Genomic DNA, 62,207 nt, shown 5'->3' with positions numbered 1-62,207 from the left:
AACCTACTGTTCCTCCTGTGGTCTCAGTTTCTATTCACAGCATCACCATCTACCCAGGCTTCTCAGAAACACTCAGAGCACATAACACAAATATGGAATTATGTATGTAGGAGTCTATATACACACAAATACATGTATCTGTCAAATCTAAGAGGATGCTATATGCCAGATGCTAAGAATACTTTTTTATCTGATCCCCACCAAAAAAAAAAAAAAAAAAAAGCATTGAAAAAGATCACAACTCCCAAGCCAAGGAGGTGAAAGAAAGAAGAATCCAGATAGGTATCAGAATAGCACTGACATGGGGAACAAAAAAAGAAGGCTCCTTTTTAAAATTTCAACACTGTTTTGAAAATTCTGGCAAAATATGAAATACAATTATAAACCTCAATAGTATTAATAAAGAAGAAAAACACTAGTTGATCCTCATTTAACTGGAAAACTAAGAATGAACTAAAAAGTACTGTATGAATGAGTATTAAGTAAAAAAACTATACATTAGATAAATACTTTTTAAAGTAATGGCATTCCTATATATAGCAATAAGCAGTTAGAAATTATCATAATAGAAATATCTTTAATAGTAACAATAAAAATATAAAATAACTGAGAATAATTTTAAAGGAAATTTTTTAACCTATTTGTAAACTATAAAAAGTTTACACGGATGTAAAAGAATAAGTGGAAAACTGTATCATTTCCTTGGATTGAAAATTTAAATATTAAGATGTTAATTCTCCAAAAATTAATTTATAATTTTATTGAGATTCTGATAAAAAATATCCCAATGATCTTGTTTTGTGGGGGAGGGAAGAGACGAGGAGAAGGTAATTGACAAAACATCTTCAAAATTTATCTGGATGAGTAAACACAGAGATATAAGATTAATGTCCTTATTGTAAAAAACAAGGAAACTTTTTCAAAACAATGAGAAAAACACAAAATGTTTTTAGAATAATGAGGATAAACCAAAATAGACAGTCACAGAAGAAATATAAATGGCTAATAAACAAATGAAAAATTTCAAACTTTTTTGTAATAATATATACACTCATTTTAAAAAATGAGATATTTTCCAGTTCCCAAATTGGTGAATTTATTTAAATAATAACATACAGTGTTGGGGAAAAAAAAAACCCTAGGAACTCTAACATCACTGCAATAGGGATATAGACTGTTGTACCTCTTTTGAAAAGCAATTTAGTGGTAAGTATCGAAAGAATTAATTATGCTCCCAATGGTTCCATTTATAAAATACATATTAAGTAAATAAAACCATGGATGAAGAATTATGTACAAAGGTGTTCATCTTTCAGTGAAACAAAATAGATAACTCTGAAATAAAGCTTTTATTACTGTTGGCAATAATTCTGCCAATGATTTACATGTTTGTTATTTAGTATGGTTAATTAAATTAAGGAATTTCCACATAGTTGAATATTAGCATTCATTCCAATTAATTATTTGAATAGTTTTCCAGGATATGTGAAATACACATGGTATAATGTTGACTGGGGAAAAGGCAGAGGATAAATAAATATATATTGACAGAAATAAGATGGAAACTAAATTACCCCCAAATTTCATAATTACTTTTCAATTAGAAGGAACAGAAGATTGAGAAAGAGAGAGAGAGAGAGAGGAGGAGGAGGAGGAAGGGGAAGACAAGGACAAGAAGAAAGTGAGACTAAGAGATTGTTAAAACATGTTAATAAGGGAGAGTGAATATTCATACCAGATATTAAGATGTATCATAAGATTACAGTAATTTAAATGGCATGTTACTAAAAATAGACACAGCTCACTGAAACAGGATAACTCTGAAATAGAGCTTATATTATCCAATAATTTATAATAATGTGTCTTTAAGAAGACTTGACAAATCAAAAGAGAATGGAAGACTATTTAACAGAGAACTGGTAAAGAATCTGGAAATAGTTTTGAATACATCACAACTCCACAACTTTATACCAAAAAAAAAAAAAGCTAATGATGAATTTTAAAGTTACATATAAAAGTTTCAAACTAGAGAACAATTTCAAGAAAATAAAAACTCAAATTCTTGAGCAGGAGAACTCTTTCTAAGTTTAATGTAGTAATGGGAGAAATCATAAAGAATAAAACCAATAGCTTTGGGCTTCCCTGGTGGCACAGTGGTTAAGAATCCACCTGCCAATGCAAGGGACACGGGTTCAAGCCCTGGTCCGGGAAGATCCTACATGCTGTGGAGCAACTAAGCCCGTTTGCCACAACTATTGCGCCTGCACTCTAGAGCCTGTGAGCCACAGCTGCTGAGCCCGCGTGCCTAGAGCCCGTGCTCCACAAGAGAAGCCACTGCAATGAGATGCCCACGCACCGCAACCAAGAGTAGCCTCCACTCGCCACAACTAGAGTATGCCCATGTGCAGCAACGAAGACCCAACGCAACCAAAAGTAAAAATAAATAAAATTAAAAGAAAAAAGCCAATAACTTTTCCTATAAAACAATTTTAAACTCAGTAAGCAAAAAAAAATTTTATAATCAAAATTGAGAAGCAAAATACAAACTAAATAAAATAAAAATAAATACAGTTTTTAAATAGAGAAAAATCGAGACATAGCTGCTGAGTAGCAGACTTTTAAAGACAGGAGCAGGCTCTGCTTCTTCAACTTCCACTGTTGTCTGCTTTTGTATCTTTAAATAATGCCTGCTCCTATCTTCTGCCTTTATCAGGTTCCTTCTGCTGGTACACATTTTGTGATGGTCATAGCCTTATTGTTTTACGATCATTAGCCAACTGCAGGCAATTCACATTTCCAGTCTCTCTGCCCATCAAGAGCCACTTCCCTAATGAGTCAAGTTTGCGGCCTACTTCAGCACTGAGCTAGATTTCAAGAGAAATGACAGCTTAGCCTTCCTCATCAAGAAGCTTCGTCTACCTCCCCTAGTGGGAGACAGGCAAGATTTACCATCTAGGAAAGATGCTCAAGACTTGTCCTTGTTCCAGGGTCCCTCTGGATTCCTGTGCTTTTGTCATTTCACTGCTTTGTTACTTTTATTACCCAAGGGGGGTTGTTTAGTGGGATGGTGCAATCAAGGTACTGCCTACAGGGACAGATTGATATGTCTGGGCTTGGGACCAAGAACTTGCTTCTGGTTTTGCTTTCATCAGGAAGCTCGGAGCCACACAAGCTGCTCACTTCTGATGAGCACTGGGTGAGCTCACCTCCCCCCGACGTGATCGCTGCTGCACCAGCCACCTGCCCCTTCTCCTCCTGTCTACTGCCTCAAGGGTTAAAGTATTTTTCAGAATTCAGGAGATTTTGGAAAACTGCCTCATACCTTTTGTGGATTGATGGGAAAGGAGGTAGGATCATAGATAGCTCCACAGAGGATGCCTGTGTGGGCAAAGCTTTTGACCTCTCTGCGTGAGTGTTCCTCTCGTGGAAACATTCCTATCTTCACTTTCAGCACTGCTGTGAGGACCAGATGCTACAAGGGCAATGCCCACCCTCTAGGAACACAAGAGCTATGAAAGCAGAGACTGATAATGAAGGTGATGATGGAAGGTTTTCTAATTATAGCTCACATCTTGTAAGTTACAAATGTCTTGCCTTTGGGAGATGAGGTTCTCAGAGAGAAAACTGAGCTGTAGGGGCTCAAGAAGCAGACATTTTAATAAAACCAGACATCCACCACTGCCTCCCATGGTGTGGGCTTTCTTCCTTGTGATGTTGGACTTTTCCGGTGAGCTCATCCCTGGTAACCTAGGAATGAGATTCTCTTTCTGCCCATGAGAGCTGCTGTGTATGACAGATGCACGTCCCAGCAATTAAGTATCAATAGGTGAGGCAGTAACGGTATGAACAGGGCAGGCTGTTCAGGGACAACTGGACAACTGGACTCAGCCTGTTACTTCATCTCCTTTTCTGTTTATAAATTTCCCGAGTACAATTTCCTAATCTCCTTATTTTTATTCCAGACTTCCCTTTTTTGTATGCATTCAGTTTTCATTCATTCAAGGGGAAAGTACAGTAGTTCAAGTAGAAAGAACAGTAGTTCACTTTCCCCTTGAATGAATGAAAACTGAATGAACAAAAGTGAACTTACATGCCATATGTATGTGTGTATGTATATATATATATACATACACACATATAAATACATATATGTAATTATGTCTATAGATAGATAGATATTTGTATAGAGATTATAAAATGGTATTAGGTCCTTAACCTACACTGTGTCAATTTATCCCCACGACAGCATTGTGCAGTGTCATTCTTAGACTGGGTTTCACAGATGAGAATATTGCCATAAGAAGAGGTTAAATAGCTTAGTCTAATTCTCAACAAGAGGAATTGGCTGAGCTGATGCATTTTCCCCTTCAGTGGAGCTCAACAAAATGAGTAAACTATGGTATACTCATCTGGGAGGGGCCAGGCTGGGAGGGGCCCAAGCTCTAGGGTTGTGGACACCTGGGCCGCCACTTGAACCGTCCTCCTGGCTCCTCTAACCTCCCCAGGTTAGGGCCAGGGCACAAGCTTTTTTTATTCCAGGTTGCCACTGCAGTTTTCACCTTCTTCTCCCTCTACTTCTGGCCAGACTTTGGTGGTCTTGGTAAGAAAGGGAAGAAAAAGATGGAAAAAGCCCGATTTCATAGTGTCACCCTCAAGGGCCTATAGCGAAGGCCACACATTCCACTACTAGCAGTTGTGTTTCTTGGAGCCCATGAGCCACCCTCAGTTAAGATATAAATGAACCGAAAAAAGTTACTCACTGACCAATGATATGCTAGCTTATTAAATACGTCCAGAACACAGGGCAGTGCCCACATAGTGAATAACAATAACAGTGATTATTATACTAAGAGCTAACAGTGTATACTGAGCACTGTCAACGGACCAGGCAGTCACTGAGCAATCAACATGCATTGTCTCCATTCATTCTCAAAAAACTCTCACTCACAATGGAGCTGAGGCTGGGAGAGTGCAGTCACTTTCCTGAGGTCGCTAAGGATGTGCAGGCCCAGGGACCCTATGTACTGCAGGTTGTCTGCCTGGGAACCTCAGGGTAACAGACTATAGGAGCCACGTGGTGGGCCTAGGAGAAGCACCTGGTAGGAGAGAGGCCGCTAGCAGCCAGCGGGGGCTGAAAGCGAATGCCGCTGACAGAATGTTGAGTAGGAAAAAAATTAAGTTCCAGGGGACTACGTGCAGCAGGATATGCTTTTTACAAAGTTCCAGAGCACGAAACCTCAACAATATGCTATTATTAATGATAACATTAATTTAAAAACCAAGGGAATAAATTCCAGGTAGTGGCTAGCTCTGGGGATGGCGGGGCACAGGATAAGGGAGGGACACAGAGATACATGCAAATTATTGCTAATTTTTCCAGTTCTTGGATTGGCTGATGGGTTCACCAGGGGTTCATTGTATTATTTAAAAGTGTGTTCAATGAAAAAAGAAAACAGTGTAACAAAAAACCCAGGTATAAGGAGTTTGTCTTGAACCACAATTATGAAAAGAAATCTACTTTTGTGTATCTAAGGACCAGATATTTTTTATAAAGGATAGGGGGAATAATAAATAAACAGCCAAGTACTCATATTCAAGGTTAAGAAATAAAGCACTGCAAATATATAGTTGAAGCCACCTGTGTCCCCATCCCCAATTTCACTTCTGTCCTTAGTCCCCAGAGGACATTGTTTTCCAGATTGTTTTCTATTTCCTTACTTTTTAAAAACTTCTGAGCATCATGAACAACAGGGAGTGTTTTTTGCATAATTTAAAACTTTAGAGAAGTGGTATTTATTATGCTTTGCATCACAGCCTACCTCGGGCTTTATTTACCCAGCACTGTGTTTTGGCATCAGATCCAGTGTCCTCATTTTCACGTTTGTATAGTACTATTTTATTATATGAAATTAATTTTGTTATATGAACATGGCACAATTTATCCACTTTCTTGGTGAAGAAAATTTCATTGTTTACAATATTTTGCTGTTACAAACAATGCTGCCCTCAACATACTTATCTCCCCATGCACCTGCACGTGGGCAAGAGTCTCTCTAGATAACAAGTAGGCATGGGATTGCATGGTAGATGGAGGCCACATACACCTTGAGCTTTGCCAGGTAATGCCAAATTGTTTCCTAAGGCGTTTATGACAATCTACACGTCCACCAGTGACAAGTGAGAGTTCCCATTGCACCACATTCTCACCACCACTTGTTATCAACCAATGTTTTTCTTTTTGGCCATTTTGGTGGGTGTGAAGTTCTATCTAATTGTGGTTTGGTATTTCTCTAACTACTGATGAGGTTCAACATTTTTTCTTGTGTTTATAGGGTAGAAGTCATGTAGCCTCTTTTGGAAAAGGAATCTGTCTTCTGCTAATATATTTTTTTCTGTTGGAATGTTTGTCTTTTTCTTACAGATGTGCAGGTATTAATTATATATTTTGGATGCTCTTTGGTTGGTTTTATGTATTGCAAATATCTTTTCACTATCTTTTGTATCTTCAGTTGAATAACAGTGACTTAGGTTTACTATTGCCAAATGTATTTCATTTGCCATTTTTTCTTTTGGTGTCTTACTGAAGGAATTCTTCCTGGCCTTGTTGTAATATATATATGCATTCTCTGTTACAACTTCTGTATATATCAGGTTTCCACATGTCCTGACTAATTTACTGGGTCACTGTTCTCTTGATCTATCTCTATGCTAAAACCTCACCACCTTAACCACTGCAACTTGATAATGACTTCTACTATGGCAAGTTCCCTTCATCTAGTTGTTGCTCTTGCTGTTTATATTGTCTTCTTTTTTTCTCCTCCTTCTCCCTTCTTCCTCCTCCTTTCCTTTTTTTTTTTTTTTTTTTTTTTTTTTTTGCGGTACGCGGGCCTCTCACTGTTGTGGCCTCTCCCGTTGCGGAGCACAGGCTCCGGACGCGCAGGCTCAGTGGTCATGGCTCACGGGCCCAGCCGCTCCACGTCATGTGGGATCTTCCCGGACCGGGACATGAACCCGTGTCCCCTGCATCGGCAGGCGGACTCTCAACCACTGCGCCACCAGGGAAGCCCTCCTCCTCCTTCTAATCCTCCTGTGCCTTCCTCTCTTTTTCTTTCTTCTTCTGGGATACCTTAGCTACTCTTGGACTATTTATTGTTCTACGTACATTTTAGAATCGACATGTTAATTTCCATGGAAAACCCCATTCAGATTTTAATTTAAATTCTATCTATTATTGAATCTGGCAATTACGCTATAAAGAACTCACATCTTTGTGACATGAAATCTTTCCATAACTGAACATGGTATGTCTCCCCCACTTATTTAGAACTTCTTTAATGTCTTTCCATTAAGTTGTATTACTTTTCATCTAAAGCTCTGTACATCTTTTGTCAGATTTATCCCTATGTTTTTATTTTTTGTAAATAATTTATTTTAAAAAAAATTCTCTCTTGTAACTCGTTATTGTTAGTATATAGACATGCTGCATCATTACTTGGTTCCTTTTTTTAAAAGATAGATTTCCCAACTCTTCATGACTGAGAGCTAGAGTTAGATGTGTCAACATGCACTCGATAAGTTAGATATTCAGGGCTGACATTTAGTTGTACACAATACCATGGCTGTACTAATTACTAAAATATTGAAATATTTCCACAAAGGAACCCCTGACTTCCCCACCAGCACCCTAGCCATCCTGGCCTCTCCCCGTCAACAGACCCAGACCGTCCCAACTTCCAGACACTACTAATGAGGTTTAACATCTTTTCTTATATTTTTAGGACATGCTTGTAGCCTCTTTTATAAAAGGAATTTTTGCATCTTTTGCTAATGTTTTTCTATTGGAATTTTTTTCTTATTAACATACAGGCATTAATTATATTTTTTGGATGCTCTTTTGTGGGTTTTATTATTGTAATATCCTTCACCGTCTTTTGTTTCTCTACAAAAAAGGGCCTTAGGCCCTGCTTCACTGAGAAGACAGACGTCTGCTCTGATTGCTCCATTCCCATGCCATGTGAGTTGTTAAATATTTTGAAAGTTGCCTCTTATGCTCATATGCCAGTGCTAACTTAACACCAAGGGTGAGATATTAATCTGAGTGGTTTCTCAACCAGGGGTGCAGAGAGCTTAGAAAGAGGTGATCAGCTCTGGGGTTCAAGTAGGGAGTCAGGAGATCTGAGCTGTAGCCAAGGAGATTGGAGCCAGCACCCACCTCTGACGATCTCCACTCGAAACCCTGCAGCTCACCATGCTCCTCCCCTTGGAGTTCCCATGGGCACCTCGACCACATGTTTCAGACTTTCAATGCTAAGTCTGCTCTCTTCCCGACTCCCCTAATTGGTGGAACAGTGTCTCCAACCATCTTGTCCCCTACAGTAGAAAATTCAGAATTATCCTAGACTCCATCTTACCCTTATTATTGCTTACCAAGATTTGTCAATTCTATGCCATTAAAAAAATTAAAAAATCTCTTGAATATGACTTTTTCCCAGCCCGATTACCCCAACTCCTACATTTTTGAATAGTTTCCTAATCAGTCTCTTGGCCTCCAGCCTCTTTTGCTTCTCCAGCCCCTCCCCTGCACTTCTACCAGCATTAGCAGTCCCACCTGGCCCATTAGCCTACTCTGTTTCCTCGTCTGTGGAGGGGAGTATATGGGAGCCATCTGCCTTGGCAGGACAGAGTATTTTGTCACTGATCCTGATGAGAATGGTGCGAATATAAAGCAGATTGACTCTGAGTTGGTTTTATTACTGTGTTTAAATTCCCTATAGACAAATACACCCCTTTTTGCCTACACCTGGCCAGCTGTCATCCGCTTCTCCTTGGCATGACACTGGAGACATGATCTGCCTCATAGAGCTGCTGCGAAGGTTAAATGAAACAATACTCACTGGGAACTTAGCCCAGGTCCCTGCACATGGTGAGTGCTCAGTCAATGTTAACAGTTATTTTCAATAACATTATTATTGGTTCCTTATCGCCTCCATGATTCCTGTTTCTGCAGAGCCTTCTGTGCCAGGCCTCAGTCACTCCCTTCCACCCTCCTGAACCCAGTACTCTAGGTAGCAAACTGTTTTCTCTGCCTTCACCACACCAAGTTTTTCCATGTTCCCCAGCCTTTGCAAGTGCCCTTTACTCAGCTTGGAATGTCCTCCTTCTTCTCTGTAGATTCGTCATTGAAGATCCAGCTCACAGTCATGCTTCCTGTGACATCTTCCTCATATTATCCAGGCAAAAAGGATGCCTCCTCCCGCTGTGCACCCAGGGCCCTCTGTTCCTATCTCCTCTTTAAGGCCGGCCTGGGCTGAGCTCCTGGAAGGGAGAGACTGTATGTGCTCATCTTGGTGATCAAGTTTGTAACCACAGTCACCAACATTGTGCCATAATACCGGTTCAATACTTGTGGAGGTTTTGCTTGTTTTGTTTGGTTTTACTGGACGGAATGAACAAATGAATGAATGAATGAATGAATGAAAATGGTTTTGACTTCATCCTAGACCTAGCAGAAAGTTTGGGTAGTGACAGTTTTGGTCATTCGGGGCAAGCTGATATTGGGCTCTTCTTTCCATGCCCCAAGAAAAATATTCCCAAGTAATAGAGAACCTGTCATCCTAAGGCATTAAACTCAGCAACTAAAGGAAAGACTGTATCTAAGAGCAGGGAGAGCGTGAAGCAGGTCAACTCTGTCTTCGCAGCTGTCCCTGAGAGGGCGCTGTTCCCAAATCAAACCTCCAGTGGCCGGGAATGAAATACCAGACCGTTCCCACCGGGCTCAGCATCCCTCCCTTTCCAGGCAGCAAGCGGTCGCGGGTCCCTAGTGGGGCGACTGCCCATAAACATGGCGGCGCCCTGCTCAGCTTCTCCCTGCCGCAGGGCCACGCCAGCCTTGCCAGTACTCGGGGACTTCCTCCGCGAGCCGGCTTCCTGCACGGCTGGCATTAAAACAGGCGCCTGGGGCTGCGGGCTGCGGCTGCAGATGCTGAGCTGTCCGCCGGCTGGGCAGCGCCCCCTCCTCCCCTGAGCCTCCCAGGCGAGCGGGAGCAGAGCCAAAGCAGCCCTAAACTGCACCCGAGCCAAAGCGGGAGAGAGCTGGGGGAGACCGGGGACCCCGACATCTGACATTTTAATTGCAGGTTTGACTTTTTTCCCAAGATCGCAGCCCTCCCGCCCAGCCCAGATATCTTATCTCCCTCCGGCCTTGGTTGCTGGATGAAGCCGGGCCTGGGCTTTGGTCCCAGGAACAGGGGAAGAGCGCGTTCGCGGCCCCGCGCAGTCGCCCCAGGGACCCCCGAGCCCTGCGCCCCAGCCATGGTGTGGCTGAGCCCCGCGCTCCGGTGAGGCGGCGGCGCAGCTGGGAGCCCGGCGGACCCGCCCTGCAGGACGACTTCCCCAGGGAACGGGGATCGCCGGACTCCGCGCCCTCCTGCTGGGACTGCGCACCGGGCCCGAGAGGGCGAGCGGTGGCCGCGATGTTCAGCTGGCTGCGTTCCGATGACCGCCGCAAGAAGGACCCCGAGGTCTTCCAGACGGTGAGCGAGGGTCTCAAGAAACTCTACAGGACCAAGCTGCTGCCCCTGGAAGAGCACTACCGCTTCCACGAGTTTCACTCCCCCGCCCTGGAGGATGCTGATTTCGACAACAAGCCCATGGTCCTGCTGGTGGGCCAGTACTCCACCGGGAAGACCACCTTCATCAGGTGAGCCGGCCAGGGCCCCCGCAGCCCACCCAGCCGCCCAGCGCTTAGGCCCTCCGCTCACTCCCGATGTCCCCTCCTGCGTGGAGACAAGTGGGAAGTCTTCATTTGAAGGCTCTGAAGAAATCCTTGTATGCGGGTATCCAAAGCTTACCCCACAATTTCATTGGATGGTCCCCTGCTCTATCCTACCTAGTGCCTCTCCATTGCACTTAGCCCTTGGCTTTGGTGGTCAGTTTGAAGTGTTAAAATTCAGAGCCATCCCTATTCTTCCCATTTTATGGATGGTGAAACTGAAACCCAGGAAGCCCAAGTGAGAAAGCTCCTGGTCGCAAGAGTACCTTAGGCTGATGGTGTTGTCTTACCCCCTCTCCTTGTAGGGACATACCCTTGATGGGCAGGACCATTTCCCTTGACTTCTAAAGGCTTCAGCCACTCATATGAGGTCTTTACAGTTGCAGCTGAGGAGGTGGGCTTGGGAGCCTGTGGCCCTCTGTCTGGTAGTTCTACTTGTCCTTCTTTTATCCATTTCCTTCACTGAGCAGAGCTCCTACAGATATCTCTTGGAGACTGGCGACCAGCAGTGTCCAGAAGCAGAATGCTTTTTTCTTTTCCGTTGATCTTAATGGCTTCATAATCATATGAAAGTCTTTTGGAGGTGGAAGGGATATTGGCCGTGGTCTCATCCAGCCCCTTGACTTGGCAGGTGAGGTAACTGAAGCATAGAGAGGTTACATACATTGTTCAAAGCCATATAACAGTGTGGGAGGCTGACCTGGGATGCAGGTCCTGGGTGCATGGGAGGAGATGGTTGGCTAAATGCCTGTAACTCTGAGGGTGAGTCATCCATCCCCTTGAATTACAGAATCCCTGGGCTGGAGGGATCCTCAGGAAGTCAGCTTGTCCGCCCTGCATTCAGAGAGGTCCATATATTGTCCACTGGAGTGATAAGGACCTTTTCTATCTTTAGAAGACAGGCTTCTCTCCAGTCCTCAGTCCACACAGCCTTCAAGGCCAGGCCATCTTCCTTGGCCTCATTCACAGCCCTGCAAGCTGTTGAGGGTGCTCGAGGCTCTGTGTTGAGAGTCAGGCTCATACAGAGCGGTGGTGTGTTCTGTGTCCACCGCCCCCAGAGTCAGTGGGGCTCATCTCCTGTGGAAGGTGTCAAAGCAGGGGTGCTCTTGTTTCCATTCATTGACCAAGCACCTGCAACATGCAAAACACTGTGCTTTGTTTGGCGAGGAAAGCAGAAGAGTTCACAGTCTGGTTCCTGATTTTCTAGATTCAAATTTTCTCTAGCTCAAAGCTTTTAACACAAGCCTTTTGGAAGCAGGGCATGTACCATACTAACATGTCATGTCTGAATGGAACACCAAATGAGTTTTTCCTTGTGGGGTGGACAGCCTTGGACTCAGCAGCTTTGAGAGGCTGGGTGATTTCTGAAGTTGGGTACCCAGGGGGAATGTTGGCTTTTGGATATCTCATATTGTTAGAACTACAAGGGCCCTTAATGATGAAGCTAATTCTTTGCTTCTTAACTTTTCAAAAGGTCAGTACCTCCTTTGAAAATCTGATGAAATATGTGGACCCATCTTTAGAAAAATGCACTTACATCCCAAATTTACATATAATTTGGGGGGTTCAAGGGCTGCCTTGGCCCTTAGGGCAAGAACCCCTGATCTAATCCATCTCCCTTATTTTGTTAAACACCCATTGCTGCCAAAGGCACTTCAGAGCTACCTGGGTTCTGTTCACGGTTTCCTTTGTAACACGCATACTCCACCTGGCCCGGTTTATGCCCCATGGGAAGCACAGGCCTTTTACAGGTGGCTCCTGCCCTTGCACAGCCTTCTGCAGCCCTCTGGACACACCTTGGTTATAATTCTTAGTACATTATTTAGAGCCTCTCCTTCCTGCAGCCCAGCACTTACCACTGTGCCTTAGCTCCCTGGGGCCTTGCCTGGGGTCTCAGCTACAGGAGCTCCCAGTAGAGGTTTGCAGAATGGAAGCGGAGATGGGGAGAAGCTAGCGTCCCTGAGGGCAGGATCCTGGAGCAGCAGACGTGCCTCTTGTCTGAGACACTGTCCTGGCTTTGCCTGAGTCATGCTCGCTGTTGACTGGGTCTAAGAAAGTGGCAGAACCGAGTTGCCATAGATTACTCCTTATCTGAGGGAGACAGGGAGGCCAGGAGAGGCAGATCCCTCCTCTCTCTTATCCCCCGAGTACAAGAGTTCTCCCTCCCCACTCATGTCAGTAACTGAATCTAGCTCGTGCACCGAAGGCTGTCTCCCCTTGAGGGAGAGACTACCAGTGGGGGAGGAGGGGCTGCAGCACAGGGAAGCCCTCCAAAACCAAATTACAGATTTTCCCTTCTTCTCATTAAATCCACTGAGTAGCTATTTTTTTAAATTGGAAAATGCAGAGGAGAATACATTTGAGGAAGAAGAAAAAAATGCCCCATCATCCCACGACTCGGGAAACCATTTTAAATATTTTAGATATATATATATCTTCCCACCAGTATTTTTAGCTATTTTATAACACAGTTGAGATCGTGCCATAATGTAATTTTGTATGTGGATTTATTTCACTCATAGCATGAGCATTTCCCGGGTAAATTTTAAAAAATCTTTGTAAGCATTATTTTTAAGAGCCACATGATATTTCACTGCATGTATATGCAGTTATTCATTTAACCAAACTACTTCTTTTGAATGTTTGAAGTTGCTTCTAATTTTATTTTTTGCTATTGTAGAATCACTCTGAATATCTCTGTGCATAATATTTTTCCACATATTAGACTGTTTTCTCAGAGATTCCCAGAAGTGAAATCACTAGGCCAAAGGTTGTACAGAGTTCTGGGGTTGTTGTTTTGTTTTGTTTTAACATTTTCTTACTTTTTAATCTTGGTATTAAGAGTCATATTTTTGCGTTGCTTCCCAAGAGGGTAGGCTGGTACAACACCCCTCCCCCAAAGCAAAGAAAGTTCCCCTTGGGGTAGCTAAATGCTCCTGGGTGCAGAGTACAGCCTGCCTTCGCAGCCACGCCCTCTCCCATCCCTGCTTCTTGCCTTGAACACAGCGATTCAGGTCTGTGTTCCGGCCTGAACCTGTGAGGGACCTTTCCCTCGGAAGCAGACTTGCCTCTTCATTCCCCGCCCTTGGCCTTTTGCCACCTGAGTGTCCATCCACTTTCAGTTATATGTACTTGCCTCAGGGTCCATTTCTTGTCTCAGGAAGAACATACAGAAAAGGACATTCTTCTAACAACTAATTAATGTGCTATGACCTCTGCCTGAAATAACTTCCCTGGCCTAAGGCCCGGCAACCCAGGGTAATAAACAATAAATCGGCCTGGTGGATGCTTCCTTCAACACAGGCTGCCTCTTCCAAGTACAGTAGCTCTGTGTCCTTCTGGCCTGACAGCCTTCCCTCCCTCCTCTGCTGTTTTTCTCCCTTCACTCTTCCTCCTTCTGGCCTGAAGCCTCAAGTCCCTCCTCTCTCTCACCGTTTGGCCGCCTGGTCATGGAGGTGAATAACTGGCTGCCCCAGGGACTGGAAGGCCCAGTGTCCCCAGTGTCTCAGGGGCCGCAAGGGAGGCCTCTCTGGACGGCGGCGGCACTGGAGTAGAGAACTTGGAGCACTGGGTATGGCGCCCAGGGCTGCTGGAGCTAAGCTGCCTGGCTGTCCACAGGGAGATCTGAGCTGGTCTTGAGGATCACCTGTGGCTCTTCTATAGCGTGACCCGGACTCTAAACTATGAATGAGCACATGGTGGAGTGGGCCAGTCGGGGGTGCTGCTCAGCCAGCCCTTTCGACCTCCCCCCACTTTTTGAGGGGGCTCTCTGCATCCTCCCCCCAAGGTGATGCAGCACTTGCCTGTGGTTGTACCCTCTCCCATCATCTCCCTGGCATCTCTGCTGCCCAGGCCTCATGGCAGCATCATCACCCAGGAAAGATGATTCTCTGGAAAGCTGAAGGGCTAGAGAAGGGGCCATCCTTCCATTCCAGGTAGACCCACTGACTTCTGCCAGGCCCATCCTGCCAGCCACAGCTCCTGCACGTCCTCACTCCTGTCCCTGCTCCGAGGTCCATGGATGTCCTTTTCCTGCCAGGGCTCTGATCTGCTGGTCCTTAAGTGGGACTAGGTGGATATCCACCTGCCTCTTACAAGGCTTGAGTGTTACTCAAGGGAGCGGAGGGCCTAGGGCAGAGGCACTGGGTCCACCTGCCTGAGGTCGGGCTTAAGATCTGCCTTGAGAGTCAGCTGTGGAGGTCATTGGGAGAAGGACCTCTGGGGAAGGGCTCCATGCCACTCCCACTGACAGCAGAACGCAGCCACGGAAAGCACACGGGCGGCTCAGCAGAGCCCAGGCTCCCCTGTTCCCAGCCAAGAGACCATGTTTGGAAGGTCTGACCTTTCTGAATCTCAGTGTCCTTGCCTCTAACACGCGAATAGTGACACCTCATAGGGTCACTCAGGCCAGCCTGTCGCAGGGGTGGGCAGATGAGGCAAGGCTAGTGGGAGACTTGACAGTCTGGCCACTGGTCTCCTCTGTGCTGGGGTCACTTTGATCCCTGGTGGAGGCTGCTGCACCCCAGGGGCAGTGGTGACTGCTCCGTGGAGCACAGAGCTGACTCAGACCTCAACTCAGCCATTGAGTCCTCCATCTCCTACTTCACTTTGTATCCATGGAGTGACTTACGGTATCCCCGGAACCCCGAGAGGCTGACAGGACAAGCATTATTGTCTTGACCCCATTGTAAAGCTGAAGTACACAAGGCTTAGAGAGATCAAAGATACAGATATATATGGGAATTCCCTGGCGGTCCAGTGGTTAGGACTCCTCGCTTCCACTGCAGGGGGCACGGGTTCGATCGCTGGTCAGGGAACTAAGATCCCACACGCCACATGGTGCGGCCAAAAACAAAAACAGAAACAAAACAAAACAAGATACAGATATATAACACGAGTACCCATAATACAGGCAGAAAGTGATACGTGCCTTCTGCGTCTACCTGAATATATGCAAATTAAGAGCTATGTGGATTTTCACAGAGGCGGCGAGGGCCCTGGATTTGGAGTCCAGGTAGAAATGTGCTGAGTTCTTACAGGCAGTGATGAGATGTTTGTTTTCTCTAATTACTGTCTCTGCCAATGTGGGCGCATGTCTGGTGTAGCCTTTGCTTTTCCCAAACTCATGCATGTCATCTCAAAACCTTCACTCTAACCCTCTGAGCTAGTTAGAAACCCAGGATTAGCCCTGCTCTATAAACTGGGGAAACTGAGGCAGTGGGCTCTTGAGGGACTTGTCCAAGGTCATATCTGTGATGAAGCAGACACCCACCAAGGCACATTCCCTAACTGAGCCAAGGCAGAGGGTCCAGCCAGCCCAAGGCCTCTGGTGGCACTTCCTGTGGCCCCGGGCCCTCTGTTCCTCGCCCTGGATGCTGCCCCAGCAGCGGGGAGCTTTGGTCCCACTATGGCAGAGATGGGTACCCTGGAGACTGGGTTAAGATTCTTGGCTCCACGCCTTACCCTGGGTGCTTAGGTCACCAGGAATGCAAGCCACATGCTTAGACTGCCAGCCAAGCAGGACACCAAAAGATGAGGGAGATGTTAGGAAAGAGTTGGCTTAAGAGAAATATGGACAAAAGTGGGCCTCATGGGTAAAATCTGAATTGCATTGGGCTTCCCTATACACATTTTATGGTTTAGTATTTATTTTACATTGGATAGCAAGGAAGGGGGACCCCAAACTTTTCAGCTCTTTGGGCCTCTAAATATTTGTATTTGGCCCTGAACTCGGGCAGCCACCATCTCAACTTGCTCACCTGCAAAACTGAAATAATTCAGCCATCCCACAGTGCTTCGAGGACCGAGTAAATGGAATAATTCAGGGAAAGGTCGCAGAACAGCACCTGCCTTACAGCAGGTGCTCAGCCTGTCAGCCCCTCCTTATTGTCTTGCTTCCCCATCTCAGCTGCTCCTACCCAGGCTTGAATTAACTTTTCTGTTTTTACACTGCCTTGGGAATGCTTTTGCCTGGTAACAGAGGCCATCTGTATCACTCCCCATAGAGAAGCAGCCATGATATTCCTCAATAGGTTTTCCTTTCTGGACACAGTGGTGGCTTTGTTAAGGGGGCACTTGGGGCTGCAGGCCATACCCAAATGTCCCTGAGAATTTACCCAGCCCTGGGTTCTCTGCTTGGCCTGACTGCATCCCTGGACTTGCTCTTGGCTTCACTGGACTCTGTATTTCTCCAGACTCATGTGTGGTCGGCAAACCTGGGGTCATGTGGGTTTAGCCGAGTTGGCAGGACAGCAGTTCCAGCCACCGGGCCCTGGCTGGGCCGCCTGAGGCTGCAGCTCCGGAACATCCCAGGAAGTGGCCCCCGCTATGCTGGGCCACATCACCCTTTGCCTGCCAGCACAGTGCATCTCAGGGATGAAATCTGAGACGCCTGGGTCAGGAAGGTACTTCCCCACTGCTGCTTGGCCCTGTTCAGGCTGGGTATTTTCAAGGGTGCCTCAGACTGTTTGCTTCCACCCCTGTCTATTTCAGCTGTCCCTGAAGCCTTTGATGATATCCACCACCCTCCCTCTGCCTCAGAATTCGCCCATGCCACACCCCCTGCTTGGGGCTTCTCACCCAAGCACCCACTGGGATAGGTGCTCCCTGCACATGGGCAAGCATGGATGGGGTTTCCAGATCACGGTGTTGATTCTCATGAAACTGCTTCAAGTCCCAAGAATATCCTTTTAGATCCAGTGGGCCTGGGGCCTGCTTGGGTCACCTGATAGCAACAGCTTTTGCTGCCACGTCCCACCGACTGAGGCCGAAGTGTGAACCCCAAGGGCAGATGTTTATGGAGATGAGTAGTTGCTGGGTTTGTGGGCCCCGAAGCCTAACCTTTCCCCCAAGGCCTGGCCCCGGCAGCCTCCTGCCAAACCAGATTCTTTTGTGGCCTTCTTGTCCCACTCCTCCTTCTAGTCCCAAGGGGGTGCTCAGCCCTTTTGCATTTCCTGGTCAAGGAGATACCTCAGGCAGGAAGGGAGACAGCGAATGTAGTGGTTAGGAGCGTGAGTGTTAGATTCAAATCCTAGCTCTGCTATTTACTGACTGCATAACCTGCAGCAAATAGTTTAACCTTTATCTTCTCTTCTGTAAAATGGGATGATGATCTAGGTTCTAGGTACTGGTTTATGTGCTTAAGGTCTGTGACTTATTTAACCCTCAGAACACCCAATGAGGTGGGTTTACCCACGAGGCCCATTTGATGATAAGGGTCGTAGTGCTCACATCAGCAGAAACGTGACATGAAACGAGACAATTCATGGAAAAGTCTAGAACAGTACCTGGCACATCACAGGTGCTTCATAAATCAGGACAATGATCTCCCACGTTACAGAGGAAAGTGCTGAGGTTTGCAGAGGTCGAGAACCTTCTGAAGGTTAGAGAAACCAGGTCTGCTGGCCCCAGGCCCTGAGGTTCCCTGTCTCTCGCCCGAAACCCTGAAGAAGGAGCGTCTGAGAAAGCATGAAGCGTCGTCCAAGTGCAGCTGTGGTGACTTATCCTCCTCACAATCCAGCTTTCAAAATGGTCCTCTGATGGGAGGAAATCCTGTCTTCACACCCAGAATGTGGGGCTGGGATCCTGGAGGGAGATGGGGGGCTTCCCAAGGCAACCTAAACCCCCCGGTGCAGGCGGGGTGGCCCTGGGCAGCGGCCCCTCCACAGCAGTGCCCCTGCCAGCTCCTTGAGGAGGGAGCCCGTGGCAACCTGACTTGAGCTGCCCTGGAAGCATGGAGTCAACTAACAGCTCAGGACACAGGGATGTCGATGAGCCAGAAGAAACCCCAGCCAGTGCCCCTGGCTGCCACTCGCTGGGCAGAGCAGACCCACCTTGGGGTGGCACAGGGTGGGCAGAGAGCATTTCCTCGGGGTAGAAGACAGTTGAAGAGCAAAGGATTTGGTGTTAGATTGATAAGGGTTTGGATTCCAGCTCCATCACGTTAAAGAGTTAATAGTGAGCTAATAGGACGGCTGTACTGAGGAAACCCTTCAAAGCCTGGGTTTCCTCAGTACAGCGGGACCTTGGTTCGAGGACCCCACCTCCCACGCAGATGCTCAAGTCCCTTATGTAAAATGGCACAGTACGGCCGGCCCTCCGGATCCACGGGTTCCACATTCTTGGATTCAACCACGGGTCCTCCGCGGTTGGTTGTATCCTCAGATGTGGAACCCGCGGATACGCAGAGCCCTACTGTACCTACCTGTAGGGGTGCGGTGAAGCCAGGAAGAGATACGTTCCCAAAGTGATGAGTGCGATGTATGGCGTGGACATACTATTGAGTGTCAGTGGTGTTATCAGCATAATGACAGGGTCTAGAGCATGTTGTCAACCCCGGCTGCACATCAGAATCAACTGGGGAGTTCCTAAAAAGGACCGGTTGCCAGGACCCCACCCTGAGCCAGCGGGTCACGGCCCCGGCACCGGCAGCTGGAGCTCCACGGTTGCTCCATGGGCAGCCAGTTGAGGACCGCTGGTCCTGGAGGCCTCAGGCTCTCTCCCCAGCCAGCAGCCTCTGACTTGGCATCTCTTCTCCTGAGGGCTCCTTGACTTTTCCCTCTGAGCGTGAACATTGGCCCGCAAGGTTTAGGAGGAGGGTCTTGGCACATGGTGAGGGCTCACCCTAGGGTCTGTGTTTGTTGGGCAACACACCCCTTAGCTCCTTGTCCATCATGGCCCCTGGGACTCTTCTCTGGCCAGTCCCAACCCAGGGCAGTTCTGGACTCCTCCGCCTGCAGTCCAGCCTTAAGCTGTGTGGGCTCAAAGCTGTTCAGGCTCAAAGCTGTTCTGAGCTCCGTCCAAAGGGCCTGGCTGTCTTTCCAGCCTGTTCTCTTCATTCTGTGGCTCACCATGTGTTCTAAAGGGAGCTGTGGAGAAGGGCAGTGGCCTTGGGCTCTCAGTGCCCAGGCCTGGAGCAGAACAAAGAGAGGCACCTGTCCCCTGGGGCCACAGCCTGGTACCTGTGCTACAGGGTGGGACCAAAAGTCTAGGGTGGGACGGACATCCACTTGTCACAGTGTTCCTGTCACACAGTTTGTATTATGTACGAGTTATTTTTACATTAAATGACTGACTAAGCAGATTAATAAATAAGGGCCTATGGATGGCCAGCAGAGCCTATGGGTGATCTAATTCTAACCAAGCCTGTGTGCAGGGACTTCGGCAGACGCCCTACAGCTGTGAAATCTACAATATTCTGTGTAGGAATCCGTTTCAAGCCATGCTTTATTTCTGAGCCCAAACCTGGCTCTTCCCCGCGCCCCCTGCCCCACAGCCCCGGCACTGCTTCATGGAGGGAAAATGATAAGGACCGAGCAGGACAGATTTGTTACTTTAAGTTCAACTGAAATCCCACCTACTCCCAAAGGTCTTTGGATTCCCCGCCGGTGAAAATCTCTCCCTGCTGTGAAATCTCCTTGCTCTGGATCGGCCCCTCTGCCGTGACTCACACCGTCTGCCTTGTGGTAGGCGTGCGGTGTGGATCTGTGACTAGAATCCCTGCATCATGACTGTGCTCCCTTCTGCCAGGTACCTGCTGGAACAGGATTTCCCAGGCATGAGGATTGGGCCCGAGCCGACCACGGACTCCTTCATTGCGGTGATGCAGGGAGAGATGGAGGGCATCATCCCCGGGAATGCCCTGGTGGTGGATCCTAAGAAACCTTTCAGGAAACTGAATGCCTTTGGCAATGCCTTCTTGAACAGGTGAGTGCAGAGGGAACACACACAGGCCTTGGGAGGTCTCTTTTCTTCTTGGAGTGTGAGAGGTGAAAGGGCGGGGCAGGGTCTTGGGAAACTCTGTACCTTTCCCAGACCTGGAATCTCTCTTGGTTGTCCCCTTCTTGCTGGGAATGAAACCACCATTGATTAGGGATGCAGGAGCTGCCAACACTGAGCTGATTTCTCCCGATCAAGTTGGGGGAAGGGTTCAACTAGTTAAATCACATTTCTCTAATGTGTACCTCCCTCCAGTAAAAGCAGAGAGGGCTACTCTGTGTAGTTCCCAGCTTTTGCCTAAACTACGGAAGGGCTTTGCATCCAACTGGAAGGAGGCAAAGGAAGGTTCCTCCCTGTTCCTAGATATTGTTTTTACTTGGTGGCAGGAACCCTGGACATAAGGTAGAAGCCCTGGCTTTGAGCACTGACCCTCCTACTAAACTCACTCTGTGACCTTGGACAAGTCACCTCCCCCGGGACAAATCAGCCTGCAGACACCAGGGCCATTGGGTCCATTTGAGTGGAGGAAGCTCTAGAGACTGCTTGGCAAGCTGACCCAGGCCTTTCCACTATTCTGTTTAACTAGAATGCAGGCTGATCCCCTGATCACGCTTGTTATGTAGATCCACACCACAATTTTGCATCTGTATTGCATTTAAAATTTTTTAAACTACTTTCTCTAACTGAAGGCATTTAGAGTAAAGGTAAAGACTATGGGCTTTGGCTTCAGACCGACTTGGGTTCAAATACTATCAAAGAGCACCACGATCTTAGACAGGTTACCTGACTGGTCTGTGTCTCACTTTTCTCATTTGTAAAGTAGGATAATAGTAATGTCCTCCTCCAAGGCAAGAGGACTTGGCGGAAAAGTTGGCATTTGAACCAGATGTTCAATCGTGAGTGAAATCACACTGAAAGGGTTAAAAAAAAAAAAGGACATTCCAGGCAGAGAAAACTGAAGAAATATATATACACACAAATGCATACACACAGAGGACTGAAAGAATGTGGCTTAATGCAGGAACACTACGACATACATAGATAGCACTGCATACGTAGATGGCACCGTAAGGTTCGCGCTTCTCTACAGGAGCGCGCCACAGCTGGGTGACAGATATGTAGATTAACTGTTGGCCGGGGATCTCTCAGGCACATCCATTGCAGGGATAACAGGATTGGGACGGGGATGGGGTGGGAGAGGGCCCTCCATGTGCCACCAGCCTCACTGCAGCTGCACACACACAGGGAGGCTACACCCCGGACGCCTGCTGCCCCGTGATCCCATTTCGCGGCCCTTGACATCTCCCCTCCCCTTCTCTGTGGGTGTTCCAAGCCTTCTCCAGACACCCCAGACTCCTCTCTCGGCAAATGACCTTGCCTCCTATTCTAGAGAAGATGGAAGCCCGTATCCATGGATTCCCTGTAGTTGGTTTGTTTTAAACTGTCCATAGGGATTCCCTGGTGGCACAGTGGTTAAGAGTCCACCTGCCGATGCAGGGGACGCGGGTTCGTGCCCCGGTCCGGGAGGATCCCGCATGCCGCGGAGTGGCTAGACCCGTGAGCCATGGCCGATGAGCCTGCACGTCCGGAGCCTGTGCTCCGCAACAGGAGAGGCCCCAACAGTGAGAGGCCCGCGTACCACAAAAAAAAAGAAAAAGAAAAAGAAAAGAAAAGAAAAAAAATAAACTGTCCATAAAGGGAGTTCGTTTGCATCAGTCCCATCCTCCCCACCCCGCCCCTGCCGTCCACGCAGCCTGCAGAGAGCTGAGTCCTCTCTTTTCCCCTCAGGTCTGCACCCCTGCGCCCCCGACCCGTGCATCCGGCCATCTGCCCAGGGATGGCTCTGTCAGTTACTCTTTCTGACAGTTCCCCCCCTCCCTTAGCTCCTTCTCCGCCTGGAACTATCTATCTCCTCTTGCAAGCCCTGCAGCAGGCCCTACTAGCCCTTACCCCCTCGCTTTCCTGTTGCAGCCAAGTTTCAGGGCTTCACCTCCTCACTTCTTCCTGTCCCCCAACCTGTGGAACATGGCTTCACCCCGTCACAGCTGCCCGTGTGAAGGTCATCTGCGACCTCTCAGTGACAAGCGGTGAGCACTTCCCGTCCTCACCTTACCGCATCTCTCTTGGGTATTGGTTTCTCTCAAGCACCAGCCCCTCTCGGCTCCCTGGCCCTCCTCCTGCCTCCCTAGCAGACCCTGGTCCCTGGTCTCTGGCTCCTGTGACCTGGTGTCATCCTCAGCCCCCTGCCCTTCTCACTCCGTGCACCCAGCCTGGGTGATACCTCAACCGCAGCCCTGGTCCCAAACACCAGCCCCATGTACACCACCTTCTGGTCACCAAGTGACAGCAGCCCTGCTCAAGGTGGCTTCAGCAAAACGTGGAATGTATTGAGGAATACTGGGGTGTGCCTTAGAACCTAAGGACCAGAATGTGGCTGGGCCCCAGGCACAATGAAAACCATGGGCTTCAGTAGGGCGAAGGCTGTGCCATGGACTTTTCTGCCCCCGCTATCTAGCGCAGTGCCAGAAACACAGCACATGCTTCATAAATATTTGTTGAACTGGACATGCTGGCAACCATCATATCAGACTGTGTCACTCTCGTGCTTAAAATGTTCCAGTGGATTTTTACCGCCCTCAGTATAAAATCCACGTCTCTTAAGGTGGCTTTCAAGGCCCTTGTGATCTGGGCCCTGCCTCCCTGTCTTGGCCACATCTCTAGGGGCTCCAGCCTTCTGGTTCTTGCCCAGTGATGAGCACTCTCCTGGAATGGTGCCTGCACGCACAAACACACACACACACACTCCCTCACCCCCTCTTTTTCTCTCCCCGCCCCTCATTTCTGGGCTGCATTTACACCTGCTTCTATAAGTTTCCTAGGGCTGCCAGAATAAATGACTGTGAACTGTGTGGCTTTAAAATAATTACTGACTCATAGTTTGGATGCCAGAAGTTCAAAATCAAGGTGTTGGCAGGGCCATGCTCCTCCAAAGCCTGTAGAGGAGGATCTTTCCTTGCTTCTTCCAGCTTCTGGTTACTCCAGGCATTTTGCTTGTGGCAGCATAATTCCAATAACCCCAATCTCCCCTCTGTGCATGTCTGTATCTTCACATAGCTACACACACGCGCGCACACACATGCGTGTACACTGGCTTCCTGCCCACACCCCTGTCCACCTGGCAAATGCTGGTCATCTTTTGAGGTCTCAGTTCAGGTTCTGCGTCCTCTGAGAAGCTTCCCGGACCCTCTTTCCCGTGCATCCCTAGCCTCCTCCCCTAACCTGTATCTCTGCAGCCACCTCACTGGGTAGCAGAGGCTCCCTTCCCTGTCTGTTCTTGGAGACTATGGGACCGTGAACTGTACCTGTGATGGTCAGACACCTTGCTGGCTTCCACCGAAAATGGCATTTAAGAGAGAAGGCTTGGAGTCAGAAGGATCTAGCTTAGGTTTACCAATTTGTATTTGGAGACTTTGGGATGTGATACTGGGAATATTTCCTAGAATAAGGCTTGACTGCTATCCTACTAGCAATGTTTGGTATTTGCACAGCCTTTTAGAAGCCCAGATAAACGTTCCTGGGTGGTGTGTCCCACTCTTCGAGGCCAGCTGCAGTGCCGCCTCCTCCAGGAAGGCTTCCTTCCACCTTGGATCTCCCGAGCCTTTCACTTGACCTCCCTTGGGGGTGCTGCTCCCATCGCACCCATATCGTGGTTGTCCTTATGCAGGCCTCTGCTCTTCCACCAGACTGTGCTCCTGGGGGGCAGGGATCGAGGGCTGGACATCCTGGTGTCCCCGACACCAGGGGCTCACAAACGTAGGCCCACAGCTGCCTTAGGACCACCCCGGGAGCTTCCTCGAAGTACAGATCCTGGGCCCACTACTGGGGCTGAGTCTAGCTTGGGGCTGGGAGTCTGCACTGGAAGGCGGCCGGGCTTCAGAACCTCTGCCCAGGGCAGGAGAGGTTGGCATGGGGCTGAAACGAGGGTGCCTGAGAGGCAAGGACAGGACGGCGGCTCACCACGGGTCTCCTCCCACCCCTGCAGGTTCGTGTGCGCGCAGCTGCCCAACCCCGTGCTGGAGAGCATCAGCGTCATCGACACGCCGGGCATCCTCTCCGGGGAGAAGCAGAGGATCAGCCGAGGTAAGTGAGGCAGCTGGTAGGGTTGGCTCTGGCTCTGTGCTGTGTTCTTTCTGGTACGTTCTCTGGCTTCCATACCAGGGGAGAGGCTCCTGGGGCCTTGCTGTCTCTTGATGAGCCACTACTGCCTCGTGTGCTGTGTGGGGTCATCCTAGGCAAGGGTCAGCAGATGGGTTTGGGTCCACTGCAGCTCAGGAGACAGCTGGCCTCGGTCTTCTCATCTGTGAAATGGAGACACCAGTGTCTTCATCATGCACCTCACTGGGTTTCTTCATGGGCCAGACCCTGGCTTGCTTCTGAAGTTCCTGCTGTCCCTGCCCCAGGAGCTTGCAGCTCTGCAGGGGAGACAAGTGCCTGCAGAGGACTCCAGCCAACAGCGTGAGGATGACAATGTGCTCTGGGGCGTGAGAGTCGGGAGCTGGGTATGTGAAAGCCCTTGAAAACTGCTCATTCCAGACAGATGTGGGTAATTGTTCACTGAGGGAGGTTGCCGGCATGTGGGTCGGGAGATGGAACTCAGGAGCCAGACCACCGGCGTCCTGAGCCTGCCTCTAACACTTCCTGGCAGGGTGACCTGGCGGGTTTCTTTCCTTCAGCTGGCTCATCTGTAGAGCAGGGGACATAACTCTATCTACCTTCTAGGGTTGTTTGAGGATTAAAAGAAATAATCCAGGTAAAAAGCCTCCTACCTGGCACATAGCAAGTCCCCAGTAAACATGAGGTGCTATAGATCGTCATCATCATCATCATCACTGGATTTTTCCTAGCTCTAAAATACCAGATGGATACTGTAAAGACCTTGAGACGACAGCGCCCAGCTCCCCTCCCCCAGCCTCTCGTGCCACACCCCGCTGTGTGCCCCAGGTAGCCCCCAACCCTTTCTGTGCTGCATGCCGTATTGCTGGGAAGAAACGCTGATGAAGCCACAGCCACCCCAGTCCTGGAGCTGGGAGCTGGGCAGGAGCCAGACCGGCACTCAGAGGGCAGCTTCCGGGAAGGGAAGGCTTTGGGCTGGCAAGAGCTCTCTGAGCAGCAGCCGGGACGCTGCCCTGAACTGACCTTAGGTGACTGTCTGCCTTCCTCCTGCACGTGCCTGGGGGGAGGGGCCTGTATGGTGGTGCAGGGACGACGGGGGCATAGAACCCACGGCCCTTTGGGGAGGCGCATCTGCTTCTGGGCCACCTGCCCTTTGTAAGCACCCGGGCACCCTGTTCAGGGCCCCGTGGTCCGGGGGGGGGGGGGTGCAGCGTGGGTGGCTCTCTGTCTTGTTTCTATTTGTTTCCCTAGATACTCCCTCTCTCCTGACCAGTCTCTACCCGCATGCCGTAAGTCTTCCTCCAAGTGCATCCTGAGCTTAGGCCTAAAGGGGATTTACTGTTTCACACAGGCAGCCTGTATCTCCTCGAGGAAGGCTTGGAGAGCAGCCAAAATTCTCCACCTGAACTACCTGGGGGGTGGGTGGCTACACAAGGCTAGTGCAGCCTGACAGGTGAGTCCAGAGAGGATTCCAGCCTTCAGGGATTCCAAGGGCACTGGACTGGGAGTTTAGAGCATTGGGTTTTAGAACCTGTGGGTCTCCAGGTCACGTTTTTCCCCTGAGCCTTAATGTCCCCGTGCATAACAAGGGGTAATGATACCCATCACATGACCTCGTGAGGTCCACAGGTGGTAATGGAGACACAGACATCAGCTCTGGGTCTGGAGCCCAGTGACCTCCCTTCTTCCTCTTTATCTGCCATCCAGGGTCACCCTGTTAAACAACCCCAGGGTAATCTACATGAATGGCCTTCCTTGCAGCTGTGCAGTGCACAGCCTGTGCAGCTGTATGTGGCAGCCCTGCTCCTAGGGAGTCCTGCCTTCCTCAGCTTCTGTTCCATTCCATTCTTTTCCTATCCCTCTACCTTTTCTCCTGGCTTTATCTCTGGACCTCAGTGGCTGCTCTACAGCAAATTGGGGGCTTGTTCTTCTTGCCCACCCTTCCTATTGCCTCCCACCCCATACCGACTACCACCAGGTCTCACCCCACCTCTGGGAGAAGTGCTAGCCCTGTGTGTACCTATGCAGACCAGTTTGTTCTCTGCCCTCCTGATTCTAGACTATAAATGCAGTTGCTGGCAAAAGTAGCCTGTGATAAAAACAAGAGTTGAGAGCTGGGCCGCCAGTCCTACATCATAAGCCTGGGGCAGTGCTGACCCCAGCACTCCACAGAGACCAGGAAAGTTGGGTGGGGGGCAGGGATCAGACACCCTCAGATATCAGGGGCACCCCAAATGAGAAAAGTTTCCAGTATGAAGACCCCCTCCTCATCTTTCACAATCAGCTGTAGAACTCAGTAGTTCAGTTTATACCTATACACATATGCACCCCCCATCTACACACATCACACCTCCCTCCACACCCCACTCCACATACACACACACAAGTGTGTGCACAGAACCAAACACACTTCGCATGGCTTCTCGCCCGGGGCTCTCAGAACTCTGGGTTTGGCCACAGCACAGATTTGGTGTTTCTTGCTTTCCTCCAGCCCAGGGCCGGGCAGGGCCCTGTGGATAGTCCATGGACAGCCCTGAAGGAGGGCACCCGACTGAGGGGTGTATTAAGCCTGAAATCCAGCCCATGTTCCGCTCACTGAGCCTGATGCCAGGGCATCGTTATCAAATCCATACAGAGCCACCTCTGGGCCGAGGCCTGATGTGCCACATTCTGGAAAGCCAGCTGCTCCCAAGGGGCTCTCCTGGCCTCAGGATTCACGGGGAGGAGCACTCAGGCCCCAGGCCACAGCTGGACAAAGTGTGGCCCCTCTGCCCGGACCTGGGGGGCTGTGTGTGTCTTGGGGGGAGAGCAGAAGCAAGGGACGTCCAGGACCCTGAGCCCGGGAAGTTCCAGGCCCACACTTGTCTCTGGATGTAGATGCATTGGAGTGGGCGGGAGAGCGGCAGGGAGGCAGTTCCTGGAAGTGACAGGATGCAGCCCAGGACTCATTACTGGGAAGATGCAAGGGTGCAGCAGAGGTGGGAGGGCTCCGGAAGCCTGAGTGTCCTCACACTTGCGAACCACATTTCCTGTCTGTTTCTCAGCTAGAAATCCCCACAGGCCCCACCCTAGAAAAGCAACCCCATGGCGCGTGGCACACATCACTCCCAGCGGACCCCCTCCTGTACAGGTGAACTCAGGAGGGCCAGAGCAGGAAAAAACTTGCCCAGGTCACAAAACTGGGAAGGGAATTCTGGTCTCCTGCTTCCCCGTCCGGTGGCTTTTCAGCACGTTATCATGGCCTGCGTGCCCAGGAAGAACTCAAAGAAGAGGAATGAGGGCAAACTCTCATGTACAACTTTCCCCTGGGGGACTCCGGAGGGTCTGGGCTGGTCCTCACAGCCTCCCATCCCTGGCATCCTCACTTAGGGGCCTCTGGGGCCCCAGACCGCATGCTGTACCTACACGGCTCTGGGGGCATCACACGCGGGGCCAGAGCAGCAGGGTCCCGACTCCCTTTAAAAGGGTGCACTGACAACTTGTGGCCATCTGGGAGACCTGGGATGAGTCTGTTGGGCTGCTTTTCAAGGTTACTTCTGGGAGGCAAGTAGTGTGGCCTTTGTCCTCTGAACTCTTCCCACATTTTGCAAATTGATGCCTTCTAATTTCTCTTTTGCTAAAATGTCTTTATATCTTGAAAGCTTTTGGGGGGCAGGATGGGACCTTTTAAGTACCCACCACGAGTAAGTGGCTGGTTGGAGGGCTCAGCCCCCTGAGCTACAGCCTTGCAGGGCTCTGAGCCGAGAAGGGAATGCAGATGGAAGTAAGGATCTGGGTTCTAGGCCCGAGTTTGCCCCCACCTGGCTGTGTGAGCTTGGGTGAGCCCCTTAACCTCTCTGTTCCCTCTCCCTTCCCTGTGTGTGCCTATTTACCTCCTGGCACATGGAGCTTTGTGAAGATCAAATGAGATCGTGTGGCTGAAAATACAAAGAAATGTGCTGCCTTGTCAGCACCCTTGCACTGCCTTTCTTTGTTTTTAATAAGCTTTTTTTTTTTTTTTTTTTTGGCTGTTGAGTCTTCGTTGCTGCGTGCGGGCTTTCTCTAGTTGCAGCGAGCAGGGGCTACTCTTCATTGCAGTGCGCTGGGTTCTCTTGTTGCAGAGCACGGGCTCTAGGTGCACGGGCTGCAGTACTTGTGGCATGCGAGCTCAGCAGTTGTGGCTTGCGGGCTCTAGAGCACAGGCTCAGTAGTTGTGGTGCACGGGCTTAGTTGCTCCGCGGCATGTGGGATCTTCCCAGACCAGGGCTTGAACCTATGTCCCCTGCATTGGCAGGTGGATTCTTAACCACTGCGCCACCAGGGAAGCCCCTGCACTGCCCTTCAGGCTGTGAAGGAAGCTGGTTGATGACTAAGGAGTTGCCGCACTTATTGTGTTTGTCTCATTGATATCCTCTTGCCTGGCATTACTTAGAAACGCTTTCCTTCCATTCCACTGGAGCCTGGGGTCAGTGGGGAGAGCCCCAGCTCCCTGCAGGCTGCCCAGTCTCTGCTCCAGGTGCCTGCACACCAGACCTTCCAGAGGCGGCAGACTTGCTACCCGCAATTCCAGGACAGCCAGCTTCACCATCAGTCTCCTGGAGCCTGAATCTCCCACCACCCACTAGTCCATATCTTATGAGCCCTTGGGCTTCTGCAGGTGCTCAAGAGCTCCTATTTTGGGGCTCAGAGCCGTTCCCAGGACCAGCGAGGGAAAGGGGGCCTATCACCCTAGACGTCAGGGCAGAGACTCCAGACGAGTCTGGGCCCTCCCTCCGCTATCTGGTTGCCACGGTTCTACCATTGACCCCTCATCAGTCAGTCGTTTTTATTCCCATTTTTCAGCTGAAGAAACTGAGGTTCAGACTTGCCTGAGGCCACACAGAGAATAAATGGGAGAGCCAACCCGTTCCCTTTTCCTTAATAGGTCCCGTCTGTGCCTTTCAGATGCTCCCATTCTTGGATACGCATAAGCCCAGTCTACAGAAATAATTAAATGCCCAGCCTGGAGCCTGCTAGGCTCTGAATAGCCAGGATCAGGGAGGCTGAGCTTCAGCGGAAGCCCACAGAGTCATTGCTTGATTCTCATTTCCTCACAGACACACCTGGGGAGAAAGCTTCCAGCATTACCCAGTTGGTAATTGGATAGCCAGCCTTGCCAGAGCATACAGAATTCGCAAAAGTGGGAGGGTGAATAGGAGGCCTCTGTGCTTCTGAAATCCTAGAAAGGGCTCGCAGAAGCCATCTGCCTGTTCTCAGGCAGGAGCAGGCTTCACATAGGCAGCCCAGGGCATTAAAGACAGCAGTCCGCAGCCTTCCTTCCCCTTGTCCTGCAAGAGCTTCCTTGTTTCTAATCTCCATCCGTCCTGCTGTACTCCCCACCCTCGTACCTTCAGTCTTAGAAGCAGGGGATTGTGAACTGAGAAAGGAAACTCAGAGATCTTCCAGTCCAACTCTGTGGATTAACAGGCAAAGAGACCAAGGACCAGAGAAGGGAGGCTACTTGCCCAAGGACACACAGCAAATTAATAGCTGAGCAGAAACTACAGGTGGGCTTGCCCGGGCCAGTGCTCCTCGGGTGACCCCTTCAGAGCACACCCAAGTCATGGAAACTGGTGCCTGGAAGGAGCTCTTTATAAAGGGGCGGAGCCATAGGAACAGCCAGGGTCCCAGGCAAGCATCCACCTTTGATTGGATCCTCACAGCCGCCCTCTGGCACGGTCTGGTGGCTTCCAATTCAGAGACCAGAAAACGGAGGCCCAGAGATGACTTGTTCACTGTCCCTGGGACGTAAAAGGCAGAACAGGGCTCACATTTCAGGTCTGTTCAGCAAATGCTGATAGAGCACCTACTGTGTTCGGGGCACCGTGCCGGGCACAGAGGAAGCAGAGAAGGATGAGCAGCCCCTGCCCCGCCCAGCTCCCTGTGCGGTGGGGGGAGGGTAAATCCCTGGGCGAGCAGAGAGGCAAGGGCCTGCCTGAGGGGCACCTGACCCAGCCTGAGGACAGGAACGGACATGGGCCGGCCTATTCCGGCAGCACTGACCTGCTGCTGTCACTCTCCTGCCCCACCCCCGCCCAAGCTTTTGCAGCTGAGGCTCCTCTTGCATGGCTGCTGCCATCTGGGGTTGGTGAGAGCTCAGGGGCCAGAAGCCTCTTCTCTGCAGCTTCTCTGGCCCCTTCGCTTTCCCCAGCCCGTGGAGGGCTGGCTGGAGTGCTGGGCTTGGGGCAGGAAGACCTGTGTTCTGGTCCTGGCCCTCCCTCTGCTTGGTCCTGGGCGCATCTCACCCACTTGCTTTGAGCCCTGTCATTAAGTGCCCAGGGCTAGCTGCTGTGGCTGCACAGCCGGCTGTGAGCTGCTGCCACCAGCTGCCTGTGAGCAGTGAGCCGGTGTGCTGAGCAGTGAGGGCTGAAATCTGCTGTACGGGAGGGAGGGAGGGAGGGCGCATGGCAGCTGCCCTCCCCGTGGTCTGCACCACCACGGCCAAAACCTTGTCAGGCTAGATGTGGGAACAGGTCTCAGCAGAAGGCCAGAGGCCTCTGAGCGCCCTGCCCTCCCCAGCTACAACTGAGGGCAAGCCTGCAGGTTCCAGGCACCAAAGCAGCCAGGCCGTGACCTGTTTTCCCGGTAGGGGTGGACGGGGCCCGGGAGTCAGTTTGCCCTGATTTCCTGAGCCCTCCGCCCCGCCTCCCGCCCACGGCTCTGAGGGACTGCCTTCAGAAGGTGAGAGCTGCCCTCCACCTGGCTGTGCTGAGGGAGACTAAAAATAGCCTGGAGCCAGCCCCGGGAAGGGAGGAGACGGGAGGGGAGCGGGAGGCGGGGCCGGTAGGGGCACAGGTGCAGGACCGCTGCCGGCATGGCCTGTGCAGGGCGCCCAGGGCCCCGTGGCGGGGTCCAACCCTGACCCCCCAACATGCCGGCGATTTGACTCTCCCCTCCTCGCTAACCTCAGGTTTCTTCTCTGGAAAGTGGGGCTGTGCCTGCCTCGGAGGGTGGCGCGAAGGGGAAATGAGGTCATGATGTGACCTGAACCAGAAGCTCTGAGGTAGGCCCAGCCATCTGGGTTTTAACAGGCCCTCTGGGGGATTCTGTTGCGCGCTCAAGTTGAGGACCGCCGTTCCAGGCGAGCAGAGCAGCTTGCGTCTGACTCAGTTGCAAAGCAGCTGCCTAATGACCTGTCCTGGTCTCTAATCTTCCTCTGTGAGGCAGGGCAGGAACTGCTGGCTTTTTCCCGATGGCTGGGTCTTCCACTCAGTGGGGGCAGTGAGCTTTGAGGCCCCAGGGTCTATGCCCCTGAAAGCCTGTGATGTTGGGACCCGGGGTCGTCGATCCCACCAGAGCCTAAGGAAGGGCTCCTACCTCCCTGCCAGAGGTGTGGCACTGGGGAGCAGCAGAAGGCCTAACACCTCCACCCTCATCCCAGTGCTGCTGTTCCTGGGCTGTGCTCCCTCAAGCAAGTCACTTTCCCTCTCTGAGCCTCATTTCCCCATCTATTGTCCTCTATTTCATGGAAGAGGAGACTGAGGCACAGAGAGGTGAAGCTGCTTCCAGCTGTTAAGGGTCAGTGAATATGAGGCTGAATGTGCAGACTGTTGGCATGACCTCCCCCTCCAGGCCCTCCCAGATCCACTGCTACTTGGGGTTGAGCAGAGCAGGTGCTGTGGGGTTCCTGGAACCAGCCTGACCTGAAGCAGCTCAGTGCCAGATAACCAACGTGTGGCAGCCAGAGGTCTGTCCCATGCTAAGGAAGAAACCCCTTGTGGTTTTAAGAGTTGGGAATTTGGGGGCTGCAGCTGATGAATAAGGAATGAAGCGAGCTTATGAGCAGGCATGAGAAGTTGTGTGTCAAGAGTCTCAGATTTCTTCCAGACCAGTGATGGGCATGGTCTGAACCATGGGACCTTGTTAAGAATTTCTGGGTCTTTATTCAAAATATATGTCCAGAGTTTCTTTTCCAGCAAGGCCCCTGGCTCCTAAATACAGTAAGCAAGGATAGGGGAGCTGGATGGTGGCTGTGTTTTATGGGGATAATGGTGTTAATTATAATAACTAGCATCTACTGAGCAGCTGCTAGGTGCTGGGCTCTGAGCATCTTTAGTCCTTAAAATTCTATGAACTAGATACTATTGGTATGCCCATTTATAGATGGAAAAACACTGACTCAGAGACATTTGGTAACCGGCTGAAGGCCAAATTGTGAAAATGTGGAGGAGCCAGATTTGAATCCAGATCGGCCTTCCAAGTCCATGTTATTTCTACTGCACCGGCTGCCTCCCCGCAAAACCCTACCCTCCGCCCCAAAGGCTCCGCCCCCTGACTCTGCTGTGTCGCAGGGTACGACTTCGCGGCAGTCCTCGAGTGGTTCGCCGAGCGGGTCGATCGCATCATCCTGCTCTTCGACGCCCACAAGCTGGACATCTCTGATGAGTTCTCAGAAGTCATCAAGGCCCTCAAGAACCACGAGGACAAGATGCGGGTGGTGCTGAACAAGTCGGACCAGATTGAGACGCAGCAGCTGATGCGGGTGTACGGGGCCCTCATGTGGTCCCTGGGGAAGATCGTGAACACCCCGGAGGTGATCCGGGTCTACATCGGCTCCTTCTGGTCCCGCCCCCTTCTCATCCCAGACAACCGGAAGCTCTTTGAGGCCGAGGAGCAGGACCTGTTCAGAGACATCCAGAGTCTGCCGCGAAACGCTGCCCTGCGCAAGCTGAACGACCTCATCAAGAGGGCCAGGCTGGCCAAGGTGAGGCTACCTGGGTGGGGGGGGGAATGGGCAGCATGGGCGGGGCCAATGGTTTGGGGTGGGGGGGTTAGCTGCAAGAGCTGCGGGGGGAAGGGGGCAGGGCAGGAGAGTGTGGTGGTAATGATCACAAGCCCTGGCGTCAGATGGCCAGATTGGACTCAACTCCGCAGTTTGCTGTGTGATCCCGACCCCAGCAAGGCCCTCAGTTGTGCTGTGCCTGTTTCCACATACGTAAAATGAAAGGGTTAGACGGTAGAGTAGAATAAAGAACAGAAAAGCCCTTATCACAGTGCCTGGCATTACACGTCAGCTGTTGCTACTGTCTTCCTCATCAACGTCATCACCAGAATTTCCATCTCTGTCACTGCCCTTAACCTCCCCACAATCTCACCTTTCCCCGGGATTTAGCAAAACAACGTGCGTTGCAAGCAGTGGGAGAGAAAGAGGGTGGAGACAGAAATAATTTCGGAAGTAGTAGCAGGAGGGGGGCGGGGATTTATGGGAAGAGATGGGGTGAGAGCCGCCCTAGAGGGAAGGAGAGAACTGAGGTCTCAAGCCGAACGTTCCTCTCCGCCCCTGGTATTCAGGTCCATGCCTACATCATCAGCTCTCTGAAGAAGGAGATGCCCTCGGTGTTCGGAAAGGACAACAAGAAGAAGGAGCTGGTGAACAACCTGGCCGAGATTTACGGCCAGATTGAGCGGGAGCACCAGATCTCACCTGGGGACTTCCCCAACCTGAAGAGGATGCAGGTAACCAGGGTCTGGGGCTCCAGGAAAGGAACAAGCTGGCTAAGCAGCCTGAGCTTGGAGGAGGCCACCCTTGGACTCCCCGGGTGGAAACTCCACCCAGAATCAGTAGGCAGGCCGGCAGATGGCCCTGGGTCTGCTCTTCCTGCTGGGCTGACACTGGCCCATCAGGGGCCGTATCTGGGCCCAGGGAGAAACATGGAGCCCCAGTGCTCCCAGTGGGCAGCAGTGTTAGAGGATGCTCGGGGGTCTGATACCTCAAGTTCATGACCTTCCCCAGTCCTGGCCACCACAGGTTTGGAATCCCCACCACGTCATGTGAAACAGGACAAGTCAGCTGACATTCTCCTGGCCCTTCATTGCTTAAGTTTACCACTGAGCTCCTTCTTGGGAGCGATTTGGGACATAAGCCACAGAGAAGCAGAAATCTGCACAGGAGCTCACCGTCTTTGCAGCATACCATGGGCCCCTCTCTTGGGCCAGGGTCAGTCACACATAGTTTCTTATGTGTGAAAAGTCCTCTGAGGGAGGCATTGCATCCTCCTTTTACAGATGAGCAAACTGAGGTTTACAAAGGTAATTAACCTGCCTACGGTTTTAGTAGTGTTTACACAGCCTGCAAGTAGAAACCCCAGGTGTGTCCAAGGTCTAAGCAAAAAACTACCACACCATACTAACTGGATCCCCTCTGACCCTCTGTCTTTTCATCTACATATTAAGGCTACAAAAGCACCACCTTATATGGATATTGTGGCCGTATATCAGATAAGATTCTGGGTGTATCTCAGATAATATTTGCAAGGCACTTAGCATGGCCTGGCACCAACTATGCTCTTACAATGCAGTAGCAAGTTAGGTGAGATGTCACCAGTAGAGGAAGCTGGGTGATGAGCACAAGGAACCTAGCTCTCTGCACAATTTTTGCAACTTCTCATGATTAATTCTCATGTAATTATTTTAAAATGAAGGGCTTCCCTGGTAGCGCAGTGGTTAAGAATCCACCTGCCAATGCAGGGGACACGGGTTCAAGCCCTGGCCTGGGAAGATCCCACATGCCGCGGAGCAACTAAGCCAGTGCACCACAACTACTGAGCCTGCGCTTTAGAGGCCGTGAGCCACAACTACTGAAGCCCGCATGCCTAGAGCCCGTGCTCCGCAACAAGAGAAGCCACCACAATGAGAAGCCCGCGCACCGCAACAAAGAGTAGCCCCGCACTCCCCGCAAATAGAGAAAGCCCACACACAGCAACGAAGACCCAAAGCAGCCAAAAATAAACAATAAAATAAATAAATGTATTAAAAAATAAAATAGAAATGAAAAGTTTTTAAGAATTAGGGAATTAGGAAAAAATAGCAAATGTAGTAGTAATATTGTTTTTGCTCTTGTTGCTTTTAGGGTTTCAGAGTATCAGTATAGTCCCAAATACGCATTTTTAATTTCCTATCTAGTAAAATAAAAAGAAAGAAAGAATAGACATCCAAGGTATGCATTTGTTCATGTATCCATTCATTCCTACAACCACCTACCGGGAGCCAGTCACTAATTTCAGAATTGTTTCAACTTTCAGTTTCTCTTTGTATTAAGAATTTAATGATCTGTAAGCAAACATTTGGGGAAGATGACATTTGAAAGGGACCATATGACTTTTTAATGTGAGGAATTCTTTTGCAACATAAATGGTTTCACCTTCTCACTTGTTTGCCTGTCTGACATCAGTTTCTGTTAGGGATGCTGGATCAGTATGTAAATGGCTGTCCGGTGGGGGCATATGTGTGGGCTGATGGGAGCAACCCTCACGTCCTCTGGAAAATACTGGGACCCCATAATTGGGAGCCCACCAAACACGCTTAGATGTGGACAGGCTGGGAGAGACAGGGACCTTAGGAGGTCGTGCTGAGGGCAGGAGAAAAGGCTTGTCTGCTCCACCGTGGCCCCCCCAGCCCCCCCAGCCTCCCTGGTCCAGCCCTGCCCTAGAAGGGAGGTGAGAATGCCCAGGCTCACACTTGGTCTTGAAATGTAGCCGTGGGTGTTTTCTGAATTTTTCTGCAGTGAACTCAGTGTGCTTGTCCTGAGACTGTCCCCTCATTGCATTGGCCTCATCCCAATGTCCTGAGATTGCTGTGGCCAGAGCCAGGGTGGGAGTGGGAAACTCTTGTCTTATCATCATAGAGGCCAAGGAGAAGCTGGATGCTTGAGACTCAGGGCCTTTCAAAATGGCAAAGACATGCGAAGCGGAACATATTTCTTTTACTGTGTGCTGTGGGGGTCATGGGAAGTCAAGGAGGAAAGCTGTTGCCCGTGCCTACTGAGTCAGAACCCTCAGGGAGAAGCCAATAGTTGAAAACTCTCTCCAGATAATCCCAAGAGCATCCTGATTAAGAGCTACTGGCTTAGCGGAGCGGCTGGGCCCGTCGGCCATGGCCACTGAGCCTGCGCGTCCGGAGCCTGTGCTCCGCAGCGGGAGAGGCCACAGCAGTGAGAGGCCCGCATACCGCAAAAAAAAAAAAAAAAAAAAAAAAAAGAACTACTGGCTTAGAATGACCTGTGGCTTCTACTATGATTTGTTTTTAGCTGCCTATGCCTCCATTTTTCCTTCCCTAAATAGTGATAGCATGTGATTTCCCACTTTCAGAAGGTCACGGGGGAGTGAATGAGATAATTAATGTAGTGAAAGCACTGCCAGTGTTCTCGAGTATAACCCTTATTGAAGTAGACACCCACATGACTCAGTCTCAGAGGGGTACAGCATTTAAGAACCACTCACTGTTCAACAGCCAAAACTAACTTAAAGAGAAATTTAATTATAGTCATCCCTAGGTATCCACAGGGGATTGGTTCCAGGACCCTCCACAGATACCAAAATCCATGGATGCTCAAGTTCATTATACAAAATGGTGAGGTACAGTTGGCCCCCTTGTATCCACAGATGGAGAAACCTCGGATACAGAGAACTGACTGTATTTGCTTTCTAGAACGCTAAAGGAAATCCAAATGAATCAAACCAGTAATTGTTAAATTTCCCTTTCTTCTCCAACCCCTGCAACTATTTTCTCTCTTGAAATATCCACCAAGAGCCAACGTGCCTTTCTTCTCCTCCTCTCATATCTTTTGTGGATCTCCTTCCATTGTCTTCTGTCCTCACCTTGTTTTTTCTCTCTCTTTCTGCAGGACCAGCTGCAGGCCCAGGACTTCAGCAAATTCCAGCCACTGAAAAGCAAGCTGCTGGAGGTGGTGGACGACATGCTGGCCCATGACATTGCCCAGCTCATGGTGCTGGTGCGCCAGGAGGAGGCACAGCGGCCCGCCCAGATAGTGAAGGGCGGAGCGTTTGAGGGCACCCTGCATGGCCCCTTCGGGCACGGCTATGGGGAGGGGGCTGGGGAGGGCATCGATGATGCTGAGTGGGTGGTGGCCAGGGACAAACCCATGTACGATGAGATCTTCTACACCCTGTCACCGGTGGATGGCAAGATCACGGGCGCCAATGCCAAGAAGGAGATGGTGCGCTCCAAGCTGCCCAACAGCGTGCTGGGCAAGATCTGGAAGCTGGCCGACATCGACAAGGATGGCATGTTGGATGACGAGGAGTTCGCACTGGCCAACCACCTCATCAAGGTCAAGCTGGAGGGGCACGAGCTGCCCAACGAGCTGCCTGCCCACCTCATACCCCCATCCAAGAGGAAAGCCACCGAGTGATGGGAGGCGGGGAGGTCCAGAGCAGGCAGGTGTTAGAGAAGGGAGAGGCGATCTCTCACACACACACACACACACACACACACACACACACACACACACACACACACACACACACACACACACACACACACACGTTGAGAACAGCATTGCGGGTGAGGGGACAGTGATCCCTAGGTTTCCAGGTGGATCTTTGCGTAGACACATCTCCAAGTTCTCAGCATTGGCTGAAGCACAGGAGCACTCCCAGGGTCCCAGGTATCAAGCCTAGGTCTCCATCCCTCTTTCCCTCCCCTATTCCACTGCCCAGAGACCCGCCTTCTCCCACAGAGGGGGCAGTTCACTCACCCACAGATGGCCCACCTACCTCCAGATTCCCCGGACTCAGAGCATATGGAAAAGGCTTTTCACTTAACAGACAATCCACTTGTTTTCTGTGCTTCCTCCCCCCTCTTTGGCTTCCTCATATGAAGTCTGCTCTGGGGCCAGGAGATGGGAGGGGAGGGGAGGGGAGGAGGGAAGCGTCCTCAGCGAACCAAGCTCCAGCCTTGAAGAGACGTGGCCCCGAACCCTGTTCTTTCCCAGGCTTAGGCTCTGACTGCCTTGGCAGACCTGGCTTTGAAACCTGCTTGCACTTCACTTCAACGAATCCCAGAACCAGAGAGAGAAGGGAAAAACTTGGCAGGAAAGAAAGAAAAGAAACTGTCCTGTCATCCTCTGCTCTCATACCAGTCAAGGTGGTTTTCATTCCACAGATTTTGTGAGATTCATATTTTTTCCCACCTGGTCTCTATGTTTGGATGCTCGTACTCGACGCACATTTATCCAGCCTCTTCTGAGCGCCAGGAGCTGTTAGGCACTTTATATACAGTATCCCATGTGGTCCTCACCACGCTCCAAGGACGTATGTGTTAGTCCCTCCAATTTGCAGAGAGGAGCCTGAGACTCAGGAGTTCAGGTGACCCTCCCAGGGTCACAGAACTCACAGGTGATAGAGCCAGGGCCACAGACTCTGCCCTCTGCTGTGATGATGTGCAGGATGCCAGCGTCTCTGGCTGATGACAAACCATGGCAAATAAGCTGAGCACAGAGTCCCCTCATGGCCCCCCAGAGCAGGCTGGCGAGGGAGAAGGGCCAGCCAGCATTTGGTGGGCCATCAGTCTGGCCATCTGTCACAGCACAGAAGCAAACCGTGCCTTCTGGCGATGCTCCCCATGTTCCTAAAATCGCAGGAGCCCAACAGCACCAGCGGGAGAGTGGGCTGGCCTGTTGGGTGCTGTTTGCCTCTGTCTCTGCTTCCCACCCGGTAGCCTGAATCATCCCGGCTCAAATGCAGCCACCAGCTCTTTTCCAGGGGGACCTCCTGCTGATTCTCTGAAGGCCAGTTTGAGAGGTCTAAGGTCATGTTCCCTGCAGGACCCCCAGGAGTCTGCGGTGTCCTTGGCAAATCCCCACCGTTCTCCGCGCCCTGCAGTCTCCCTCATGGTCTCTCCCTTGGCTTGCTTTGCGGCCACTGACTCAGTCACTTTGTATGCTATGCTCCTACTGTGATGGAAAACAAAACCAAGTATAACTTATTTTGTATCTATGTTCAGACTATATAGAGAATATTCTGTGTATCTACAATGTGCTTACTACTGCAGTGCATTTGTCATTAGTGTTCATGTTAATATAGCACATGTATCCTTTGGTACCTGCTTGGCCACAGAGCATCATTCCGTGGGAGGCTGAGGAGAGGCGCTGGACTCCTACTCAGGCATCTTTGGCAGAGGATCGGGGCCGCCCATAGCCAGCATCCACAAGTAGCATCCCATGGGCCTGGTGCCTCTCCAGGCCCATTGCCCTGGTGGAACCACACTGACACTCTGGAGGGAAGATGGTCCCCAACTCCTGGGGTTCCTTCTGCATCCGTACATTTCTCTTTCTCATGAAATGAACACCAAAGGAAGACCAAGGCAGAGAGGTCTAACCTCCTCTAACTCAAGTGCCAAGCCCAGCAAAGGGACCATTTCTCACCTCTATGCCTTTACTTGAGCCGAAGGAGAAATGGGAAGGAGACAGCAGAGGGAGGGGAGGTTTCTGTCTTTATTTTAGATAAAAGGGGGTGTCTGTCCCCTCACCCCACCGCCTCTTGGACACATGTGCCACCTTCCTGCCCTTCCTCTCCCTGCCTGTCTCCCCTCCCTTCCTCAAGACTCCACCCCGGAGAGATCTGGGAGGCATGGGAGTTCGCGTTGGCGTCTGCTGAGAAAGAGGAGATGGTGCTTGAGGCTCCGCCCCACGGGTGAGGGGACACGTTCTCCGGGGCTGTCCCTCTGCGCCTGCTGCCTCGACCTACTGACCTCTTGTGGGCTCGGGGGGCCTGCAGAGATCCCCTGCCTCGGCCTCGAAAACATTTAATGTGGACAGCAGAGCCACGTCACAGCAGTCTCGCCAGCAAGAACCCCTAGAGGCTCCGCTGGCCTGTCGCTCCTTCCCCCAAACTCAGCCTGGGCCACAGAAATGCTCAGACAGGAAGAGCCACGCCCTCTGCCCCTGTGTCGAGAAAGCCTGCCCCTGGCACCTGAGGACTAAGTCATGACCAAAGCCCAGTCATGTACAGGGGACACTGCTGCCACAGCAGGGCCTGGCCTCCGTTTTCAGGGTGGGAAGAGGTTTCCCTGAGTCACCCCACTCCCATTTGTCCCTTCTGTTCGAAAAATCTACATTTATGTGTTAGCTGGTCAGAATTAGCACAGCCATGTGGGGGGAATAGGCTTATTTCCCCTATGAGATGTTAACTAGCCTCTATACATAGTCAATCTTTTATTCTTTAATTTGTCCATCCATCCATTTATCCATCCAGTCATCGTTTCATTCAGAAGACACTGAGAATCTCCTGCAGAAAAGGCCCTAAGATGAGATTCGTACATCCATTGAGCCATTCAAAAATACTTAATAAATGCCACTTGCGCAGGGGGAAAGTCCTAGATGGAGCCAATCAGGTTCCAGCTCTCAAAGAGCTCACAGCCTAATTGGGGAAGTGAGACATTTATACAAACATCAATAATACAATGAGGGACCATGACAGGTCCTGGGATGGGGGAGTGCAGGAAAAGTGGAGGCTCATGAGAGTCAGAAATGGCTTCCAACTGGAGAGAAGGTGGTCAGAGAAAGCCTGGGGCAAGGGTGGGGCACTTGAGCTGAACCCAAAACATTCCGGAGTCTGCCTCTTGTGCCCACCATCTCTCTTCTCTAATCCAAGGAAGACAGGATTTTTATACAAAAGTAAACACACAGCATTCCCAGCCCACAAAATCATGACAGACTCGGAACCGCTGATGTATTTGAGGAAAAGCATGATAAGAATTTTGTCCCTGGGGACTATGCTGGTTTTTTCACAGGCCATTTCAAGTAAAAATTTTATCAGTATCCTTCAAGTTGAAATTTTCAGTGCTTGGAGAAAAAGAAAAATGGTAACAGGGATTGTAAGTTATCCCAGCTGGAGCCATGAGGGAAATGGAGGTTGTAAGGGACGTGGCTCTCCACTCGACCTCCCCCTGGAGGTAATTAGTGCTGTTCCCCACAGTGTGGTTCTCAGGTCCTTCTGGCACAGGGAGGGCCGAACTTTCTACTCCTTTAAAGTTAAGGAAAATATAAATAAGACGAAAAGACAATGCTTAGAATGGGAGAAAATATTTGCAAATGAAGCAATTGACAAAGGATTAATCTCCAAAATTTACAAGCAGCTCATGCAGCTCAATATCAAAAAAACAAACAACCCAATCCAAAAATGGGCAGAAGACCTAAACAGACATTTCTCCAAAGAAGATATACAGATTTCCAACAAACACATGAAAGGATGCTCAACATCACTAATCATGAGAGAAATGGAAATCAAAACTACAATGAGGTATCACCTCACACTAGTCAGAATGGCCATCATCAAAAAATCTACAAACAATAAATGCTGGAGAGGGTGTGGAGGAAAGGGAACCCTCTTGCACTGTTGGTGGGAATGTAAATTGACACAGCCACTATGGAGAACAGTATGGAGGTTCCTTAAAAAAGTAAAAATAGAACGACCACACAACCCAGCAATCCCATTACTGGGCATATACCCTGAGAAACCATAATTCAAAAAGAGTCATGTACCACAATGTTCATTGCAGCTCTATTTACAGTAGCCAGGACATGGAAGCAACCTAAGTGTCCATCAACAGATGAATGGATGAGGAAGATGTGGCACATATATACAATGGAATATTACTCAGCCATAAAAAGAAACGAAATTGAGTTATTTGTAGTGAGGTGGATGGACCTAGAGTCTGTCATACAGAGTGAAGTAAGTCAGAAAGAGGAAAACAAATACCGTATGCTAACACATATATATGGAATCAAAAAAAATGGTTCTGAAGAACCTAGGGGCAAGACGGGAATAAACTTGAGGACACGGGGAGGGGGAAGGGTAAGCTGGGACGAAGTGAGAGAGTGGCATGGACATATATATACACTATCAAATGTAAAACATAGTTAGTGGGAAGCAGCCGCATAGCACAGGGAGATCAGCTCGGTGCTTTGTGACCACCTAGAGGGGTGGGATAGGGAGGGTGGGAGGGAGACGCAAGAGGGAGGAGATATGGGAACATATGTATATGTATAGCTGATTCACTTTGTTATAAAGCAGAAAGTAACACACCATTGTAAAGCAATTATACTCCAGTAAAAATGTTAAAAAAAAAAAAAAAAAGGTGAGCTGCGTGACTTGCTTTGGCTCGCGAGATATGGTAGTCGGTGACATGTCCCCTCCTGGCAGAAACAAGCATGCGGTTTGCCACATTCTGCTTCTCTTGCCTGGCCAGGAATGCACGTGGGAGCCTTAGTGAGCCCAAGTCCCTGGGTCTCTCTGAAATCCCTTACCAGTCTGCAGTGGACAGGTGGCATGAGCAAAATGTGAACTCTAGTCATTTTAATTTTAAGCCGTTGACAGTCATGGGCTATTTATCACCCAGCACCACCTAGACTATCACAGCCAAAATACCTGCTAAGTTCTTCCAAAAGTTTAGTCCACTGAGTAAGGGTAAAGGAAAGTCTTCTAGGAGATTGAGTTTCTGCTTTCTCCAGAACCAAGTCCACCTGAAGCTGAAGGCTTAGGTGATTTACACAAAGTCTTTTAGTGTCTGAGCCATATTCTGCAATGTCCCAGCCCCAGCCCTTCCATATCACTTTTTAAGCTGGAGAACTTTGCACTAATGGAGGCAAATGCTGACAGGCCCTGTCTTCTTTCTGTGATAATATAGATTCTGGGGATTGAATGGGCATTTGTCTGCCTAGAGCTAAACAGAGAGTGTACAGGTTGGAAACAGAAGAACTACAATCCTCAGACTCTCTTGCAGCCAGGCTCAGGATGTGGTTTAGGTCTGCCAACCAGATGTACTCGTGGGAGAGGTTACTGAAGCAGATCATGCCAGAGGTGGACCCAGCAGCTAACACAGAAGCTTCCTGACTTCACAGCTTCCTTTTTATGCTCAAGAAGCTAGAGGCCTTGCTTGTGAGGTCAGATGAAGCAGTGGCCTGCACTAGTGACAGCACAGCAAATGATCATATGCCACCTAACCAGAGGGCCTGAGCACGGCTGAGACGTGCAGAGGGGACCCAGGCTGCAACAGGGCAGGCTTCCTGGAGGGGTGTGTGGGTGGGTGTGTGTATGTGTGTGCTGGGAGGATACCCTGAAGTGGTTCTTGCGGGATAAGTGAGGAAGGGAGGGGATGTCGGGGCTTTCCAGAGAGAGTGTGACTGGGGAATTTTCAAAGTAATAACCCCTTTCTAAGAATCCAGAGGGTACGAATGTGTGTACTTAGAATACTTGAGACTATAAAATAAGGAAATGGTAAAAAAAAAAAAAAAATAGCAGTTCTATCTCCTCCCTTAGAATTTCATGGGGAGAGTTTCCCCCAACCCCTTCCCAGGAAATATTACTAAAGCATAATAGCGGCAACCATGGCCTGAGGGCTGGTCAGCATGTACACACCTCATTACACAGAGAAGACATGGAAAGTGCAAGGACTGGGGCTCAGGCTACCTGAACTCCAGCATCAGGATAAGCCATGCGGCCTCTCTGTGCCTCCATTTATTTTTCCCCTAAGTAGGGATTACTTCAATTTTTTGGAGGTATAGTGAAAATACAAAGAGAAAATAGGTGGGAAAGCTCACCAGTAACATAAATGCTGCACACGTGAATTTTGCTGGCATGTGCTGGAAGAGGCACGATTCAGGGAAGAGGCAAGAATCCTATGTACGGGAGGAAAGGAAAGCAGCCAAGCCCCAAAAAGGCATAGAGAGAAAGAAGAACGGAAGAGGAGGTGTGGAGGGTCTGGGAAGAGCAGGCTCGCAGTGCTTGGATTCTTGAAATGTGCCCGGGGACTGGAGACTACCGGCGGGTACCTGCAGGCCCTAGACCACCAGGGCCCCGGCCACCTGGGTAAATGCACAGCCCTGCATCTCTGCTTGGCATCCCTGCCTGGCCTCCCAGCCACCGTGCTCTGGTGCTGGCAGAGGGCTGTGAACAATCAAGGTGCACTCACTGGGTGGGCTGGGGGGGCAGCATGACAGCCTGGCTCCAACACAGGCCACCTACGGATGTCACAGGTCATAGCAGATCCTCCAGGATATTGAATACACACCCAAATATCAAAGGTTTATCTTCATTCACAAAGTTCCAGAATTACACTTATGTAAGGTGAAGCCTCCTTTTCTACCAGCCTGTGTTTTGTTTGTTTGTTTTGCAATAGCATTTCTTAATCCTTGTTTGAGACAAGGAGCTAAGAGAGTAGCAAATGCCGGATCAGAGTAGACAGGAGATGACCCTCATTGCATCCCAACCCCACTGTGGGATGGGACTGGGATTTGGTTCACCTTTGAGAGAATCTCACTGGTGTAATGATGATGCCAGTGAAATCTGACTGCAGTCCACGTCTCCCTTCTCACAGCCCACTTCCTCTCTTTGCTCTTTCTCCTGCTCTTCTTCCCACCCCTATCCAGGGTGCCAGAGGACCACTTCTCCCCAGCTGGGCATTCTGCCCTTTCCAGACCAGTGATATACACACACACACCCCACTCCCAGTAGCCATGTCTGTTCCCTCCCATGGAGCTGAGTCCTGCCATGGGACCACTGGCTGATCTGAGGAACCAAGAATCTGCATGTGTGACCATGGGGTCAGATGCTGTGGCCGTGACTCTGATCACAGGTATGAGTCTAGCAGGATGGCCCAGTGGGAAAGGTCCCAGTCAATCCATCAAAGAAGAAGGCAGGAGATTCAGTATCAGGCGGGTGTTGGGACACACCACCATGCAGGCACCTGCTCCTATGCAGGCTTCCCCTCTGGATCTTATCTACTTCCTTCCTAAATACCTCCACAGCTTTCTCGGCAGTACACAGCAATTCCCCAATTCCAGAAAATTCTACTCCTCAGGAATAGGCCATGGCATGAAAAGATATAACTGCAAGGAAGTCAGCTGGTGCTTCTTGCCCTGAGCAGAGTAACTGTCCAGGCCCCAGAGCAGATGCAGCTTGTCCTCTTGATCCTCTGGCACATCCAGGGACCACAGGAAGCAAGGCGTGAGATAATAGTAGCCCTGAACTCTGTAGTGACATTTCCTGGAACTTCTTGAGAAGAAGAGAAAACAAGCAAACTGACTCTGAACTGCAGTGCTCGGCCAGATGTCACTCCTCAGTCCTGGGCATTGACTTAATGCCTGGTTTGGAATCCAGGTCTAGTGGTCTGTGTACAAGAAGGGCCACTTCATGCACCAAGGATTTCAGCTGGGCTGCCTCGACTGGATAATGACAAAAATCCACAAGCTGGGATTTTCCAAGACCTAATTCAAATGGATCAATGGCATTGGCATATGTGTTGAATTTCACCATCCAGATCATGAACTCCTTCAGGGCATGGAACACGCTTAGCCCAGTGCAGGGGTGCCTCGCTGTGTCACCTGGATTGTCCTCGAGTGCTTATTTCCCGAGCTGCAGGTAGTGCTGCCAGCTGCCCGCCCTCAACTTCAAGCCGTCTCCAGAAATTATCCTCAGCGGCCTCCCCGCCGGTGCCACACCCTCTCCCCAGGAACAGCTGCACCCAATGAGGGCTCAGTGAGAGGCTACAAAGGCCTGGCCCCTGGCCCCACCTGGAACGGTTCTGAAGCGCCCTCTCATTTTAGAATTCCACATGGGCTCAGCCCAGCCCTCCTGGCTGCACTGCAGCCCAACACCTCCCTCCTGCATCTTTCTCTTACCCTTTCCAAGAGCACCCTCCGATAAACTTGCTGCATGTTAAACTCCATCCCAGGGTCTGCTTCCCAGAGATCCCACCCTGCAATAAAAGAGAGGGTCTGGCAGATAGAAGCTGCTCAATAGATACTGGTTGGCACATTTGAACAGTCAGTTAGTTGCTCAGTGATAAATCCAGTCAGAGGTTGGCCTCATGGGGACTACTTAGTTGACCATGCAAATAGGAGAGGTGGCCTTGCCAGAAGGTAAGTGCCATGTGGCACCAAACCCACTTGGCAGGTCACATTGAATTTCTGGAGAAGCTGGCACAATGGAACGCAGGGAAAAAAGCAAAACTGTTCCAGAGTTATACCTCAGGCAGCTCCAGCCAAAGGGTTGTTTATTAGTAAATGAGGGGAAGGACCATAGGACTCTTCTTCTTTGCAGAATGAGACCATTTTTTCAAATCACTCTCAATCTGCAATTTCTTCTTTTCTTCCTGACAGCCAGTATCTCCTGTTCTTGGATGTGCTGCAGCTCAGAGAGAGACGGAGGTCCATAGATGTCGGAGAGAACATCCTTTCAAAAAGTAAGCATTAGAGGGAAGGACACCTTCCTTAGGAGTGGAATTGGTGAAGATGCTGTCCTTAAGCAGAAATCTAGAACCACTGCATTGGGAGACTTTTCTGCATTTGCCGTAAAAGCCTTGGTGATAAGGATGAGAATTTTTTTTTAATTGCAGACTTGTAGGATATAATAGAAGATCAGTGGATGAAAAAGAACTGGGGCAACAAAAGACGATCTGATGAGGATCAGGATCCTCACAGCTGGTTTCCACATCCCAGCAGCCATGGACGAGTAGCAGCTGCCGGGAACACTGATGGGAGGACTCAGGGTGCCTTCCGTGACCAGTCAGCTATGGCTTTGCTGGCACAGAAATGGGGAATGGTGGCACATTCCTCCTAGACTAAAATGTCACCAGTTTCTCAGTGAAGAGGAATCAAATTTAATGCCAGAGCCATATTGTATATCATATATAGTTTATTATATAAATAATTTTATGCTAGACATAGTTAATAGTTTAATGAACCATATCAATCTTATTTCATAGTCTCAATCATTTTATCATCTTTGAAAAGCCTTGAGAAAAAGGATCCTCTTCTGATACTTTTAAGCAAATAGAAGCCTGGACACGGTGAACCCCAGTGAATCATTGTGGTAAATCCCCTGTTGGCCAGAGTGGGCAGGATGGGTAACAGCACCCTTTATAGAACATGCCATAAGGCCAATTCCTGATTGTGTCTGGCCTAGGTCATAGAACCACAGGTCTAGGAGTTGAACGGGACCTTGGAAATCATCATGTCCACCCAGCTTCAGACACCCACCAATGGAGCTCTGTATCCTTACGACTGTCCCTGGCCACCCACGTGTCCAGGCCAATTTCTTCTGGACGTGATATCTTTCAGCAGTCACTATCTCATTATCACAACACTTTGCTTTATCAACAGGCACATGGAACTGCATCTGAAAAGAATGTAGGGCCAAAATACACTTGTCAAAACCCATGGAATGTACAACATTGAGAGTGAGCTCTAACGTAAACTACGGGCTTTGAGTGATGTGATGCGTCAGTGTAGGTTCATCCATTGTCACGAGTGTACCATTCTGGCGGGGGATATTGAGAGTTAGGGAGGCTGTGCATGTGTGGGAACTCTCCGTACTTTCTGCTCAGTTTTCCATGAACCTAAAACTGCTCGAAAAATAAAGCCTATCAGTGAAAAAGAAAGAAAGAAATCAGGGCCCTGTCTGCACACGTGGAGCTCTGTAGCTGTATGTCACAGTGAAGGACGTGCTGTCTGGCATGAACTCTGGGGTCAACGGGATTGGGTCCTCCGGCTCCTTTACCGTCTCACTGAGACAAAATAAAGTCAATGACTGCTGGGTGTTGTGAAGGGTTGAGTTTTGAGTTGGGGGAACTGGGGTCTAGAAAAGAAAGAAGATTTAAATAGGTGATCATTTAATTAACTCTCTGCAATATTCTCATCTTTGCAGCTTATCTCAGGAGCACTTGGTTCCCCTTGTCCTCATGCTCCTTTTCAGCTCCCCATTTCAGTTCTACTATTGAGGGCCTGCCTTCCACCGTGGCCAAGCTTTGAGACCATCATGTCCCATCATTTCCCTCCGTTGTTGGTCTCATGTGATCCAGGCACAGAAAAAATAACCCAAGATGACTTATTGCTGAGAGAAAAGGAGATAAGTCATGAGAAGGGAAAGAATTTTTTTTTTCTTTGCTGCTCAGGAAATGCAACTCGCTAGATAAGTTTTTTTAAAAATGAACTCTCTAATTTTCTTCCAATGCAAAAATAAAATTTCCCTTGAAAACCAAATGTATCATTTATGTGTCTCAAACCAGAATCATTTTTTTTTGTTCAATAAAAAAGGCAGATTGGGGGTGTGGGGAACATGATCAATTTCAGCACATGCCCTTTCTCTGTGAGAATTAATCAAATAAGGATGAAAAGTAAGGTAATCCTTCCAATGCCCTCCCCCTGACTCTTCCCACTGCCCAAAAAGATTTCATACAAAGCTATTTCAGTTACTGTAGGTTTTGGCCCTAATTCAACAATTTTGCCAAAGTATGTGTTAGGAGTAGTGCAGTGTCTACAGGGCTTCAACATTCGTGTGTGTGTGAGAGAGAGACAGACAGAGAAAGTGTCTGTAAGCATTTATGTGTGCCTTGTGTGTGGGTATTTGTGTGTGTGGCTGCGTGTGTGTGTTAACTATTTTTGTCCTGTTTCCTCTAGTGGTACAACAGTTTTGGAGAGTACCTGAGAACAACTTTGCAAAACACCTTACTGGAACGTCCCTATCCTGTTTCTCTTAAGCAATTCCAGCTTTGGAAAGACAGCACTGAAAAGTGCTTCCAGCTGAGCAATTTGAAGACTCAGGACAATGTTGACCTATTATGAACCAGTCAGGTCTCCAGGCCACCAAGCCCATTACCAGGTCTTCTGCAGCCCATCATCTGGGCAGGTAGTTGAACCCTTCTTTGAACCACATCTGTAAAAGGTAAGGGCTCTGCACCCTTTCCTCCCAGTGCTGCCTGCCAACACCCTTCCACAGAAGGCAGCTCGGGAATATGCCCTCTCTCCTTGTCACCACTTTCCCCTCTTTTCAGCCCTGGTCACAAGCCCACAGTGGCCTCTCCCTTTCCTGAACTGGATGCACTCACACACTCAGCACCTAATAACGTAAGACTGAGCTGTTTATTAAGGGTCTCAAGTGTCTTTATTTTGTCTGTTGACCAGACTCCAAGCTTCCACAGGCAGGCTTGAGTTTCCTGTTCCTATTGCTTCCTCCCAAACTGCCTGGACGAGCCAGGGGCAATCTGCTGGTATTTGGTGCTGGAAGATGGTCACAGGTCCAGTGAATGGAGTCCCTTGAGGGCTGCAGTCAGAGAAGCCTCCAGCCTTGCACGGACTCAGATGAGACTTGATTGTTAACTTGCCCCAGCTTGACATCCATGAAGTGGCAGGACTGGATTAGCAACGGGAAGTCTTTCCAAGGATTTATGTATATTTCGTCTTCCCCGCTCTAACTGGAGACTTTTCAAGGAGAGAGATACACCTTCTTCTACTTTTTATATCCAACTATACTGCCTTAAAGAAAAATGCTTAATAAAGGAATGAAGGAATTGTTTTTTAAAAAGGAGCAAAGGGCACAAACTCTTTAGGGAAATAATAAGAATTAGAATATAGAAAATCTGAGATTATTTACATACAGCCCCACTAGGGACCAGAAGAATAGACAAATTATTCTTCAAAGTCCTTTCTAGACTTGTGACATTGGATACTAAAATAGCTTAAATGGTCAAGCTGTTGACCTTGTTCATGTCTGAAATGTCTGTGATCTATCTGATCCTCAGCTGCTGACCATCGTGCACTCGTGATATTGCCATATTCTATCCCTTAATTGCAATGGAAAGAATAATAAGCCTCTGATGAGTGAAAAGACTTTCATCAGATAGGAGCATTTTTTCCACGTTAACAATGCTCCCAGGACTTGACGAGCTGGTCCTCATTTCTCTCCGTCAAGGTCCTGACTGTACTGTGAGAGCCTTGTGACTAAGAACTTGATTACCTGCTTGGGAGGAGGAAAGGCGGGAAGTCAGGTGAGGAGAGAGCCTTCTCACCCCAATGCAAGGACAAGAACTCTTCTCCCAAGTCAAGGATAGGATATTTCCCAAAACTCTGAATTCTTGCCTAAGGTATATCCAGATTTGTTTCCATGCTTTTGGGTGGAAATGTCCCATTCCCAGGTTGGATCAAATTGACTTCATATAACAGCTGAACTCCCAAAACACTCAAACCAAGGGTGGCCAACTCTTTTGAAAACCTACTAAAGAGAAGACCTCTCTAGATGGGGCACAGACTCTCCGCTTCACGCCATCCCTACTCAGGCTGCCTAACAGATCACATCACCCACCTACACTTTTAGGCATTTTGTAGATCAGCACAGGACCAAGACCTGAGCCTTGAGGGGAGTCCCAAACAGGCAGAGAGGGCGCAGTCACTCCTCAGACCTGAGACAGAGCAGCAGCCACTTCAGAGCTGGAAGCAGAAAATGGGATCTCAGAACCCAGTGGCACTAAATGCAGTGGAAAAGCTACCAAGAACAAAGCCTGGTGAAGTTTGATAGGGGAGGCTCAGGAGTCATCCAGAAGGGGGCAGGGACATAGTGAGTTGCTGGACTGCATGTGGGAGAGGTTTAGCAACCCACAGATGACAAAGAATGGAATAGGAGCTCAAAAGGAAGTGGAATTTTTTAACAAAGAGGAGTCATGAGCATATGTTAGGTTAGGAAGGAGTCAGTGGAGGAAAAGATCTTTAGGGTAACCTACACTCCCGGCTTGCCTGTAACTGAGCAATTTCCTGGGATATGAGGCTTTTAGCATCAAAACTGGTAAAGTCCCGGGCTTCCCTGGTGGCGCAGTGGTTGAGAGTCCGCCTGCCCATGCAGGGGACACGGGTTCGTGCCCCGGTCTGGGAGGATCCCACATGCCGCGGAGCGGCTGGGCCTGTGAGCCATGGCCACTGAGCCTGCGCGTCCGGAGCCTGTGCTCCACAACGGGAGAGGCCACAACAGTGAGAGGCGTGCGTACCGCAAAAAAAAAAAAAAAAGAAAGAAAGAAAACTGGTAAAGTCCCAAGTAAACCGGAAGGAGTTGGTCATCCTACAAAATGCAAAGGGGACAGAGTGGGGATGGAGAGAGGGAGATACAGGATCCTGGGAAAGGTAGAAAGGCTGACCTGAAAAGGGAGGCTTTCTATACACCAATTTTTATTCCACTGGGAAGTCTCTCGGTACACAAAGAACATTTGGATTTACGGATTATAGAAACACATTCGCAGTTGCTCAGTTAGCTTGGCTCAGGGCTGAAGTCCTGGTGTCTCCTGCTACTCCCCATTCAAGCTCTTGGTTAACTTGTTTCAACTATCTAGAACCTTCTGGTCACTGACATTCTAGCTCTCTGCCCTCTACATCAAGGGCAAGCTTTCACTGTTAGTCCTCAGCCCTTGACAAATAAAGCTCCTTGCAGCCAAGGTCCCAGGCCGGGCCTCTGCTTTGGATCAAAACATTCTTCCAAGGGCTTCATGGACAGGAAGTGCTCAGGCCCGCAGCATATGGGTGGGCTTGCTAGAACATCCCCCGACCTTCTCCTGCTCCCGTCTGGCCACATCCCTGCAGAGCCCACATCCTCAAATCCCTCTTTGACACTTCATCTCCCCCAGCCTCCCCCAGCCCAGGTCTACTTCTTTTAACAGTGCTTTCTCAGGAGCAGGGTTTAGGTACACAATTCCTTATTAGTGTATCTTTTCTTAGAATTTAGGAAACTCTCCAAGCTGACAAACCTCTCCCCTTCATATTTGTCAGGGGTTAGAATCAAACAGGGTATCCTGAAAATACAGAACCAGAGTAGCTGCTGGCTCTGCTGCTGTTAGCCACGTGACTCTGGGTGAGTAAGCTCTCGAAGCCTCCATTCTCCCATCTGTAAAATGGGTCTATAAATGCCTACCTCCCAGTGTCAGCCTAATTCACCCAGAAGGGATAAACAAAAACAGTTTGCCAATTCTTAGCCACACTATAAATAAGCTAGCAGCACCAGAGGTAATGATGAGCTGAAAAGACATCCTGGAAAGCCAGCAATAAACGCCTGTTGAATGAATGAATAAATGAATGAGAGAATATAGGATTGCTGACATGATCAGACCTGGGGAGAACCCAAAAACAGTACTAACCTAGGTATGAAACAAGGAAGAGGCAGTCCCAAGTTCACGGAGGTGGAATTTGAAGTAAGTCGGCCGTATGAAGACAGACAAGCTGGCAGGACACCAGGTGCAAACATGAGCCACAGAGGAGGCCTCGCAGCAGAGGGAACCAGCCTTGCCGTGAGAAGCCTCCTTAGTTCGGGGCCACGCACAAGCTCAGCCACATGCTCAACTGTCCTAGCATCACATACACAGAGGCTGCCGGAGCCAGAAGAGGTTCCAACCCAAACGTAAGCGAGTAAAGCAGACAGGTACACGACAGCGGGGTGCTGAGAGGTGGTGAACCGGAGAACGCATGCCTTTTTCAACGGACGCCTTTAAAAGTCGGTTAAAAACAAAATCTTTGCCAGCCTCACAAATACAGATGAAGAAACCGGCTCAGAGAGTGGAAGAGCCTGCCCGCTTGTGGCAGCCTGATGACTGCAATCTCTATCTTCCAACTGCAAGCGTTACATCGTCAAGACCCCGGGGGAGAGAAGAGGGTCTGTGGACATGGCAGGTTCGAACACAGATCTTCTGCCCCTGACCCTCAGCCTAAGCTGAGCTTCAGACTGCTTTCAGCACTGGCCTTGCCCTGATGCAGGTTCCGAGATAAAAGTGCAATAAGGAATGTGCCAGAAGCCACCATAAGGACGTGATTCCCACTGGTAATGAGACACAGAGGGAGGCTGGCTGTATTAGTCTGCTTGGGCTGCCATAATAAAGTGCCACAGACTGGGTGGTCGAACCAACAGAAATGTATCTCCTCACGGTCCTGGAGGCTACAAGTCCAAGATCAAGGGCATGTTAGTTTCTTCTGAGGCCGCTGTCCTTGGCTTGTCTTCTCCATGTCTCTTTACATGGCCTTTCCTCTGTGTGTGTCTGTGTCCTGATTGCCTCTTTTTGTAAGAACATTGGTCATATTGAATTAGGGCCCATCCTAATGACCTCATTTAACCTTAATTACCTCCTTAAAATCGTATCTCCAAACCACAGTCACATTCCCAGGTACTGGAGGTTAGGACTTCATATGAATTTGAGGGGGACACAATTCAGCCCATATCACTGGCTTTTGGTAGAAATCAACAATCCTTCAACATTTTAATGACATCTGTCCTCTCTGGCACTGTGTATACTAGAAGTAATCAAAAGCCCTCACGGGAACAGAACAAGGGGTCCTCGTCATATAACACTGCAGCAAAGCTCTGAAAATCAGCCTCCCCGTTTCCTAGACACTTTAATTCTTTCATTTGAGAACTTTTTTGGGGGGGGGGGTGGTTAAACATACTGCATTCCAGGCACTCTGCCAGGTGCTGGGGACACATTTGGTGAGCAAAGCTGACCTGGCCTGGGCCCTCAGGTAACTTCAGAGTCTATTGAAGACATTTCTTCTGGTTCTACCCTTTACTACTTATATGTCTTAGACCAGGTTGCTTAACCTCAGTGAGCCTCAGGTTTTACATCTGTGAGATGAAGAAAATAACACCCATAATTAGAGAAGATAACATGACACATAGAGAAGGTCTATCACAACATGTGGAACTCATGTGTCCATAATCAACGTAAACCTTCTCCCCTAAGTCCTATTACTTAGGATTCCACATAAAATAATACATATTGAGGAATTAAACTTTTCGAACTTGAAATGGAACATCTTTAATTTGCCTAAATTTGGTACTTCCATCCCAGGGCAAGACGAAAACAGGACCATAACTTATTAGTGGAGACAATGAACATGTTATCAACAGAAAGGCACATTCCGAGATAATGCAGGTCCCACTTCCCACGGTCCAGCTCATCCCTCCCTCTTCCAACGCGGGGGGTTGAGGAGGGACTGGCGCCATCTTGGACCATAAATCATTTCCAAATGGTTCCTGGAGGGCACAAACCCCCGGAGCAGTACCTTCCACGCAGCTAAATAATTTCCTGCCAAAATGGATAAGAATTTCCTGTTTTGCTTTTCATTATGACTTTAAATAATCATATTCAGAGTCTTGGAGGATCATAAGCAGCAGGGCCTGAGAGGGTGCATCGGCGTCTTTTCTGGATTAACTCCAGACGATTGCAGCCACTTTAGAAATGTCAAGTTGAGATCGGGACAAAATGCACAAAACGGCCAGTTGGAATGAGAGAGGAGGACAGCTGACGCATGGGGTCCCCTTTGTCTGGCACTGGACTTTACCCATGACTCCAGACCAGGCAGGAGTGTCCACACTGTCGCTCAGCCTGATTTTCCCCTTAGAGTTCAGGAGGGAGCTCCCACAAGCCCTCAGGGTTATCCCCTTTCCCTCCCGAGAAGGTCCCAGGTGCCCTTAGAAGCATGAACCTCTCGGGGCAGCTCCAGGTAACTCCCAGACTAATTATACTTGCTCCTGTGTGGGCATCCACACATGCTCAGAGAACACAGGCTGTACAGCCAAGGTCTAGGCAGCCAAGACCTGTACTAGGTTCCTTCACAGGTAGTCTCACTTGCATTTGTCCCATTTCCCCTGCTGCACCCAGCCTAGAATAAAGCCTCAGGACCTTAGGGTCTCATCATCTCCAGCCCCAAGGACAGCAGTGGCCTCTTACCTGGTCTCCCCTTACCCTGTGCTATTCTTATCCCCACTTCTCTAGAGCTGCTGGTACCATCCACACACCACTCAATACGTTCACAAACCTCAGAAATCGCAGAGCGTAGCAAACGAGGCACACGCCCCTTCTCCTGGCACTCAAAGCCCCACGTGATCTGGTCTCAGATTTCTCTCTTACTATCCCTCCCCTCGTGCACCTACACTTCAGCCAAACTAGGTAGCTCCCCGTTAAGTTCACATTTCTTGTCCTTTGCCACACCCCTGCTTCTGCCCCCGCCAATCCTTCTAGATCCTGTGCTCTCCAATCCCTGCCTCTCAGAGTGCAGCCTTCTCCATGGAGCCTTCCCATCAAGGCTGCTCAGGGTCAGTGTTCCCATCCCCACGGCCCCACACAGCTCTCCGTATTGTTTTGTCACAATGTAGGGACGATAGGGCTGGTAGGACTGTTGCCAAATATTCCCAGTCTCTTCTGCTGGGCATTTGATGGACGACCTTGTGACTTTCTTTGGCCAACAAATGTAAATGAAAGTGATCCGTGTCATTTTTGGCCAGAAGCTTGAAAAGCCAGTGTATACTTTGCCACTTTTTCTTCCCTATGAAACATGTGTCAAGGTGAGGCTTCCATCAGCCTGAGACCTTGATGACCTGCTATGATCATATAGTGGGAGTGAGAAATGTCTTTGCAACATAAGCCACTGAGATTTGGAGGTTGTTTGTTATCACAGCAAAATCTGGCTTATCCTGAATGCTGTGATATGAAATCTAAGAGAACTAGCCCATCTCCTGCTTTACAGGTGAGGAAACTAAGGCTTAGAGGAAGTGGAATGACTTGCCCAAGGTCACATCATTAGTAGTGACTCAAGTCTAGGGCCAAGTTCCCCTAACATCCAGTCCAATGCTGCTTCCATGGCACCATCCTGTAGGATCCTTGAGACTAAGGACCTAACAGCAGGAGTCTGGGATCTCAGCACCGGCCCTCCACTACTTAGCTGCATGATCCTGGGAAAGTCATTCCTGCTCACAGACCTGTTTCCCCACTTCTAGAATGAGAATATGGGACAAAAACCCTTCCAGGCTGTCTTGTCCTGTATCCCTCTGTGTTCATGTTGGTGCCCTGTATATGTGGAGGACCAACCAGCTATCTCAAGGGCTTATCTCCTCTCTCCCTGGGAGTAATCAGGACTTCTCCAGGTGGGGCAAAGGTCAGACTACATGCACTGACTCACTCTTGAATCACCCTTCCCATCTCCTAGTTCCTCATCCAGCTGCCCACAGCTGTGAGTTTATGCTTGACTCTCGGTCCTTAACCAACTCCACACAAGCACCTGGCCTTTGACAATAGAGTCCATGAGGTGTGAGCTTGTTTTTTCTTGTGTGTTTGTTTCTTTTGTTTTTTCTTATCACACCTCAGTTCTTGAGTATTCTAAGTGCTGTCAGCCTTTTAATCAGGTCATCAGGTTTCTGGCCAGGACATGCTCTTAATTCCGCTTCTTTGTCTTTTGATCTCCTTTCCTTAAGCTGCCTCTACAGGAAAAGAACCAGTTCTTTGGAAGTTAAGACAGGAAGTTCTTAAAACATGGCGGACCATCATGTATTCCTGGACATGGTGTCAAAAGTCAAGGCTTCCCTTCATCCATCAGCCACATGCCTGACATTCTTAAGGAGGTGATCAACCCAGAGCAGGAAGGACCTCAGAGCATGGGTGACTTCTTCCTCATACTGGTTGCAGAGAGGACAGGCCATGCCCTGGAGCAGCTCCTTTCAGAGCAAATATTTTGCCACAGAAGTATGCTGTTCACAAGGACACTGGCAGTCTTGGGTGTCCCCTTTCTGCTTTGGCCAACTCTGTGAGGGACATTAGAGCAAATGACCCAGGAGCAACCAGAGGCAGTGTCCTTGCAGCCACCTCGAGTCTTCCATTAAGCCCCCTTTTCACCTGACCCCAGGCTAGTTAACCAACCAGACCAAAAATGGAAAGGAACCCAGAAAGTCTAGTCCAACCTGTCCATGAGAAATATACTACAAATCACATCTATATTTTAAATATTCTAATAGCCACATTAGTAAAAAAAACAACAGGTAGGTGAAATTAATTTTAATGATACCTTTTTATTTACCCCAATATATCCATAAATTGTCAGTTCAATGTGTAATCAATATAATTATTATTAATGAGAAAGTTTACATTCTTTCTTTGAAACTGTTTTCAAAATCCAGTGTGTATTTTAGGCTTACAGCACACCCCATTTTGGACCAGTCACAGTTCGAGTGCTCACTAGCCGTTTGTGACTAGTGGCCTCTGTATTGAGAGCCCAGGTCTAGTGAAGCCTCTTATCATTAGAGATGAGGAAACTGAGGCCCTGAGATGAGAAATGCATGACATCAAGATCCCCACTTCAGAGGCAGGTTAAAGGCTAGGTATCTGCGATACCCTTTTAGTTGTACCACTAAAACACCCCAAACCAGAACAAAACAAAAATACCACTCAGCAGCAAATAAGGTGTTGGTTTATATGAACCCCAGATGAAATGCTAAAGGTACTTTAGCAGAGTACAAGAAGTCATGTGACCTTCAAGTTCAAGCAAGCTGGGCATTGAGGGAATTTCTTCTGCTCTCCGAGTGGGGTAGTTATTTGTGCTCCAGTTAAAGCCAAGCAAAAGCAGCTGCACTGCTAAACAGATGCTCCTTCCAGGAGAAAGCAGTCCTGGAGGGCTGCTACCCATCCAGCTGGCTGTGCCCACACTAGTGGCCACTGGATCCATTAGCCTAGCGTCTGACCTGCAGCAAGACATTGAACGAAATATTGCTGGTAAAGAGAAAAGAACATGAGTTCGGGAATCAAGTTGACCCGAATTCCAATCCCTGACCACCTCTGTGAGCTTCTGCGTTCTCCTCTGTAAGCTGGGGAAGATGCTGATGATACTTTCCACTGATGGCTGCAGGGGACACTGAATGGCCTGGTCCCCCTAGTAGGTCCTTGTTACACAGTCAGGCCCTAGTAAACTTCAGCTTTCCTTCCCTGATGCTCCTGAGGCTGGTTTCTCATAGCAAATTGATGCCATTCTCCTAACTGCTTTAGGGAAAGGGGTTCTCTGGCTTAAGGGCCACTCTTAGTTAGGGCCACTTAGTCAGCTGCGGAGTGCTGCTAACTGCACCTGTCTCAGTGTCTTAATGGATGTCTCTGGAGCACCTTTCTAGGCCCAACCATGATGTGCATGGAGCATCGCCCTCCTAGAGTCACAGATGGTCCTCCTGGCAACACTGCTACCTGGGGTTAGGAAGAAAACCAAGCTGGGATGTCACAGCTCTCTGTCCATCAGTGCCATCTGGGGCCAGTCTCAGAGGAAGTCAACCCTAGGGGTGAACCCCTGACCAAAGTTTGGGAGGGGAACTCCTCAGTGGGGGAGTGATAAACTTAGTGCCCAGCTTGGATATGGGAGTGCCTCTCTCTCCCTGTGGTATTTCTAATTCTAACATCAAGTAAAAATAGAATTTCCTGTTGATCTGATAAGAAATTCCTGTTTTTCCAGGGAGCAGGGAAGACTGTATCAGGGGCCATGGACGGCAGGGTTTACCAACTACTTCCGAGATGGATGATTACAGAAAGGAGGGGCCCGGTGGGCCCTGGTTCACATTTCCTTATTCTTAAAGTGTAAAGACAGCTCATGCTAAGAAGAATCACAGGGTGTGATGAATAATTTCCTACATACATTGAAGACCTTGGCTAGCTTTGGAAAGTTCTTTCTGCTAGTTCCCTGGGGCCTGGATATTTTTAGTTGCCAGATGCAGTTTGGTCCAGATTCTCAGGCTGAGATGTTGAGCCTCACACATGGAACATGGCATATCAGGGTGGCACCTTGCAGGGGGTGTGCAGGTGCCAGGCCTCAGCCTTCACCACAAATCCCTGGTCACCCCAACTTGTGCTCTGCTTCTAGCGTAGCTCAGAGCCTTTGCCTCAGCAGTCCCTGCTGTGCTTGCTTCTGCATAAACAGTTCAAAGAGTTTGTCTCTAGTGGACATTTGAGGCTTTGGGGTCTCCCAGCATCCAGCTCCCATTCCTTCTGTTAATGGCTCCCCCATTTCCATTTGGAGAATCACCTCTTCCACCCAATGTGCCGGCTTGATGGAACTGTCAGTCAAGGATTCTTGCCCTCCCCTGGTCAAGTGGCCCATCAATGAGACCCTGTCCTGGGATTTGGAACCTTGAGTGGAGTGATGTAAAGACAGAAAAATGACCATCACCCATTCACCCCAGCAGTCAGCCTCTGACCCCAGGACCCCGGACCTTGTCTGGCCCCTGCCCTTTTGAGTCTGATTATTCATTTCTCCAATTCTGTGGGCTACGCAGGTGCCTTCTGAAGATCTCCATTTTCTAATACTTATAAATAAAGCAATGTGATAAACACAGCAGTGTACTGATGGTGAGTCAGAGGTGTCACCTTGTGTGTCTTCTAACAGGAAAGTAATAGTCTTAGCACAAATGTGTGATCCTGGACTGGCTGAGAAGCACCCCGACACCAGACAGCTCCTTGGCCTTTTAACAGCTCTGTGAGGAAGGCAAGCAGCAATCATAGCACCTTTTGAGAAATGAGGAGGCTGAGGTTCAGAGACCTGCCTAGCTGCTACACAGCCTGGGGATGGCAGAACCATCATGTAAACGTCTGTCTGTCTCCTGAGCCCAACCTAGGATGTTCTCTACCAGACCTCTTGAGCTGAATTGGAGCTGTTTCCCCAGGATGGGGGTTATTTGATCTTTAGCCTCTTCTGCCTATTGATGCCCATGTCCTGGCTCACCAGTAACTAAAATTGGGAAACTAGTCTCTGAGATATATTTCACAAAGTCTGACTTGCATCCAAGCAGAGAAGCCATAAAAACACATTTTAAAGTCAGCTTTAAAATGTCATCGGGATTGTACGTGTGTGTTTCTGTTGACGCTTCACAATAGCCAAAACGTGGAACAGTCCAAATGTCCATTAATGGATGAATGGATACACAAATTTTGGTATATCCATACAATGGAACATTATCTGGCCATTAAAAAGAATAAAGTATATACTAGTGTATGCTACAGTGTGGGTGAACCATGAAAATATACTAAGTGAAAGAAACCAGGCACGAAAGGTCACATATCATATGATTCCACATATACGTAATACTCAGAAGAGATAAATCCATAGAGACGGAAGACAGCTGGCGGTTACCGGGGGCTGGAGGAGAGGGGAATGGGGAGAAACTGCTTAATGGGTTCAGGGTTTTACGTCGAATGACAGAAAAGTTTTAGAACTAGATAAAGGTGGTGGTTGCACTATATTATGAATGTTCTAAATGCCACTGGATTATTCACTCTAAAATGGTTAATTTTATGTTATGTGAATTTTATCTCAGTAAATGGTATAAATACTTTTGTTGATAAAATAACAATAAAACTAATTTGAACAAAACAAGAATATCATTGGGACTCATCCTTTCGTTTTAATTCCTATTAGTCTCCCTGACTCCTTTCTCTTCCTCCATCAAACATTCACAGTCACCTGTCGCCTCAGGGCTTCCTCACACCATTTTCACTCATGACATTTGCTCTCTCAGCAATGCCCAGTGACATCCCAGTGACTAGAGATGAAGTTTCAGCTGGATGTTCAAAGTCTTCCAATCTCTACATCTAAACTGCCAGCATGCCCTCTACTTTAGCCAGACTGTTCTCCCCCCGTCACTGGTCACTGAGCTCTTCCTGAGCCCAGCCCTCCTAAGAGACATGATCTTCATGAACCTTCACCCTCTATACAGGTGGGTGATGATGATGATGACGATGATATTACCAAACCACTGCTGCTACTATTAATAATAGCTTCCATTCATCCAAAACCTCATATGCCCCAGCTCTCCTAGGTGTTTATAGTGGGGTAAGGATGCTTCCCATCAAATTGAGACGGTTTTCCTAAGCTCCCTGTTTGTGGGGTAGGTTCTGGTGTTAAGTGTTCTGGTGACTCTTTCTTCTGTATTAGATAGGGTGCAGCTTTCTCTCTCTCTGCATCTCTACCACGATAACATCTACTCCCTTTCGTTTTACATTTCCCCCCTTTCATTTTACATTTCCCCTTAACCTCTCCCTTGGTTGATATGTAGAATTTGGTATTTGTATGACCTATTGAGCCTGACAATGGCATTGGAGCCAAGATACCAGGACAATTGCCATCTATCAAGAAACTTCCCATGGGGTGGTGCTGTGTGTTAACAGGCCAAGAGGTCCTAAGAAGAGGAAGATAAAATGAGATCTTTGAGAACAAACATCTTTGACTTGTGGGCAAAGTTCCATGGATGGGGTGGTTTCCCCTCTCCAGTGCTACGTTAGCTTAATTAGAGCTCGGGAGAGGCTGAATGGAGCCCCGTTGTCAAATACTGCCATGGGGGTATGGGTTATGTGCTTGAGGTTTTAGCTGGTTGAATGGCTGTTTGTGTTTTTTTCCTCCTGATTTATATGCCTTTCAAACACACACCTTTGAGCAAGGCTGTGAGCTGCCCAGCCCAGGGTCAACAGGCATCTTGGAATCAAGAAGCACTAAGATTCTGAGAGCCGAATTGCAGGGACATGGCCCCCAAAAGAAGAAAGGGTGTTCCGGCAACACTTTACATTCACTGTTTTGTGTAATATTTATAATAATTTTAGCTAGAGAGAGATAGAACTATCTCCACATTAGAGATGAGGCAACAGACTCAGAAGGTTAGCCAAGCCACAAAGTGAGTACCCGTGGAGTGTGGACTGAATTCCAAAGTCTCTGCTTTTCCCTGCACTCCAATGTCAGCTCCCCTCTTCTCTCCATTCTTTGTCATTCCTTGGGGCTCTTCTCTCTACGAATGAGCTGGCCTTAGATTAGCTCTCCCACCTGTGGGGTCTCTTTTCTGGACTCCTACTGTGCATGTGATCTGTGTTACTCACTTGAATGTTGATTTCATAATCGTCTAATATATTCTAATCTAACTGAGTCTCCTAATGAGACAGGAAGGAAGGAGGCAGGGCACAACCTTTAAAAGAATGACACAGCTGTCAAGGACAGGACAGGACATAAACTGGTTAGAGCCAACAATGTCCAAGATAGTGGAGGATCAACTTCCAGTAGACTCTGAGCCTCATGATAAGTTCATTGTGATACATTAGCATCTAAATGACACACCCACGACAGTTATGAGGCCAACCATAAAGGGCCAAAAAGTGGGCAGTGTCCCAATTCCTGGAAATCCCTGCCTCTTCCCCCAAACAG

The 62,207-nt window shown here is 49.2% G+C and overlaps 1 protein-coding gene across 1 annotated transcript; it reads left to right on the top strand.

Annotated features, from left to right (window-relative positions):
* Nucleotides 1–10,472: 10,472 nt before the first annotated feature.
* EHD3 (EH domain containing 3) lies at nt 10,473–37,829 on the top strand (the record flags this gene model as incomplete). Its single annotated transcript, XM_079720930.1, has 6 exons — nt 10,473–10,699; nt 20,300–20,476; nt 24,531–24,628; nt 32,971–33,383; nt 33,971–34,135; nt 37,302–37,829. 6 exons carry the CDS (start codon nt 10,473–10,475, stop codon nt 37,827–37,829), a joined length of 1,608 nt encoding a protein of 535 aa, XP_079577056.1.
* Between the last annotated feature and the right edge of the window lie 24,378 nt (nt 37,830–62,207).

The sequence above is a fragment of the Hyperoodon ampullatus genome, assembly GCF_949752795.1.
Source record: "Hyperoodon ampullatus genome assembly, chromosome: 15".
In the NCBI taxonomy this organism is placed as follows: Eukaryota; Metazoa; Chordata; class Mammalia; order Artiodactyla; family Ziphiidae; genus Hyperoodon; species Hyperoodon ampullatus.
Note: the sequence above shows the minus strand (reverse complement) of the source record. Positions and strands in the feature narration are given on the sequence as shown.